This window comes from Anabrus simplex, chromosome 1 (assembly GCF_040414725.1).
Source record: "Anabrus simplex isolate iqAnaSimp1 chromosome 1, ASM4041472v1, whole genome shotgun sequence".
Classification (NCBI taxonomy): Eukaryota; Metazoa; Arthropoda; class Insecta; order Orthoptera; family Tettigoniidae; genus Anabrus; species Anabrus simplex.
The window spans coordinates 989,565,950-989,638,038 of record NC_090265.1 but is presented as its reverse complement, the minus strand read 5'-3'; positions in this window follow the sequence as shown (position 1 = coordinate 989,638,038).

Here is a 72,089-nt window from a genome sequence, read left to right as displayed (position 1 = left end):
CAGGAAAGTGACGATCGACTGCAAGACGCTGCAAGACCCATTGGCTGAACACGACTCGAGGTGCGAAGTCAGCAGGACTCAAAGCCTGCACTTTGTGTTGACGGGAGGGGTGTAGCTGCATTTCACGTAATACTCGTCACAAAGTCAAATGCGAAATATTAATTTCACGTGCAACTCCTCGAGTGCTCATTGCATGCGCCTCATCCACGCGAGCAAGCACTGCACCTTCTAAGTCGGAAGTCCGTATAATTCGTCGTCCTCCCTGGTCACTGTACTATGGTACCAATTGCCGTATTCACTTAATCGTTGGAGCAGTCGTGGAAACATGGTGTGAGCCGGATGTCTCCTACGTGGATATTTGGTCCTGTACAACCGTTCGGCTTCTCTGGTGGTTCCATTTGCTTGCCCAAACACGATCACCATATCTGTAAGTTCCGTAACCGGGTACAACTCCATTTGGATAGGGCTAATTAATGTACCACTTCAACCCGTAAACACAGACTGAAGCCTACGGTACAGACATCGTACACCGATCACGTCAGTCCACAGTATGCCATCTGCACTGGAGTCGTTGAGTTACTATCCTAGCCACTTCTGCTCGTTGGGATTGTCTCCCCTGTTCTACTCTTAGCATATGTAGTGTGCAGTACAGTCGGAGGTATCAGACGATTTTTGCTTTAACGTTTGACTGCCGGCCGCAGTGGAGTAACGAATACGGTGTTGGTCTACTAATCCCAAGTTAATGGGTTCAAACCTGACTGAGGTCGGTGGCTTTAAGTGTTTTAGAGCCGATATTATAATAGAGGTTTAACTGTTGGTTCAGTTGAAACTTCGGTTTATCTGTTAATCGTATATTATAAAACTTAATCTTAAGTTTTACTAGAGATTAATTTTACTGCCACTCATCTACCGTTTAAACTGAAGTTTAAGAATACATAACCTTACAACATGGCAGAACGAATGGGTCTCGAAGATATTTTTGAGGTGTTTGAAGAAATACTAAGCGGTGACGAAGAAGTAGTTCAAATTATTGAACGGCCACGGGCACCACGAGTTTTCCGAGCAAGGGGACGTCACTTTCATACATGGAATGAAAAATAGTTTTTAAATAGAATTACGCTTACAAAACAGACTAGCATAACCCTATTTCCGAAAATTGGTGCTATAATAAAACATACAACGGAAAGGTAAGAATGTAAAAATTACTTTTTGAACTGTTAGAATGTCAAAAGTGTAAATTTTAGAAAATAAAGTAACTACCTTATGTTTCACAAATCATGCTGTAGAACCCCTCAGTCAGGTACTAATAGCATTGCGGTTTCATGTCTCCCGTAGTGTGTTTATTAAAATGGGAGATTTCGGAGGAATTCATAAGGCCACTGTTTCACGTACTATATAAATATTTCTGTATAATTGAAAAAGCAATTCTATTTCCTTACAAGTAAAATTAGGACAACGTTTATTGCTTTTATCCGCCATTTTACCTACAAGAAGTAAACAAAACATTATCGACAGTCATCTTTTCTCGCAATTCATCGCAAGTCATTGCTACCAAGATAGTATATTTCCTTCTTCACCTCAGTTTAAGTTAGTCCGGCCATTGTAAGACTCAACATCGGCTTAAAGTCAAGTTACAGTTTAACTCAATCTTCAGTTTAAACCCTAATTATAATACCGGTCCTAAAGGTGACAACCCCATGCCCTTGGCCTCCGGCACGTTAGAACTACTGCGGGACGAAATTCCGACACCCTGGCGCCTATTAAGTACGGACTGATGTTAAACAACTTGGATTGTTGATAACTTTTGACTCGAACGTTTCCTGATCTCATTTTTTTTTTTTACAATTTGTTTTACGTCACACCGACACAGATAGGTCTTATGGTGACGATGGGATGGGAAAGGCCTAGGAGTCGGAAGAAAGCGGCGGTGACCTTGATTAAGGTACTGCCCCAGCATTTTCCTGGTGTTAAAATGGGAATCCACGGAAACCATCTTGAGGGCTGCCGACAATGGGGTTCGAACCCACTATCTCCCGGATGCAAGCTCACAGCTGTGCGCCCGATTCCTGATCTCAAAATGATCCATTTGCCGTCCTCCATCATTCCTGAAAGTTTGTAACATCGTCACGGATACACTCTGTATATTCACCACACCATGGTTGAGCACACAAATGCATCGCGTATATGATAAAAAGGCTAACCACTACTTAGAATCAAAATCAGATTCCCGGAGAATGTTTTACATGGTCGAATCAACAGAGAATCGCATTCAGTTCCTTCATGCTAAATCGAATGTCCTACGATGATGATGATGATGATGATGATGACGATGATGATGCTTGTTGTTTTAAGATGTCTAACATCGAAGGTCATCGGCCCCAGAATATCCTACGAAAGCGGGTGGATATTTTTACTGAGTGTAGGGGATCGGTTTATTTCTCAACGAAAGTCGTATTTTACTCCCTTTCTTATTACTGTATGTAACCTTCCTGATAAGCTGTAGGTACCCTCTGCTCTAAAGTCAAATGTAACCTTCAGAAATGTTTACGGAATGAAAAGTGATATATTTCTCGTCCGTTGTACGGAAAGCCTTGTCATGTGAGCTACTGCGACACTTGACCTACGGCCCCCACTTGCCAGCCTATACAGTACCCTGTTCCCGATCTGTGCGTCCACTTCCCGTTTAAAATTACGTGTTCTGCGTATCTGCACTCATTTTACGGGTTCATTCGAGGTTAATTAATAGGTGATGAATAAATAGTGGCGCTCACGATTCCTGCAGTCTTCTAGCCCGTAAACACACATCTCGTTATATTACCTTGGTTTAGGGAGAGGGACCGATGTCTTTCAGAATTGTACTAAATGTGAAGGGTTGCATAAAACTGGATCGCATGGGGCTGGTGGACCAGCCGGTATATTATATAAGTACGCAATGAGCAGCATGTTTGTGGAATTGTCCTTGGTGTGAGGATTATAATTCTTTTTCCTGTGCAAGTCTTACGCTTCTGACATACTCGTAGCTAGCACAGGAATATTGACCTTAAGGACTATAAGTGTCAGATGGGTTGCGTAATTTTATGAATTACAATGAGCGGGTGGACGTCCTAGTATGGTGGTGGTGGTGGTGGTGGTAATTGTTTTAAGAGGAAGTACAACTGGGCAAACATTCTCTATTAACACTTACCAGAGGGAAGAGATGGGAGAGGACCGGCACTTCAGAAAATGAAGTCATCGGCCAAAGAAGACGTGAACCATGAAGGACTTGAAAATGAGACTGCCTAGGCCTCGAATGATCGGGGTCGGAAAGAAACAAAAGTTGACCAAGGGAGGACGAATAGGATAGATACAAATGAGGAGCCTGACACAAGTAACTGGAAGCAATGCGAAGACTCATCCAAGGGGCCCGTGGTTGCCAAACCACGCTCTCATGTTTTTTTTATTTTATTTCTCTGCTAGTTGCTTTACGTCGCACCGACACAGATATGTCTTATGGCCACGATGGGATATGAAAGGGCAAGAGTGGTAAGGAAGCGGCCGTGGCCTTAATTAAGGTACAGCCCCAGCATTTGCCTGGTGTGAAAATGGGAAATCACGGAAAACTATTTTCAGGGCTGCCGACAGTGGGGTTCGAACCTACTATCTCCCGAATACTGGATACTGGCCGCACTTAAGCGACTGCAGCTATCGAGCTCGGTACGCTCTCACGTTAACAGACCCTCGGGACACCTTCAGTAACGTCTTAAGAAAGGCAGGGGTTACCGTGGATGTTATTCTACCATCCCCACCCACAGGGGGTGTATGTATACAATCTGAAGACTCTCAGGAAAGCTAGTTTCAATTGAACTGCTGATTTCATAAGTTTCTACTGGGAATTAACCTATGGTACTGAATTCACCTATGTTCGCATCTTTGTATAGCAGCATCTGTCTGGAATAGTTCAGTTTTTGCATACGCCCCACGTTTTAATAATAGTATTGTGATTTATTTGAATTTTGAACGAGTGACCGAAATTAGCTTCTGTCTGACGATAAAAAGGCCTGAGAAGGCCGTATCAACTTCCAATCACAATCGCGCGACTTCCTCATCTGGAGAATTACATAATTAAGGTATTGAAATGAAACTGCTCCTATTGTTATTATTGTTAGCCTATGTCATATTCGTATTATGACTCAAATATGGGGTCGATTCGTAGAATAGATAGACATGTCTGTTGTTTCAAGAAGCCAAATTTCATTCTCACTTAACCCCTTGAGCCTGTTAGATGTGACTCGTACTTCTTGTAGGGTGCGAATCTCTCAGATTGCAAAAAAACTCGAGTACCCTAATTTTCTTCAAATCTGATGCATCATATATAATACACTGGGTATTTCCACAAACGCCAGATGATAAATAACCAAAAATCAAGCTGTTATAAGGTTGGTCTTCTTAAAGGGACTACTACTACTAGTTACCATTACGCATTGCAATATTTCGGAATCTGCTTGCAAGGCGAAATGTATCCAAATATCCGTTAATTGTCGAGAAACTCTTTACGATTCGCAGAGAACTTTGCTCCTGGTTTTCTCCACACACTTGCTCTCCATTGTTAAGCTCTATTCAATTAGATCCTGAGTGTATGTCATTGCACTTTATTATTTTTTCTATTTATTTCTTCTACCACATTCGTTCTTGATTCATCTGATGTCCTCTTTGATACTTTTCACGCACACCTGGCAGGATAGAACGTCTTAATTGGAGCTTAATGTTGTCGTCAGCTCCCACTCGGAGCCAGCATACAGCATACAGCATACAGCCATCTGGTGATGAATGAGCGTACCTTGTTTTAATTTGTTTTGCGTCGCATCGACACAGATAGGTCTAATGGTGACGAGTAGAAGGACAAATTATGTTCTAAAACAATGGGTGCTGCGTCAGGGTTTTCCTACACTTTTGGCGGGAAAATTTGGATTTTTGTTGAGTCAGCATTTTTCTGGTACAGGCAAGGACATTGACCCCTAGTCAATGACGTCACCGTGACGTCAAACCTATGTGAAGTAGCCGTCCACCGCCAGCCAACGAGAAGCAGCCACCGCTGTTCCCTGCGCGGTCCGTCCTGTTAGATACACTCAAGCACGACTCTCCGCGAGTTCCAGCGGTCTTCGTCAGTCGCTCCAGCCCAGTCAACCAGACCACAACCAGAATCCAGCAAATTTGTCAGGCTCTTAGTGAAGTGACTTGTCACGGCGTGATCCGAAACTACACCTGGCCCGACGGTTGCCCACTAAGTAGCACCTACCAAGTTCGTCGGTCCTCTTAGTGAGTTTGACCGTTCCAGTGTTTTCTAACACCCGAGACTACCCCCTTCCCCTACCCACCCAGTCGGGACCACCCTGGTGGACTGAGTAGCCAAGACACCGACACCGAATCTATGAACATGTCCTCAGACTCTGAATTTTCTTTCTCCTCCCATTCTGAACTCCTCCTACCTATCTCCCCCCACCACCTTCCACTTCTATTCCGCACTAACTTACCAGACTCCAGGTACACCCCTTCATTCTACCTATGATATCCGACCCCCACCTTGACGCTCGTCAACAGCTACAAGCATTACACGAACACCGCAAGCTTATTTCTACTTCCACCGTCCAACATCATAAATATCCAACTCCTCCAAGAAATAGACAACGGTTACGTCATCTTTGCACATAACAAGAAAGGTTATGATGAGATCAGAGATCAGTTAGAACTCCACAAAGTGTTCTACAAAATATGTGCGGATGATGTCGTAACTGATGACACATGTACACAAACCTCACCCACCACCATGCACTCAGAAAATCAAATCATTCCTGCCATCAGCCACTCCGCTACCCAGACCACTCCTGCCATAAAGCAAAAATATACTCAAATGTCCCACCCTCCCCCTAAACTCTCTAAACACACTCAATCCCCAAAATGCAATAACCACGTAACTACTCAAGCTGACATCGCATTCCCACTCAATTCAGGTACCCCTCTCGCCTACCACCCCCTCAACTCCCCCTACACTCCAAAACACTCATCAGGAGGCTACATAAACTAACATAACACTACCATCAAAAACAGACTCTCCCCCACTCTCCGCCCAACCAGCTCCCGAGCCTGGGAGCTCATACTAGGAGCAGACGTGACAAACCTGCACCAACACGCACACGCCCACTTCAGAAACACGATCTTACCCACTTCCCCGTCCCTCACTCATTACACAGTGCTATAATTGTGTTAAATTAGTTCACTCTGCAGCCTCCTGCTCAGAGCCCACCCTCTGCAACAGATGTGGCGGTCCTCACCGTCACACTGATTGTACGGTTCCAAGGGACCAGGCGAGGTGTGCAAACTGCCAAGGCAATCATGCCGCCTCCTATCCTGGTTGCTCCTTCCTGAAAAAGGCAATTAGAACACATTACATACGAGCAAAACTCCTTAACACTCGCACTACACCTCCCCCCGTATTAAATCTTCAGGTCTCACCACCCCTGATCTCCGGCCCCTCTACATTTGGGCACACCGACCAGCCCAGCCAAGACACCTCCTCCCTCCTCACTATACTACTTCTCAAGCTACTGACCCAAAATCAGCTTTCCCCACCTCCTATGCCAAGCAGACAGCTATAATCTTTAGCTAAATCACCTCTCTCCCCCCACGACAAGCCCTGCCCTGAAGCAATACCCCACACTCACCCAGCAACATCAAGCTTATTTCCTAAAAAGTGCTCCGTAATTCTCGTCCGAAGCACTGGAACCAATGCGACAGCAATCTGGAAGTGAAGTAATATTGGGTGTGGCCACCGTTTGGATGGGTGACTATACGTCAGCAACTTGCCTTGCCAACATCACCGTAAGACATCCTTTGACCCGCCTCCAGGGTACCAAGGTCTTCTTCGAGAAGCCGCCCCCAAAGGCGCAGGTCACATTCTGACCAGTTATGAATCTTCAACAACACCGGCCACCAAACATCACCATCCAGCTGTGGAAAGAGGACACCATCCAGAAATAGCACTATAATAATTTCGTGTGGCTATTTCTAGCCGAGTGCAGCCCTTGCAAGGCAGACCCTCCGATGAGGGTGGGCGGCATCTGCCATTTGTAGGTAACTGCGTGTTATTGTGGTGGAGGATAGTGTTATGTGTGGTGTGTGAGTTGCAGGGATGTTGAGGACAGCACAAACATCCAGCCCCCGGGCCATTGGAATTAACCAATTAAGGTTAAAATCCCCGACCCGGCCGGGAATCGAACCCGGGACCCCCTGAACCGAAGGCCAGAACGCTGACCATTCAGCCAACGAGTCGGACAGAAATAGCACTCAAAGCCCAAAACGAGGCTGACGGGCCATAATTCTCTCGGTGCGAGCCTGCACCAATGAGACGGTCCTGCTGCTGCTTTGCCACTTTCCGCAAGGAAGGTGGTCTTCTCCCAAAGAAGTCGGCAATATTCTTTTCGAGGACCGGGAGGTTGTCCTCTGGGAGCTCCCTTCCCCTGTTTTGGTAGGGGGCTGGGAAGTAGCCTCCAAGAAGGGAGGAGAAGACCCTCTCCACCCACCCAAAAATCCTTTTACCCTAACCTAACCCAATGAGTTAAGGTTAGGGTCCGTGGCTGCATGTTAGGTTAAGAGGTCATCGAGACGTCATAACCTCACCTACGTGAGCAGTATTTGCAATTATAGCTGGATTTATTCAATGATACCCATTATTTACAGGACTAACCTTAAACCCTAAATGATTAAAGATTCAATTTACAACTATGTTTGTCGGAGTAAATCTAACATTCTTTCCTCGAGAAGACAAATTGCTATTATTGCATAAATTATTCCTAAAGTACCGAATGCTTCCTTTTTTCTTCTTTCTTGGCTAATAATGTGAGAGGAGGTTAGGCTTGCTCACGTAGGTAGGTTTTGATGTCATGTTGACGTCATTGACAGGGGTCAGTGATCTTGCCTGCAGCAGAAAGATGCTGAGTCAGCAAAAATTCAAATTTTCCCGCCAAAAGCGTAGGAAAATGCTGACGCAGTATCCATTGTTTTAGAACATACTTTGCCCTACTGCGATGATGGGATGGAAAAGGCCTAGGAAGGAAGCGACCGTGTCCTTGATTAAAGTACAGCCCCAGCATTCACCTGGTGTGAAGATGGGGAAACCATGGAAAACCATCCTTAGGGCTGCTGACAGTGGGGTTCGAACCCACTATCTTCCGGATGTAAGCTCACAGCTGCGCGCTCCTAACCGCGCAGCCAACTCGCCTGGTAATGAGCGTACCCCCACAGCTCCAAAGATAAAGCAAAGACTTTAAATATTACTCATCTAGACTCACAAAGCGTGCTGATGCTGTGGAGAATATTGAACACATTTGCACATCGCCATATTGTGGGCACTTCAGCTTTGAATGCATGGTTAGCACTTGGTAATGTTTAATGTTCCTTGCGTGCTTTCATACTGAATCGTGTCGGTAGTGGATATGTTGTAGTAGTATATGTGATGGAGTGAAAATATATAGCCAAATGTTTTCAGTGAATAAGTGAGAGCTTTTGTAGTAGTTAAATTGATGGGCAAAATTAAGGGAGAGTTAAGTTACGCCCTACGTGTGGAGTGGAAAATTATTCAAGAATGGTGAATCCTGTACAGCTTGTAATTGTACAGATCGCTATCAGGAGGGATCTGGTATGTCTTCTCACAAGTGAGTGTAAATTGAACTGTTATGAAATTATTTTCAATTACCATAATGGTAGATTAAGCAGGCTATAGGACGCTGGATTCAGAGAACGTGTGGGAATGGAATTTTGAATGTATAGGCTTCTTATTGTATGCCTTTTTCCAATTTATTGAGGGATACTTCTTGAGAAATAAACAGCTTTTCTGAAAGAAACGTGCATATTTTTCTTACAAACTGTGTACCGGTTCTAATAATTGGAAAAATATAAGCCTAAAATCCGAAAAATTAGATCGATAAAGCTTCATGAAACTTGTTTTGTTTTAGGGTAATGTATTGCTTCAAATTATTAAACATTATCTGAAATGTTTTCTGTAGGTACCATAACCCTCAATTTCTCCTTTTTCACGCCCGTCTTAGTAAAAGAATGGTTAAATATGCTATTCCCAATTTTTATTAGGCCCAAGTCTATGAAGTTCTTAATACAAGCCTGTAAGCTACGTTGTCTTTATTAAGGTTATCAACTTCATGTACCGGTATGTGATGGTATTTTTCTGTTTTCGGGGACTGTTTCCTTAATTTAATTGTTCAATAACAATGCAAAATGTGTTCAGTTTTTATGTGAGCACGGAAGTTGGTTTGGACTGTGTCTTTCATTATCAATTACTTGGGAATGGTGGGAATGGCTAAGTTTCCCTGAGGCCTTAAGAAGACATTGTCGGACGTTTATCGGACATTTACTGAGAATCAAAGACAGACTTTCACACTTCACGGTCCACTTTTACCACTTCAGACCTCAGATTACTTCCCTGTACACAACTTCTGCCTGGCATTTGATTAAAATTAGCAATGCAGTATTTTTGGTTTGCGAACTGACGAGAATATCCATATGGATCTTCCGTTTCCTATTGTGGTTCCTTTTCAAAATATTTTCGATGTACCTAATTAACAATCGTTCTTACCCTGTTATCTCGTGTCATAAAATAATAATATCATCGACAGGTGTTTTCATGCGTTTGTTAATGTAAGTTAATGCATGTACTCCGCACTACGATCTCCTGGGCGAGCTCAGGAGTGCCTTCAACATGGCTGTATGCGCACGGACCTCTTTTCCTTAGTCACACGCTACCGAGCAGGCGGCGGTTCGGAGCCTTGAGGTAAAGCATTCTTAAATTCAAACCCTCATTATTGTAGAATTCTTCCTCATGAACAGTTGATATTTTCTTCTGAAGACGCGGAGGAATGGTATGTACGAAACATAAAGAGTTTCACCTTGTTTTCATGACACGGCATAAGCCCAAAAGCCCATATCATGTCGACGAAATATATTGCTGATTTATGACCAAAATACACTTGTCGTCACTGTAAAGAGAGTGAATATAGTTACATGGTTTTTACGAGAATAGCATTCCGTGCCGAATAAAGTGGTTGGGAATAAGGACGGTTGGCTTAAAGGGGAAGGGGGAGGGGGCATCTAGTGAAGTTTCATTGTATTACTAGCAGTTTCCCGCTGGCTCCGCCCGCAATGTACAAAGTATGGTTATGTTCGTTACTATCCTCACGGATGTATTTGCAAAGTTTCGAGTTAATGAAATAAAGCACATGATCTGCTGTGGTAATAAAATGTAATATTATGTCAAAAAAACACTTGAAACTACATCACACAAAGAAATTGAATTAAACATTTCTTGGAACAACACTAGCGCCGAACTGTTAAAAAGTCCTTCAAAGATTTTCGTCATGGAGACAAATGTAGTCATAACGTTTCTCAGAATCTACCAATTTAAGCAGTTATTACATCATCAAAAGAAAGCGCTTGATCCACTGAGTGTTGATAGACCGAAACGAACTGCGTACCTCAATTAGAACGAAAGATATGATTGCTTCAACGAGAAAAAATGTTGAAGAAATGAGACGTCAAATTGAATGTGCATTCATCACTTTCCTCAGAATCAACCAATTTGAATAGTTAAGAAATGAAATGAAATCATGATCCACCGAGTGTTTTTGGGCCAAAACGAACTCCGTACCTCAGTTAGAACCAAGGATACGGTTGCTTCAAAGAGACAAAAAATTGAAAAATCAAATAATTTGAGGTAGGCGGAAGTAAAGTGATTTATAGTACCTGATGACAAATCTGTGCATGAATACCTTTCAGTTAAAAACTGAAGGAAATCGACCGGATAGAATGGCCGGGCTGACTGACTTTAGATTTTATATATTTTTTAATATATAGATAAACGTGCCCATTATCCGCCTCAGTTCCAAAGCTAACTTTCCCAACGATTAGACATGTAAGGAAGTACGGTAATTAACATTGCATAGACCCAAATTCACCAGGTAGGCCTATCTCCACAGGACGGACGATTTTATGACATTTACAAATTCATTCATGTAAATCATTCCCGATAAGTTCACGAAAGGAAGTCATTCCGATAACCTCTATATACCGAAATTAACAGCACAACAGTCTCTAGAATCTCCAAGTAAGGTTTTATGATCCCGTAGTGTTCGTCCTTCGCTTTGCTATGGAATGGATAAGAAAATATCAGATGTTAATCTCTCCCAAGAAGACACCTGTAGCAGGCTGAAGAATTCAGAGACAAGGGAAATCTCGTCGAACAATTGAGTGGATCAATCACGTTTTTACAAGAGTTGAAATTTTACAATATAAGGAGGCTGGAAGAGTGACCCCCATATTTTCAGGACGGTCATAAACTAGCAATTAACGAGTGACCTGGCGGAGCGGTTACGGTGTTGCCCTTCAGCTTTTATCTGTTTAATCAGATATATTCTATTAAATATTCTAATCACATCACAGTGACGCGTTAAAAACATTTTTGTACAAATTAAACTAATTACGCTCATTATTCTACTAAAAAAATTATGTGATTGTTGCTCGCTTGCATAAACGATAATTTATAATTTTCATATGAAGGAAAAAAGAATTTATCTGGCTCCTTGGCTGAGTGGTCAAGATAGAGACCTTTGGTTCATAGGATAGTGGGTTCGATTCTGGACCCCTTTGGGGATTTTAAACACATTTGCTTAAATCCGCTAAGTGGCTGGGTGCTCTGATCGCCTTGATTCACATCTTCATTTACACAGAACACATTGGGCTTTTATTTAAAAAAACAGATTCTTCCACTTGATATTAACATGGCACAGTTTTACGACCCGATGCGCTCTGTGGATATATTCAACTACATCCTGTTTCTGTAGTGGTTGCTAGTGTGGTGCGTTGTACGTAAATGAAGAGGTGTGAATTAAGATAAACTCCCAGTCCACAAGCCAGGGGAATTTAGCAGATGGGCCTAAAATCCTCAACCTGACCTGGAATCGAATCCGAGGCTTTCTAAGAGAAAGACCTCAATGCTGATCATTCAGTAAAAAGACTAATTTCGCAACTCGGTATTGAAAGTTACTTGACCTGCTAATTTTATTACGGTCAACATTGGGGCCTCCGATTCAAAGGGTCTCGAAATCGATTCCCGGTTGCTTCAGGGATTTTTGGCAATGTCTATTCAATTCCTCTGGCTTAGGAACGTGGGGTTTTTGTCTTCATACTGTTCTCTGTATTCACACACAACACAACACACCACATTACCAACCACCAAAGAAACATGCGGTGGTGAATACATCCCTCCACGTGGGTTTAACGTCAGGAAGGGCACTCAGCCGTAAATCTGTGAACGCTCCACAAGTTCAGCACATTGTGCATTCACGGTGCCATTAGGAAGAGGGAAAAGCGGCGGAAAGAGAACAAAAGATCTTGAAAGTTAATTAAAAAAATTACTGGACTAAACGTGAAACAAAAGTATCTGTCCTGGCATTCCGTGCTAATGAGACTTCGTGCGGGAGGTTTAAAGTATCTACCTCGATCTATACTCGAATGTGGGTTAAAGACATTTTCCAGAACTCCCTACCTATCGAAACATTCATTTAAAATATCTCAACCCAACCTGATGGTGATCGTCCAGTTTTATTCTGTGAACTGCACGCCGACGAAGCTGGGATTCTATTAGCTTACAAGGCGTGTATTTGCTCAGCAACCCTCTCCAGTGAGATATTGACTTTTCCTCGCACATGACTCGCTAACAGCTCACACTTCAAAGTGAAAAAGGGATAATCTCACAGTTCGTAATGTCAAAATCCCACTAGCCAATATGTACAGTTCTATTCTGAAGCCGGCTCAAAGATTTCCCGCTCACGAAGAGCTTCGTGATTGGGAAAGCAAAATGCTGTTGATATTGCTGAAAGCGTGATACAAATTCTGTTGTTACCGGGATGAGTAGCTCAGACTATAGAGGAGTACCTTTCTGTGCTCAAGTTGGTGGATTCGAACATGGCTCAGTCCGGTGGTAATTGAAGGTTCTAAAATTCCTAATCCCGTTTTGGCAGATTTATTACTGGTACATAAAGGATACAAGTCCTTAGGTTTCATAATAAGAAACTCTAGAGAGCTGAAAAACATTTGATTACCTATATAATACATTTGTTCAAAGCAATCTTGAATATGGATGCGTTGTGTTGAATCCGTGATACCAAACTCACAAAAATGATATTGAAAAAGACCAGAAGATTTTTCATAGAATTCTCTACTATAAAAGTCATTAAAGTTCGGCTCTAAAGGGACAGTCTCTTTAAAGATTTACTCCATAAATTTAAATTCTCCACTCTTATTAATCGAAGAGACGTTAGTCAGCAAATCTTTCTGTATAAAATAATACATGGTATTGTTACGAATAAAACTCCATCTGCTTCATTACTCTAATTTATTTCAGGATGACCTAATAAATGCACACACACATATACAAGGACACAAAATTCTAACCAGTTATAAATGGCCGCACTTAATAATTACTGTCTATTTACAAATCTCTCTTCTGTACACACACCACTAAAACATGTGCCTCATTAATTCATGCATATTTTCATTTGTATGTCTTAATACATAAAATACAGTATATATTGATCGCTCCAAACCGACTTCCATTCATGAACATAGATTATAATTCACCCCCTTCCCTAGGGGTTGTAAGGGCGTCTTCCCCCCATAGTATATTTTCCAGATAGTAGGTGATATTATTTGTACGAAACCCCACCCGAAAGGGCGCCGAACTTGTAGTTTTAAAATATCCGGAGTGTTACTATTCATCATATCATCGACCACGAAAACTATGGATTCGACATTATTTTCGATTATTTTTATGTTTCACTGCCCTCCCTCGCCCCCCCCCGCCCAAAAGGGGACTGAACTCGGACTTTTTAAAAATCCGGAGTGTTTCTATTCATCTCAGTGACCCGAGCTCGATAGCTGTAGTCCCATAATTGCTGCCAGTATCCAGTATTCGGGAAATAGTGGGTTCGAACCCTACTGTCGGCAGCCCTGAAGATGGTTTACCGTGGTTTCCCATTTTCACACCAGGCAAATGCTGGGGCTGTACCTTAATTAAGGCCATGGTCGCTTCCTTTCCACTCCTAGCCCTTTCCTGTCCCATCGTCGCCAAAGACCTATCTGTGTCGATGCGACGTAAAGCAACTAGCGAAAAAAAAACTTGGGATTCGACGCTATTTTTGATTATTTTTAGGTCTCACTCCCCCTCGCCCCCCGACCAAAAGGGGGCTGAACATAGACTTTAAGAAAGTCTGGAGTGTTACTGTTCATCTCAGCGACCCCGAATACTATGGATACGACACTATTTTGTGTTATATTTATAACTCACTCCCCCGTCGCCCCCTCCCCGCAAACATAGGGGCCTGAACTTGATCTTATAAAAAATTCGGGTTGTTACTATTCACCTCAGCGACCCTGAAAACTATGGATTCGACACTATTTTCGATTATTTTTATACCTAATCCCCCGAAATCCCCCCAACAGTGCTCGTCTCCAGATAGCGAGTATTATGTGTACAAAATCTAATTGAAATTACTCCAGTGGTTTAGGAGCAGATGTGTCATTTACACACATAGGGCCTACATCCATTTTTATAGATAGATATTGCTGTACACATTACATCACTCTTTTTTTTTTTTTTTTTGCTAGGGGCTTTACGTCGCACCGACACAGATAGGTCTTATGGCGACGATGGGAGAGGAAAGGCCTAGGAGTTGGAAGGAAGCGGCCGTGGCCTTAATTAAGGTACAGCCCCAGCATTTGCCTGGTGTGAAAATGGGAAACCACGGAAAACCATTTTCAGGGCTGCCGATAGTGGGATTCGAACCTACTATCTCCCGGATGCAAGCTCACAGCCGCGCGCCTCTACGCGCACGGCCAACTCGCCCGGTCACTCCATTTTAAATTATGTCTTATGAGTAGATTATTATCTATTAATGTAGTCCTTTTTCTCTGATAATATTCATTAATGCACTTTAAAAACAAATTATAGTTGTACACGAAGATACTTTATATGTCAGACAGGCTCATTTTGTTTATTTTGTTTTGTACTGTTCTCTTTTCTTTACTTTCTCCTTCAACTTTTTTATGTTTTTTAAAATGTTCTATGTACGTTCTATGTACTGCCTTTTGTAATTGGAGGCAACCTCTGTAAAAGGCGATTTTTAAATAAATAAATAAATAAATAAATAAATAAATAAATAAATAAATAAATAAATAAATAAATAGATAGATAAATAATGTAATTGATTTTACGGCCCACTAATTTCTATTACGATTTATGGAGACTCTGAGGTGCCGGATTTTTATCTCATGTGAGTTAATTTACGTGCGGTGTAAATCTGCCCACACGAGACTGGCGTATTCGAATACCTTCAAATAACACCGAACTGAGCCAAGATCGAACCCTCCAACTTCGAATCAGAAGCCCAGTGCACTATCGTCTCAGCCAATCAGTCCGAAGCACATTTACTTTAGCACACATATGCCGAAGAAATGTTAAATACAGAAGAAAAATGGCCTCGCATCCGATGATCACTTACTGAACCTATATCATTCTTATTCTGTTGTAAAGATCTGAACGACGGTGAATATTCGTATCTCTTATTTTAATATCAGTAATTACTGGAACAAAAAACTTTTTCATTAATATTAATATGTGTAGAAAAGTTAGAAATTAAATTAATATTACAGGCCTGCATTTGAAGCCAATTTTCAAATTATACTGAATTTAATTATTGTTCAAATTACTGTTCTAATTAGCTCAGATGTGAGCCCCAGTTGGCAGGCTCAATTTCGACTCACTCGGTGCTTTGAAGACAACCTAATACGGCTGCCTCTTGTCGTTAGTTTTACTGGCACGTAAAATAACTCCTGTGAGATAAAATGCTGGATCCTCTGCGACTTCAAAAGCTGTAAATGTAGTTAGTGAGTCCAGAAACCAATAATACTATTATTATTTATTTCAAATATTTACCCCCAGTCTTCGTGAAACATAGTATCCGCATGACTGTCTTTCTTACGCGACAAAAATTCAAAAGATATCGTATCCATTAATCTGGTCCGTGAAAACATCAATCGAAACATTTGAGTCATTTCGTGCCAGGATACTGACTATTAGGGCAGTATTTCCGTCGGCTGGCCCACATTTAGCCTTCAGCCCCTCGACACAGAATATCAGGTTTTAGAATACACATCAGTAACATGGAGTTCGTCTCTTCACTTCAATAACATGAATGAGTTTTCATAACTTACAGATGAGCTGCATTTCTGTCTGCGGTCAATATTCGGTTGTTGTTTTTTTTTTTGCTAGGGGCTTTACGTCGCACCGACACAGATAGGTCTTATGGCGACGATGGGATAGGAAAGGCCTAGGAGTTGGAAGGAAGCGACCGTGGCCTTAATTAAGGTACAGCCCCAGCATTTGCCTGGTGGGAAAATGGGAAACTACTGCAAACCATCTTCAGGTTTGCCGACAGTGGGGTTCGAACCCACTGTACTATTTTGAAGGAATTTTCAAGTTATGCTGTATTTCAAGAGACTGTCATTTCGTACCCGGACAATATCACCTCTAACAATGAGGGCAGTGCTCCATTCACATCTTCATAGCCTACTGGGAGATATCAAATATCTAACAAATTACTTTCTCCTTTCAATAAATGACTCTTTTTTTTAAATTCACGTGCCACATATTTTGCAAAATGGAATTATGGTCAGTAACCTACTTATTACGCGTAGAGCTGCCATTTTCAGGCGTAAGTACACATGTCAGTGTATTTCTATTAGGTCTGCGTATACCCGCTTGATGCGATTTGATCCCTTATAGATGATAGGTGGTATATACTTTCAAATTTGGAACCACAAATTGAAATATCGTAGGTCTTCCTGCACAGTTTGCATATCTAGAAGGACGAGTGCCGATTGACCAAAATAAATCGCAAGACATAATGGAGATAATGCAGAACATTGTGATTTTTACAGTGAGGTTCTCAATTGGCGTACAACTGCAGAATAGAAGAGAGAGAAGAGAAGAGACGTACTAATGGGGATTTTCTGATGCATAATGGCGTGTGTTCTGTGAGTTTGCATACCATGACAAGCTGAACCAGTCCTCCAATGGAAAAATTAAAATCTGAGGATCCAAAAGTCCTGACTCCACTTCACTCAGAAAACACCGCTAGAACTTAACACGCGAAGATTCGACGTACTCGTGGCAGAGCATGCAGGAAATTCCTACGCACAGACATGTCACTGCAACAGATTAGTGCAACGAAATCACATTTTCCAGCATTTCCTGTGATGGCAGTTCTCCTGGGTCAATTCCACACCAGTCTTATAAATATTTTCCGGGTCACTTTTATTTTTTCCACACCTTATATCTCCAAAAAGGCACACGGACGGTCTTTTTTCCTTCGACTTGCTTCCCCGACTTTCTTTGGTCATAGAATAATTTTTCTGTACATAAACCTTTTTCGAGAAATGCTTTATAGAAGAGTGAAAACCACATCAAAATCTAACAAGCAGTTCTCGAGATTACCTGTCACAAACAGATAGACAGAATATTAAAGATAAGGAAAGGCCCAAAACTAAAACAACGCCTGAATATCTGGACTCTCCAAACAGATATGAATCACATTAAACATTTTTAACCTCAATAACTCCTTCCAAACACCACAGGCTATTAAAAGTGATTTTATGTTTCATTGCCTTTTATGTAACTATTGTACAGTACACCAGCCCACACACAAGCTTGCTAATGTGTGATTCACTGAAATGTAGATTGAAATATTGTAATTGTGAATAATGTGAATAAAAATAAAGCTAAATTAAATTAAAATAAAATAATGTCAGCGAGTGAAGGTTCAACCTAACTATAAAATCCAATATAGTAATGTTTGGGTGGAATATATAAGAAGCATTCTCTGAGTTATGTGCTCCAGAAATGATTCGAAGATAAAAAGTAAAAGAGTACTGAAGTCTTCAGAACACATAAAGTTCGTTTTTGAAGACTTCAAAGTGTCGGAATTTTGTCGTACAGAAATTCTTTAACACGAAGGATGCCAAGGACAGGGAATTGTTATATTTAAACATCCCCAAACGCTCAACCAACCTCAGCTGGGATCGAACTCGCTATCTTGGAACAGCAACTAACTGACTGCGCTCCACGCAAGGAAACAGATGTTTACCTTACTTCTTATGATCAACCCGAGATACCGAATTATGATATCAATTTAAATCGACCACACACTAATGCAGTAAACGACATAAATTTCAGTATTCTGAAGTCCATAGACTACTCGTTGATGAATTTTAATAATACAGAGTCTGTCATACGTGACACCTGTGAGCCAATATTGTATTTTCTGGTTTGAACTGACATTTTTAACGCACTCTGGTCATACAATTCCTGTCACTCAAAGATCGCATGTGACAACGTTGAATTATACATTAATTTTGCTGCCTTCCTACGTTTCTCAACAAATCTCATACATACGAAATGTGGCCGACAGGAAGCTGTGAGGGTGTGGGGTCAAGGTTATGTATCCAAGTCATAGTTGGTTTGTGGTGTTTCGTTCCTATCACGGTAGCTCAGTCCATTCAGGCGTCCGAATTCCACTGTCGACCATGCTCAGAGGTTTTCCGCTAGATAACCATAAAGAAACTAGGTAGGTTTCTTCCGTTTAGGCTAAAGCATTTTTTCTCTGATCTTAGTGTCACTTACAGTATTATAAAACCACCTTTGCTTACAGACAATTGCCACTTGGATAACACACTGATTAAAGTATTTTATAGCGTTAAACTCTATCCCGCCTTCGCTTCAACCTCTCCATCCACGTCATCTCATTGATCCTTCTCGACGCACCGCCGTGTTCGTAGTAATGCATCAGTGTATCAGGTTTAATCCTTCACCAGCCTTGGCAGAAAAATAATGCGCATAATTTAGTGGGGAGGTTTATAATTGTTACCATACCCCAAATAACTTACTGATTTTGGGCTTAACATTCAATTTCATACCTGCAAAAGAATGTTTAAATTAATGGCACGTTTAAAATAGGAAATAGAGTAACTTTTATGTATATATCTGGGTAATAAATGAATGGATATACTACTGTAGGCTTATGCAGCCAGTAAGCAGAACTGAGCATAGTGGCTTCGGATGAACAGCTCTGCATTCGGAAGGCGGTGGGCTGCTTCCACCATCGGCTGCCCTGAGAATGATTTTCTGTAATTTTCTTTTTTGTCATATATTATAATATATGTTATATTTTGTATTTATGATTTACTTTACGTCGCACCGACACATATAGGTCTTTGGGATAGGAAAGGGCGAGGAGAGAGAAGGAAGCAACTTTGACTTTAATTAAGGTACAGCTCAAGCATTTGCGTGCTGTAAAAATTGATAACCATGGAAAACCATCTTCAGGGTGCCAACAGTGGGGTTCGAATCCACTATTTGCCGAATGCAAGCTGACAGCTACATGACCCAAGCCACATAGCCACGTGCTCGGTTTTCCCATATTCCTCATTAATGCAAATGCTGGGGGAGTTCCTATTATAGGTCACATCCGCTTCCCTCTCGTCTCAAATCACCGCTACACATCTCTGCTGGCCTGAGAGAGCGCGCCACCCTCTAAGGGGCACGTGCCACCCCTTCAGGGTACGGAACGAAAGCAAAAAAATGTAAGCAGAACATTTTTGTGAGCAAATAAAATGTCCTCTATTAATTCCTTTATATGAGTTTGCTACAGGGTGCTGCCTGGCCGAGTGTGCTCCGGTTTAACTCCTCGTTAGGAAGACGAAACATTTAGAAACGAGTTTCCCACGTCGGAACGGCCCTGGAGTTTACTCAACCTACACCAAAAATAAGAACCAAGTTAATTCCTCGAGGCAAGGTGGCTGGGCATAGAAGCAAGCGAGCGAGCAAGCTAGTAATTCTACATGAATGTAGATAGGCCAACCGAAATTCATTATCATCGCCACAGGATCCCCCGCTTTACGTGAAATCTGGAACACCGGTTCGTGAATTTTCGCTCAGGAAATCGTGCATGTACCTGAAGGTTTGTGAATGACAGTAACAAACCACGTCGGGGACAACTGGAGCACAATCCCGGACAAAGTTCGAATTCGTGGAGTGTTAAAAATTTGCGTCCATTGAGAACTCATTTAATTTCACTGAAATGTACTCCGACGAAGCCAAATCACGTAAATGAACTGAATACAGTAGAACATGCAGGTGTACTCACAAGTATTTCTTGACCTTCGCGCAAACTACAAGAGATGGCACTGCGGGAGTCAGTGATCATTCGTCCGTAACGTAAATCTGAAAACCAGTGAGTGGCGGGCAGCAGCACATTTCCTGTTGGGAATCCATCATGGCACATTCAAAGCCAATTAAATCCATACCTAAACGAAACAAATCACTATGGATGGGAAGTTACGGTTATTTACAGGTAAATCTTTGACTATGCTTCTAATTTATGTGAACAACTCTTTTCACACATAAACTATGCTAAGTCAAAATACAGATTCAGTTTGACTGATGAACATTTGTAGGTGCAGCTGAAAATAGCTTTAACTGAAATAAAGCCAGATTTTAGTTAAATAATTGCAAATGTAAGAAATTGAATTAAAAGTAATATCTTGCAATTTATTGTTTGATTACTAGGCTATAATCGAGTACATTAAGGAGTAATCAGTATTTGTCTAAGGTCCTACCAAAAGTTTAAGGACACCTGCATTTTTCAGGAACATGATTTCTGTCCTTAAACTTTTGGTCTCAAGCAGAAGATTTTTTTACAGGGAACTGGTTCGGGGTTTAACTATATATGCTACAGAAAGTGATGGTGGTGGCAGTGATTATTGTTTTAAGAGGAAGTACAACTGGGCAACCATCCTCTATTAATACTAATCAGAGAGAACAAGTTGAAAGGGTCCGACATTTCGACAAATAAAAGTATCGGCCAAAGGAAGACGACGGTCACAAAGAGCGTGAAAATGACAGACTCCCTATGCCTCGCAATCTAATACCGTCTGGGTCAGAAAAGAATAAGAGTTGACCAAGGCAGGTCGAATAGGACAGACGAAATTGAGGAGCCTGGCACAGGTAGGTGGAAGCAAGCAGCTAAGGGCCCCGTGGTCACCAACCCACGCTCCCAAGTTAAGAAACCCTGCCCCCCCCCCCCTTTAGTCACCTCTAACGACAGGCAGGGGATATTGTGGTTGTTATTCTACCGCCCCAACCCAAAGGAGGTTATAGAACAGTGAACCTCAGAAACAAGAAAGCAAGAAGTGCTCAACTGTGCGGCTTGCCATAGTCATTGAGCAACAGGACATACTATGTATATTTTCCTTTCGTATCATCTTTGTTGGAGACAAGAAAGTGGTACAGGTCTTCGCTATGAATGGTTTGCTTAACAGGAAGTCATTCTAAGTCCCTTGATACAAAGATTCTACAGCATTCAGTAGTTCCACCTGGTCTGGCTATTTGCCTTTTTCTTGCTTTCGAGATCAACAATTGCACTTCTTCTTCCCTTCTTGTACAACAACTACTACTACTATTTTTCCCACATCCTGGTTGCGTCTAAATGTGGATTTAAGCCTGTTTTACGGCCAGATGTCCTTCCCGATATTAACGCTGTGAAGAGGGATGTATTCACTCTTGCGTGCTTCTGTGTAAGTGCCGAACGACGTGTAGACTCTTCCAAAACTATTAAAGGAGATGGTTCTCGCTCAATATTTCGAAATCTAGACTCCTTCAAAGCTCGACCACTCTGGTCAGTGATCGCCTGAAAGAACGAAACTGGGAAAGACGGTTAACTTAACTGGACAAAACTATCCGTGCTGTCTGATCATAATGTGCAGGAGCGAATGAAGGGAGATCGAGCAGGTCGGAAAGCCGGGAGTTAAGTAACTCATTGGTACACTGTTGTTACACATATTGGTTCTCGACACATCTTTGTTGTACAGCACACCTCTTTGTGCCATTATTGCATATAACACATGTAACGTACACATGCGAATCAGAAATAAGGTAACAACTCGCAGTTTGATCACCTTCTGAATGACTGAAGAAGTGAGTGTACACCAAGCAAATGCCGGGCCTGTACCTTATTTAAGGCCACGTTCGCTTCTTTCCAACTTCTAGCCCATTCTTATGCCATCGTTGTCGCCATAAGACCTACCTGCGTCGGTGTGACATAAAGGAAACTGTTAAAAAGCTTAACGAAGTTCTCCGACCAAACTAGCAGAGTGGTAGAAGCGGAAAGGTACAATCTGACGGAATGAACTGAAATTCGCTCAATGCACGGCTTTAGTTGCTAGTATGGTATGTTGTCTGTATATGAAGAGGAGTGTACTTGAACAAACACCCTGACATCGAGTCAGAGGAATTAACCAGACACGTTTAAAAGCACTGACCCGGCCGAGAAACGAACATGAGGTCTCTAAACTGAAGATCTCAATGCTGATCATTCAGCCAAGGAGCCGAAAAAGTGTCGCATTTCTGATTGTACTAAATTAAGAACTATGGACTATTGTTATACCTATGAATGTCAAACGCCTTGCAAGTTATAGTTCACTACAAGTCTCGGCCTGCCAACACGACCTGCTGCACAGAGTGTCCCATGGTCAGTGTTGCAACTTCTTCGGTCTTATTACACCTTTACTGAAGCGGTCCACTGATTCTTAAATCAACAACTCTTCAGTCGGCCTAAGTAGGGAGAGTGAATCTCGTTCCAGCCCTCAGTTCAGAACTAACATATTTGAACTAGCCGGGAATTGAACCCGGAATTTCGGGGAAAGAGGTACGCAGGCTCCTTCTACACCACGGGGCTGCTATAACTTTTCTATTAGTCTCGTAAAATCATATTAAGTAGTTGATGTGGATTCAACTTCCTCCGCAGTCACAAATTTGACAGTTGTGAGGGACCAACTCGAGAATAGCTATTAACGAGAAAAATAATCTGAAAAATCCACCATCCTAGAGATCGTTTTGAGTAGTTTCACACATCAGCTTCATGCAAATGCCAGAATGACACCAAACATCTAGCTATGAACTCCGATTAACTACGAACATTCACACTCGTTCAAGTGTTTTCTGTCAGAAATAAACTGCGCAAAGTGGAGAGGCAAGCCCTTTCCTTGATGCAACTAAATGCCGTTAGCTCTAAGGAACACACTGCGTCTCCCGTCATAGATCGGGTTCCCTCCAGTTCTGAACACTCATTAGCCTCTACACACTAACGTATATCGATCTGCAGCAGCATAATTACAGAACAAACACGTCTGCGCTCACTGTGAAAGGATTTGTGCCGCTTGGTCTTCAGAATACTGTAGAAGGAAAAGTGACTGTCGACACTAGAGGGCTTCCGAACATGGAAAGTACTTCTTGAGGTAGGTAGAATGAATTGCGTTGCCAACAGGAAGGCCGGTGCAGTCAGAGTTGTGAAATTTTAGCCCAATTTGTTAACCCTTAAATGCGCAATGATCCGCCTCTGTGGTGTAGTGCTTAGTGTGATTAGCTGCCAGCCCCGAAGGCCCGGGTTCGATTCCCGGCTCTGCCACGAAATTTGAAAAGTGGTACGTGGGATGGAACGGGGTCCACTCAGCCTCGGGAGGTCAATTGAGTAGAGGTGGGTTCGATTCCCACCTCAGCCATCCTGGAAGTGGTTTTCCGTGGTTTCCCACGTCTCCTCCTGGCAAATGCCAGGATAGTACTTAAGGCCACGACCGCTTCCTTCCGTGTTCCTTGTCTATCCCTTCCAATCTTCCCATCCCCCCGCAAGGCCCCTGTACAGCATAGCAGGTGAGGCTGCCTGGGCGAGGTACTGGTCATCCTCCTCAGTTGTATCCCCCGACCCAGAATCTGAAGCTTCCATGAGGTGGTAGAGGTGGGATCTCTCGCTGTCTGAGGGAAAAACCGACCATGGAGGGTAAACAGATAAAGAAGAAGAAGAAATGCGGGGTATCTCTTTCAAATATTATGGTTATTAATTCCAAAAGTAATACATTAATATCAGAAAAATATTTAGAAGACATATTTATATCAAAATAAATATTATTTTATTAATGTTGAAAATATTTCTTAGCAAACAAAGTAGTGGTCTCCATAGTACCAAAAACGCAAAATCAACCTATTTCCGAAAGTTGAAGGGAAGGGCTAAAGGGCTAAAGGGCTAAAGGGCCCGGAAAGGTTTTAAATAAATTTGTGAGTTTCGGATAGCTCTATCAAAATATACAGCAAATTTCGAAAATGACTTTCGGCTTATAATCGCTTGTTTCTTTACTCTTTTTCTTGTTTTATTAAAATCCTAGCCAAATTAATTTATATACCCTGATTCTTTCTGTAATATGTCCCTTGGTTCAATACCCTCAGTCGTGTTTTGATTTTTTTGAAAAATGTCTACACCGAATGTAGTTATAAGGGCTTAAGTGAAACTCTGCATTGACTACATTAGCGCTCGTAGTGGTAGAAAACTGCTGATCAAATCTCCCGGGTAACGATGATTAAGAAAACGACTGTAATTTTTAGGAATAAATAAAGAATATATTCTCATATTTTATTATATTTTATTTACCTAAAATTCGTAGCTCAATATCCCTAGTATGTTTTCAACATTGACTTGCTTGCCTGAAGATCTACAACTGTGGATTTTTGTTTTGATCGGTCAAAATGTTAGGAGTTTTGAATGTTTTACATATCGGTATATTCTATGTAAATGTGTACGGTTACTGTAGCTACTGCCACATTTCTGTCTTACAGATGTCCTACCGGGCGAGTTGGCCATGCGGTTAGGAGCGTGCAGCTGTGAGCTCACATCTGGGAGATAGTGGGTTCGAACCCCACTGTCGGCAGCCCTGAAGATGGTTTCCCATGTTCACACCAGACAAATTCTGGGGCTGTACCTTAATTAAGGCCACGGCCGCTTCCTTCCCATTCCTAGGCCTTTCCTATCCCTTCGTCGCCATAAGACCTATCTGTGTCGGTGCGACGTAAAGCCCCTAGCAAAAAAAAGCAAAATAGCAACAAAATAGATGTCCTTGCTCACGAATTCTATTTATTTTCCTTAGCTTTTTAAAGTGTAGCCTATACCGCTCCAGCTGATTAGCAGAAGAATCATAAGATAATAGTTTGTTGATTTTTTGCTGCACTAGCGACATCTAACAAGTTCGTCGTTCTGTCGTTCAGGAACTGTCCAGTGGAATTCTTGTGGCCGATTTAACTTAATTTTGATTGGTGACACAGAGTGTACCGCCAGAGATCTTTAACATACCAACAGAAACGACGTGCAGTGACAATATTTTCGATCAGCCGTGTTCAAACTCGGCGGAGGTAGTCGGATTTTTGAAAGACAAAAGTAAGTCCATCCAGCAGTTCATGTGGTACGATGCCAGTTTGATGACACATTTGGTATTGTGACCATTCATCACTATGCCATAGGCATGTTAGGAGGTTTAGTCAATCATATATGCTGTTTCCCGCAACATTCCGCGACATACTATGTCGTAATTAGCAGTCTGCGTTTCGAACCGGGATGCGAGTTGCGATACGCAGGCCTGAAGGAAGCAGTATCGAGAAAAGGATAGCGTATTACCACGGAACCTTGAAATCACGCTCTCACTCTGTCCGAGAGAGGAGGAGAGATGACGCTACGCATGGAAATGTATGTTGTCAGAGAGTGGGCTGAATTAAGGTGTGTTAACTCCCAAGAAATAAAAATCCTTACTGATTCAACACCGCATTCATTGGTTCCAATTCACCATAATTAACTAAAAAGAAGGAGAAGAAGAACACCTTTGTCTGAGATAATCTATAGAAATTTATAAGTCGGGTCTCATCAAACCAACGTATTTAATACTAATTATTTATCCATACAAACGCAATACTTTAATAGTGGATCCGTAATAACGCATGTCATATAGTGGTACGCAGACTAAAAATGACTGCCGAGATCTGGCAACATGTGGAAAAAAGTGGGAGGTTTTGCGAGATGAACCATGACGCGTGAATTTATAAAAGAACGCTTGTGAGATTGTTGACCCGCTGATCGTATTAATTCAACACTAGATCAGTATAAAACAGGGGTCACGAGCTATAATTTAATTGCTTTCACGTCGCTGAAAGATTCCGTTCACCGGAGCTCCATTTCGATCAGGGGCGTGGTCTACATCCTCCCCAATCACTCAGCCCAGATACTATAAATAAGACCCGGACTTAGATGCAGTATCCCATTGTAATTTGTGTAGCCGCAGTACTCACGTGTTATTAGTGAACTATGGATATCAGTGTATGAAGAGCTGTGTCGAGGAAAAACATATCAGTGCGGTATAAATATCGCGAAATAAACCATGTGGTACGAGATAATGTACAGTGGTGATGAACAGAAGTCTTATTTCAACATTTAATCCTTTAAATATCGACGAAAGTCAGTGTCAGCTTATGGTGCAATCATCAGAGACAGGGCAAACGCATCAAGTTGTTTGGAAGTAGTGAGACATCCGATTACCTTCAGTAATTACTAGTGGCTGATTTAAAAGCACTTAAACCGTGAGTGACGTTCAGAAAAAGTAAAAGAACGGTATTCGTAACAGGGAGAACGTTTGCATACTCCATGGACACTTGCGGTAACAATTAGTCAGATTGTGTGATTAACGGGAAACGAATAGTGATTTATACAAACTTACCACTATTTGGGTTAGTCCATTTTTTGTTATTAATGGATCTAAACACCAGTAGTTTCTTTGAAAACACATAAACAGTGGTATTGACTAATTTTCCCATTTTTGCCTGTATGTTCGTGAGTGATCGTCGAACCCAAGAACTGGAATCAGCGAGAATTGCGTCTAAAGTGCTCTTCAGGGAACGTCTAGAGATTTCAACAACGGAAGACCACAATTCGGAACATGGATGTTGTGAGGAGAATGAAGAACCAAGGACCATTTAAGAGTGGAGCTGTCATCATGAACGTCTAAAATTCCAGAAGTACCTTCGAGATGGCAGCGAACCACAGGCATTATCTGATAAGTACATTTTTTATATTAAACCACGAGATTTGCATGCTAATATCAATTTTTTATTTGTAAATAAAAAATAAAAAATAAAAATATGTTGTAATTAATAATATTAAATGTAGGGAACACTATACGCGTGTGACTGGGAAAGATTATTTTATTAATTTAATTATGATTTCTTCTGTGATTTAAGTGTAATCACTAATATTTTAGTGGGCTTATTTGCATGAATTAGTACATAGATCCCATAAATTCTTAGTGCGTATGAAGCACATATTTTGAGCAGAACGGCACTTCAGTTAAATTTATAATTCTTCCTAATGTTACTAACTGGTAAGGATCTTCATAGTAATTTGAATATAGACTGTGCGTTCACTTCACAGGTTGATTAAGGTATTTTACAATTCCCATATAATAATAAATGAACATTGAAGATGTTCAAACCGAGGTATAATTTGACTTATATAGATACGCGAGTTAAATTGAATCAGTTAAAAACCTGTGAGAATAGAGTCTTCTCTATAAATGAATAAAATGGATTTGAGATGCACTGGTGTGATGTGGGAAAGATGAGGCTTGTGAAATATTTGATATGCTGGAATGACAAAGAATTATAATAATATCGGCTATCGTGATGCATTGAACTAGGCCGTATATGTAGCCGGGATAATAAGTAATAAGAATTGGTGGTCTTTAAATAAACGTGTGCTTGGGAACGAGCCAAGATGAAAAGAAAGAAAGAAGGAAAGAAAGAAAGAAAGAAAGAAAGAAAGAAAGAAAGAGTAGGAAGTGTCTTTGCTACCACGAGGCATGACAATGGCCCATTACTAGGGGAAGATGGATTTACGATGTAAGGGTTCGTACGGTCCGAGAGGGACTGTGTTGTCTCCAATAGTCTTAACATTCTCCTGTAGGCTTTCTTTCATTCACCAGTGCAATATCAATTCGATACTAATGAAACATTATGACTAGCGTTGATAATTTATGATTCTGCGAAGGACGTATTCCCCCCTATTTTATGTATCAAATTAGCTCGTGATAGGAGTTTCAGATTTTACCTCGGAAGCTGAAGAACGAGGGTTCGACCCTCGTTGGTACTATGGATTTAACCCGATACGTTATGGCTTGACTAGGCCATATCTTCAAGATGTATTGTTTGCTATATGTTTGATATTTTCCTATGTAATGTATTTATGTATTTCATTATTCCCAAGTGTTTAAGGTGATGGGTTCGATACCAGCGTTAGGTGATTTACTTTGTATATAACAGGATTAGGTGAACCCAGGATACGCGTTTGTGTTCAGTGTAATATATGATGGACGTGGTCAAAAAGACCATGTGTTTGATATGTGGCGATGCGATCTCGTGTGTTAAAAAGATGTACTAGCCAATATATATAAATTCCATAACCATGACAGTTAACTAATAATATGATTCATTGAGAAAATGCCACCATGACTTCTGGTCAGTCGATTCAGATAACAGGCACCATCGAGTATTATTGTTTAGAAATAAATAAATTTGCATACTGTACATAGTATCAGTGCGCGTTAATAAAGTGATTTAAAGTATGCCAAGCGACAACCACAACTGTGAATAAACTGAAAGGACGTTAAGGCATACTGTGTACAAAAGATTGCTTTTCAGATGATTATTTCTTTGTTTATATGTAATAATATGGCATTATCTCAAGTATTTATCGCGTGATTATATCAGTTTAATAAAATGTTTAGTAAATATTCTTAACAAAGATTCTTCTCATTTTATAATATTAATGTATTCCTGTTACATTATAGAGAGCCCTACTTTCATTATATTGTATGTAATGCTTATTTTTCTTTTACGAACACTCCATTACCCGTATGCTTTGAGCTTTAGCCGTTGACGCAATGAAAGTAGGGAGGATGAGACTTCGAGCCCCGGGAAGTGATTTCCGAAAGTTCTCATCCAGGAATTCCATTTATGTATTTGTTTGTGAAGCCGAATTATGTAATTGTTGCCCTGATATGCCCTGGATGGGTACAGTTTTTACCCGACAAAGTTAAATAAAACTCAGATACATATCGCCCAGAACAGATCCGTTCCTTCGCGATATTGTTGAGTAAAAAAAAAATAAAAGAAAAGGAATATCGAAACCGTTACACAGGCAGCCCAGATAGCGCCATATCAAAATTTCCTGGAAATGGTACCTCGTCCATATTATACATACAGTATATGCGGATAGGCCTATTAAGACTGCGAAGAATACTTAGAGGCATGCATTTGCCTTACTTTGTGCCCACATTTCTGTCATTCTTTAACTTGGGCTTCCTTTCTGTCTTCAGACCAGGTTGTTTCAGTCCTCTTCTTTGGTCTTTCCACTTGGTCAAGTTGCCAGTTGTGAAGTTTGGATCTGAAGAAGATACCCTGTTTTGGACATCTGCTGGTGTAATTCCTGCCTGTTTCAAAGCAGTTTTCATTTCGCCAATCCATTTCTTTGTGTCTGTTTTGCTTTACCCCTGTTTTCGTAGAATTCTGCTATTTCTTTGTTAAGTCTGTCTGGGTGCATTCTTTTAAGATGTCCGTAGAATCTTAACCTGCGTTTTCTAATATCATGGTGAACATTTGCGTATTATTTGATTTCCCGTCTGCCTCTGAGTCGGTATTGTCCGTTGGCGAGTTTTGGGCGCATAATTTTTCTTATGATTTTGCGTTCCCTTTTCTCATTTTTATTATTGTACCGGGAGGTAAACCTCTACGCCGCGCATTCAAAATTAGCGTCTAAAATAACTCCTATATTGGTGAAACAGTGAAACTGAAACTACACCAACTTAGAACTTTACTCTGAAGATGTCACCACTAAAATCTGATGTAATTTTGTTATTGTGAAGTTTCCTGAACTGTGTGAATTTCTACTTGTTTTGTTTTCCATTCATCAAGGAGTTTGGACATTCTCCCATAGATGACACTACCAAAAACTATGATAATGCACTCTGGTGGGAGGTATAAGAACTTATAATTCAAAGAAGTTTTGTATTCATAAGTTTTTTTAATGATTGATGTTCATTTCTTTTTGGGTTGGCAATACTTCATTTTTATTTCCACCAGATTTGAATCTAGCCAATCCCTAATTTCTGTAATTAATTTTCTACCAATCACAGTCTTCTTCTTTTTCTTCTTCTTCGATTGTGAGTGTAACTTTTAAACTGACATATAAACATGAGAGGGTGTGGTTAGTTTAATCTTGAATGGTCTCGAATTTTCCCTGAGGCTTTATAAACTGCGGCTTTGCACGTCTCTTGGCCAATTGGTCGTCATCTTACTGAGTGTGTTTGTCAAGCAGGAGGCGGGCGGCCTCTTCGTCAGCTGCTAGAACTTCTACAAGGTAATGGCCACATAACATCCTTATTTCTTGCTAGCTACGCAGTTTAACCCGAGGGAAAGGTCCGAATCATTAACTATGTAACCTACTTTTCTAAAAAATGTAACTCTCTGTAGGCTAATGTAAAAACTTCATAAAATCTTTAACTGTAAATCGGGGATAGAGAGTGAAGTACCCTCTCGATCTCCCCTTCATTTTGGTTTGAGGTGCCACGTTTTGCTAATCTTTCGTTTCTGCAATGTATTAAAGTTATTTCCATCCGAGCAACCTCAGTAGTTTGGGAATAGCCCCTGTTTCGTCGGCCAAGCGCCCTATAGGTTTTAAAGTTTTTTTGGAGCCCAGTCTTCGACTCCATTCAAATTGTACGCGGGCCGTTTATTTAACCTGTTCTTTTTCACTAAGGCCCTGTAGGTTGGGTACTAGATAACTCTGTGTAATGAGATTTCTATTTGTAAATAGCGCCTTGTAAGGCCAGAGATTATTAGATTTTCATGCAATGTTGCCTTGAGTAGGCTTGGAAAACTGAGAACCTGTTAGCTCTTTTTCAAAGTAAGATTACTGTATGCCTCTTGAAGGCTAGAAAGGAAGAGCAAGTGCTCTTTGAATTACGGGATTTCTGGCCTTGTATAAATTTGTGCTCCTTTGTAAATTTGAGCTAGGAGCTCAGGAAAAGCTTGAAGCCCACGATCTGTTAAAACCACTAATCTTGTCTTTCCTAGACTTCTTTAATGATTGCTACTTGTACCTGTAAACATTGTTAAGTTTGAAGTTTTAAAAAAATATAACCTTCAGTTTAAGTTTTAAATTCAATTCTTGACATTGTAGTTAGACCCATTCATCCCGGCACTTTCTTTCACCTCTGCGATCCACAATAACACGGAACAATTATTATTATTATTATTATTATTATTATTATTATTATTATTATTATTATTATTATTATTATTATTATTAATACATCCGTCCATTATCTAAGGCTAAACATTGTCGCTGCAGCCACATCCCATGGTCTTCAGCAGTCCTTTTCTTCGTGACACAGGAAGCAAAACCCAGCTGAGTGATTATGTTCCTAAGGTATGAGACACGCTGTCTTCCTCTCGACTTCTACCCTAGGACCTTGCCTTCGAAAACATTCTGGAGAAAGGTGCCATGTTGTAGGACATGTCCGAGAAATTTACCTATTCCTCTGCTCTATTGAATAAATTAAGGTCCGTTTCTCATTAACGTCATTCAAGATTTGGGTATTAGTCTTCTTTCTGCCCAACTCATCCCTGTCAGTCTTCTCCAGAACCACATTTCCGCAGCTTCTAGTCTTGATTGTGCTTGTTTTCCCAAAGTACAGGTCTCACAACTGTAAGTTAGCACACTCCAAAGAAACGTTTTAACAAATTTCTTCCTAGTTTCAATTCCTATGTGCTCATTTAACAATAGATTTGTCCTACTTGTTTTGTCATCGCAGTTCTTTTTTTGACTTCTGTCAGGTACTGATTATCATTGGTGATAACACTACCCAGATAACAACATTCTTTAACCTGATCTATTTTTGCACAGCCTAATTTAATGTTTGTTTTCAATTTAGTCTTCTTGTTTTGAACGACCATTGTTTTTGTTTTCTTTGTGTTTATTTTTAACCTGAACTTCTCTAACGTGTATTTAGTATACCTAGCTTCCTAGTCATGTTGTGCTCGGGATCAATTATCAATGCAATATCATCTGCAAAGCGAATACTATGAATTTGATTATTATTATTATTATTATTATTATTATTATTATTATTATTATTATTATTATTATTATTATTATTCCTTCCTCTATCGTTTCGGTCAGCTGATATTTCTACCGTTTTCTGTCTTGCACTTTAACACTCGCCCAGTACTCCCGCATCCACCTCCGATGAGCTTCCTTCCGTTTTTCGATCCTCCTCTTGCCTGTCTTCATTTTGGATTTTGTTGGAAAACCCTGTAGACCTTCAAGTTTCTTCTTTGAAGGGTCAGTCACGTTGTAAGATGCCATCACGGAAGATCCCCAATTCATGTAAATCCTTCTCCACCTCGGTGAACCAGACCCTTAGTTTTCTTATTCAGAAAGTAGACAAAGATTCGAGTGGACACTTGTGTTAAGTGACCATAGAAAGAAATCCTTGTTTTCCTAATAGTGTCTGTTATTTTCTCCATATACAGATATAGTTCATGATTGTGCCATCTCCTATATTCTCTATTTTCCTTTGCTGGGCCCAAGATCTTCCTCAGAATATTCCTTTCTTTGGCTTCTACTTGTTCTGCCAGACCTTTCTTATTCATTGAGAAGCATTCTGCTGCATATAGAGCTTCATGTCGAATTACAGTACAGTAATGTCTAAGCGTCACTGAAAGATATTGGCCGTTTGTTATAGATATCTTTGGTCAGGTGGTAGGCCATTTCCATCTTGGAGATTCTTGATCTGAATACCTCTTTCTCAGAAATATTAGGTTCTATCCACTCGCCTAGGTATTTGAATTTCTCCGCACATTTTATTTTGCCCTGGTTAACCTGCAAATTTCTGGGAGTTGTCTTGATGTTTCTTATGAACTGTGTTTTCTCAAATGAAATATGAAGGCCTGCCTTAGACATTATTATTATTATTATTATTATTATTATTATTATTATTATTATTATTATTATTATTATTATTATTTACTTTAATGCGCCCATGGAACTGCAGTTTCATGACATTACCATTGTGTAAAGGTGCTCGGTACTGTTCGAGCGTTTGTTTGGGTGAACATGGAATAAACCCCAGAATGTCAACATTCAGCATCAAAATAGCATTAAACTTTAGGTTCATTTTCCAAGTCCTGAGAGTTTACACACGCACATAAGGGGAAGGAAGTAATTCATGTCGTGTTATTGCGGAAGTGAAGCTCTAAAGCGACGCGCTGCTCGCCTATTGTGTGTTCTCTACGCTATTTCCTTATTCTCAGCCTCACCACATTAACGTACTCGAAGCGGAAACTAGCAGATAAGATTGCCTTCTCGTTAAATAATGTTATCACTGACAAACATAATGGGAGGGGCGAGGTCACTTTTTAAAACCAATTCTCGCTTTACAAACATATGTCTGTAATATTACCGGACTGTGGTCGGTGAGCCTTACAGAAACAATGGAAGTTTTATCATCAAAATAATTTCTAGATAACACGTGCGACGACAGTGTTCGATATCACATTTTAGGACGATGCATCAATATGATAATTACAACGAATGTTTCGAAATGTTAAAACTACGCATTATTTTGCAATGCCTATTACGTAGTTTTAATTCAACAACTTTTACCTCAATCTTCTGATACGCAAGTGCGACAATTACATATTTTTTCCTGCCGGGAATCTTGGTTCACCAATGAGCAAGCGATCTGGCGACATTGTGTCGTTTGTGTTCAGTTGTCTGCCGTCTGTCACTTGCTAGTTTTGTTTATGAAATCACATACAACACGTTAATTTCAGTAACCAGCCGTATGGCTCATCACAGGAATATTTTGTCCTTCTTTGGAAAAAGATGAAAGATTTCAGTTACATAAATCGAACAAGATCTACCCACACAAGCACGGTACTATTTGAAATAATAATTTAATGACTGTTGATATGAATGGACCATATGTCACTGCTTTTGACCCAGCAGAACCCATTCATAACTTTTCAAGGAAAGATGCTTTGCTATATGCAGTAAATCAGGTAAGAAAAAAAGTGAGCCTAACCCTCTAAATAGCCCATTATGTGCTTATTTGCTCCCGCTGAATCTAAGTTTCTTAGAAAAGTTAACTGAGTCATTATCATTATAAAGATTAAAAGCCATTGTAAACAGTGTTAATGGCTTGATACTTCTTCTTCTTCTTTTCTTTATCTGTTTACCCTCCTGAGTCGGTTTTATCCCTCGGACTCAGCGAGGGATCCCACCTCTACCGCCTCAAGGGCAGTATCCTGGAGCTTCAGACTCCGGGTCGGGGATACAACTAGGGAGGATGACCAGTACCTCGCCCAGGCGGCCTCACCTGCTATGCTGAACAGGGGCTTTGCGGGGGGATGGGGAGATTGGAAGGGACAGACAAGGAAGACAGAAGGAAGCTGACGTGGCCTTAAGTTAGGTACCATCCCGGCATTTGCCTGGAGGAGAAGTGGGAAACCACGGAAAACCACTTCCAGGATGGCTGAGGTGGGAATCGAACCCATCTCTACTCAGTTGACCTCCCGAGGCTGAGTGGAGCCCATTCCAGCCCTCGTACCACTTTTCAAATTTCGTGGCAGAGCCGGGAATCGAACCTGGGCCTCCGGAGATGGCAGCTAATCACACTAACCACTAAACCACAGAGACGGACAATTGCTTGATACACTTGTTAAAATTAAAAACAGTATAATTATTTCAATGTGTGCTGGTATAAACTGTTTTTAATTTTAACAAGTGTAGAAAAGTTAAATCTACTGAAGTTATATTCAATGTATTAGCTTATGTTAAAATGACATATTTTCTTCAAATGTATTCAGAGTCACTGCTAATCTGATCAAACATTCATTTCATCAGTCTTCATTGGCTCTACAGAAGTTGTTTTACAATAAATACCTGCCACCGCTCAGTCGTTTACAGTAATAATTCCGCGCACCGCAACCTCAGGTTGGCAACGCTCCAGTAACCGACTCATTAGTTCTGCAAATGTACGTTTGAGCTTATTCAATCCCTTATTGAGTGTATGTTCCTCATGAGGGCGTTTACTATAGGCTTTTAAACCATTCTTAGTCACACACTGGCTGAAAATGGAATACCAATACAAATAAGAAGTTTTGCTAGGTGAAAGAAATCAGGGAGGCGTTTTTACACATCTGAAGGATGAATCTATTCAAATTTCCACGCTAGTCGACGAAGAGTGGTACTGGTAGCGCCACTATGACTTTTCAAAGCAAGTTTCCTTTAAGTGAGCGTTAGTCATCGTCCGGCGTTGGCTTTGTGAGGTATGTGTAAATTCAAACATGTCTTTAAGGAGACGAAGAAGGCAGAAATACTTGTTGGGGGTGTATCGACAATGCATCGGTGGTGGTAACAATATTTACGGGAATATACTGTCTCAAGAGGACCAGGGTCCGGTTACACACAGGACACTACGGAGAGGGAAGACCGCCGTACTCGCTGCAGAGCTGTGGTGGTTCGCACTGCATCTGCAGTAGCCATTATAGCTTTAGTTGGCACCAGAGTGACACAGCGAACTGTAACAAATCGATTACTTAAGAAACAGCTCAGAGCCAGACACCCTGTAGTGTCCATGTCACTAACTCCGAATCACTGCCATCTGCGACTTCAGTGGTGTCAAGATAGAGCTCACTGGAGGGCGTAGTGGAGATCTGTTGTGTTCTCAGACGAGAGCCATTCCTGTGTTGATACTGGTGATGGCCGCAGGAGAAGGCCAGGTGAGCGCTTGTAACCAAGTTGTCTGCAGCGTCGACCGGTAATGGTATGAAATTAAAAGACCCTAATTCACTTCAAACCTAACAATTTGGATCGGAAAAGAGCTAGATTTTACAAATGGAGGCAACATACACAAAATGAAAGTGAGCTGCATTAGATAAGAAGAAGCAAAGCCAGATTCAGGTCATCCTACCCTGAGAGCTCCTGAGGTGACAGTACACACTGCAATCATTATTTTAAGGCTCCATGTCACTCCTCCATTACCGGCTCAATTTAAACGTGAAGAACTCTTCAAGGAAGGAAGTTTTCAAAATGAAAATAAGTAGAAATAGAAATTAAATGACATGGACTGTAATTGCCACTCGCCAGGCGTTCATTCACTAAACAAATATATTACACTTGTTACCACATTATTTATTGGTGATCGGGTATCAGTTACTATATTAAATTGCCACTAGTGATGATTAAACTACAGACTTGTGTTACATACTATCCAGGATTGATGAAATATTAAACACTTACTTATACATACACTCATGTTCATAAAAACCAGAACACCGTGAAAGACCAGAGAGAGGAAGTTCACATTCACATGACATGTGCATTAGTATAGGCCTATTTTGATTAGCATTTGAACCATGTCAGGTTCAAGGTCCACATCGATATCTCGACGCACCACCACCTACTAGTAAAATGTACCTGCGGCTCTCGTTGCCGTTATAAACCGAAGGTAATACATCAATGTGCCTTGAGCAGACGTCCAGGATGCCTTGCAGACGTATGCGGGAACCGTACCGTCAAATGAGTGAGTTTGTGGAGGGCGCATTATTAGCATGACAGAACAGGATTCATCCATCCGGGTAATTGCTGCTCGTGTAAAATGAAGTGTGTCTACAGTGCAACGGGTGTGTATACAAAGGTTCACAGAAGGCCGTACAACACGATGAGATGGGTCTGCTCGCGCCACTCAGACCACACCCCGAGAAGATCGAAACCTCATCCGAATGGTATTTCAAGACAGATCTGCGTCCTCCTCGGCTCCGTTGCAAGTGTGGAACAGTATAACACATCGTACACTATCAGAAGTGAGAGTCCGTCGCTGTTTATTACGGTCTGTGTTACCGGCACGTCGCCCGCTTCTCCGCCTGCCTCCGCTAGATTACAGTGATGTATGGAACGACGTCACTGGGGAAGGAATGGCAGCAGATAGTGTTTTTGAACGAATCCAGGTTCTGTTTGTTTGAAAATGATGGCCACATTTTGGTTCACTGCAGACAGGGGGAGAAGTATCACATTGACTGCATTCACACAAGACATACAGCACCAACTCAAGACTTTATGATGTGGGGTGCTGTTGGGTACAACCACAAATCACAGTTGGTGCGTGTCCAGGGCACTATGACCAGTTTGAACTACAAGAATGACATCCTGCGCCCCGTAGCCATACCCTTTCTGTACGAAACCCCAGACGCCATATTTCAGCAGGAAAATGCGCGACCACATGTTGCTGCATGAACACGTGCCTTCCTTTCGTCACAGGATGTCAGGCTGTTGCTCTGGCCCGCCCGATCACCGGATTTGTCTCCAATGGAAAATATGTAGGATATGGTGAAACGACGGGTGGGCCGCTGTGACTCAATGCCAACCACCAAAGATGAACTGTGGAACCAGGTGAATGCAAGATGGATGGCTATACCCCAGGACGCCATTTGCGCCGTATACACGTCGATAGCATCACGTACGGAACAAGTTATCAGTGCCCACGGAAGACGCAGTGCCTACTAGGCAACAGGACTTCTTATCTCTACTCTTGCAAGGTGTTCTGTTTTTTATAAAAATGATTGTATTATTAGAATTAATTCAAAAACTAATTTTTAGTAAAATGTTAATTGTATTTGAAAATGAAAATACCCTGATGGTGGTGGGGTTGGTTGTGAAGTGGCTGAAGATTGACTCAATCTTGCTCATGAATAATTGTGCAAGGGATCAAATTTTTGTACGATGAACGACAGGGAAGAGAGTGATGTCGATAGAGATTTTGAAACCCTCTGAACTGGTAGTGACCCTGCTACCGAGAATGTATGAACATACTATATACCATGACGTCGGCAGCGGCTTACAAGTCAGCAATTACATCAGCTTATGGCTCTCTACAAGGTGGTTTTTCAGCTGTGTGTGTATAGCTATTCATATTGGATATGAGTAAAAAAATATGATGTATTGAAAAATGGCTACACAGAGGTTGTGCTTCACGCTATTGATCATCAGACACATAACCAATAGAAAACTTATGAGACTATTTAGCTGGAACCTTAACTGTTCCAACACTGGTGTCCTCCCTAAAGCCGTAACTGCTAGTCTTGTGGAGATATCGCCTCTAGAGGATGGCAGAGCACATACTGGACCTTGTACAGATAGAAGTCTACTTCATTATGTTACTAAGTTCAGTGTTGCAATCTTCATATTGTGCCATTTCACTGTTATAAGAAGTTCCGTCCGTAAGAAGGGCAAAGATGGAGTACAGGTCTCCGAGAATAATTAACGTCAAAATGTCTGACGATACCGCGAGTGAAAGCAACAGTATTCACCTTAGGCGCTAGAGAAAAGAATTTAGATCCAGAAGGCAGTGAAAAAGAACGAATGTGAAGATTGTTACTAACAATTATTGAAAAAAAATAAGAAAACGAGATTGAATTGCTACTTCTAAATCAGAGTCGAAGACGGAAAGCAATTACGTCAGAATTAAAGAAGGTATCGACAAGAGATCATTTCAGCAGAAACAAGGAGCAGATTTATTGGAAGCTGCGTCGCAGATCAAGCAGAAGATTATTAATTTCGTTCCGCGAACTTTAAAATACGTGGAAACTCAAGCATAAACTACGACAAGCTTACGTCACGGCAGTCTCTGCTGACGTATTACTCGATATCACCCAAGTTAAAGAACTACAGACGTGGGATTCCTATAATAACTCCTGGAAAGATAAAGGAGAAAAATCTGTTCATTTCAAGTCAGAATTATACTACCCCAAGATTATTATTTGTCAAGTAGATCAACTCTTTCAAAGAGAGCAATCTTTCGCGTTAAGCAGATTATCACAGCTATTCATGATGGCAATGCTAATTAATCCTGTTTGTTATTCTATTCCAACCCGTCCAGAAATGAGCAAGATGTTCTAAGAAGATGATAGGCCAGACTGCCCAAATGGGTGCCGTCGGATGACGTTGCCTGCCGAGAGATGACTAAGCCCAGAGGAGAATTATGCCAGTATTTCCCATTCACCTAGGGAAGTAAAATGAGGCGTGTCCCTATGTCCTGTCAGCTGGACATATGCCGACGACTGGAGCTGCTGAATTCAGATAAGTCTTGTTTTTGAATTAATGTAGTGATGTTTTATATTCATATGTGAGTATAATACAATTTGTTAAGTTATTCCGTGCGAAATAATGAAGCGACGAAAGTGGTATATTGAATTAGAGCAAAGGTGGTTAGGTAATCTTCGTATATGAATGACAAATCCATAGATAGATAGTCAATCAGTGATGAAAGCCTACGTTCGAGATGTGATCCATGTAGTGTGAAATACTGAGTTCGTTAAGGTGACAGTGAATTCTATACTATGTCAAAGAGAGATTTAGGTACGCGTGTACGTTGGTTATGACCAAAGAATGTCAAGTTAGGAACCAACAGTAGGATATGCTTGCCAAATAGATAGATGTGTTTACAATAATTTAAGGTTATGACGGAATTAAGGTCATAATGTCGTGAAATATGTCCATGAACCGTGATTGAAATACTAAATGCCACGATTTAAATGGAGTGGATACGTATTTAGTAAAGGAGACGGGAGTAGACCACGCGTCTCAACGGATATGTGGGCGGAGCCCAGATCCATTTGAGCAATATAGCCCTTCGGCCTTGTCGGCCTTGAGTGCTGCTTTCGACAAATTTGGTGATAGGAACAGAATTGTAGTGTGGAAGGTGGTGGCCTGAAAAAAGTGAGATCAGAACTGGTCAGGATATGACCTGCACCCGTATGGGTGAGAAGAAAGGAGTCCTGGACCACTATGTGGTGTCCAGGGGATTCATAATTTCCCGTAAAAGGGGAGTGAATAGTTATTCATAGTGGCACAGGGCCGGTAGAAGTGGAGAGGGGATGATGGTCACCCATCCAGTGGGTGACCACTCCCAATGTTGCTTAACTGTCAGAATAATATGGAGAATAGATCTAGCGGAAAGGGGGTGTGAGTGAAGGATTAAGTCGGCAAGGTGGTTCGTGGCAGGTTAAATTACTTGATTTAGGCGTTGGCAGGGAGATATCTTGGCATGGAAACATGGCGGGATTAGTTTGATATATGTTTGGAAGTATAATAATGATTATTTTAAGAGAAGTTGATATGAGATTGATAATTTAGAATGGTGGTAGTTATTGATTCTTCGCGAATATGAACACGGTGATGTAGTAGTGGACTTAATGGTTTTAAGTTGAGTTTTTACCGAGTGGTAATGAATGTGTAGTATTTATATGTACTATTTCTATTACGAGCAAGCACGAGAAAGTTCACAGATGATTGAAGTGACACCTGTTGGTTAGCGTGCATACTTGGTAGTACCAATGAAGTCTCAGTTAGGAGGATGAGCCAAACACATGCACTATGTCACAGATATTTTCTAATTATAATCTATTCTCAAGCGAAAGGACGTGTAGTAACTTCTTAGGCAACATCCTATCACTGATGACTGACTGTAGGTGTATAAATTGTACCTTATGGTCGAGTCTTCGCACAATGCAGACCACATTAGCTAGTATACTTCAGAAGAAACTAGTAGAGTAGTCGTTAGAAAATATAAAGTCGCACGTATGTTCAATTAAGATGATGAGAAGATTCAGATTTTAGAATAGTATATGGAACTTAATGGTACTTGTTGAACCATTTATTAAAATTACATTAATTTAGAAGAAGACTTATCAATATTCACGCAGTAAAGGAAGAAGCATGAATATTCAGAATTGTAAATCAGTTGTTTGTAAAAATTAGGGAACTATCCTCCCAAGTTGATATGTATGGATATCTATTGATATGCTGTGTGAAAGATAAGAATAATTATATGTCAGCAGGTTAATATGAGCTCCGAGTGAGAGCCAGTAATTAACTCAAAGACTTCATAGGCAACAGAGGAGAATTCCAATTCATGAGATATAGTTTTAGACCTAAGATGCGTCCTGAATATCTTGAAACCGCCCTCAGTCTACACTTTAGCTTGTAAGGTATCATATTGTAAATATTTTCTTTGCTAGGGTGCACCCACACAAGTTTTAATTATCCAATCATGTTTTAATTACCCAAACATATTTTAATTTAGTTGTTTCAGTTTATTAATTTTTAACTTCATTTCGATTTAATCATTTCTTTACAAACCTAAGATGGTGAGTTCGACATCTTTGGACTTATAATTTTTAATTTGTTAATTACGAGCTGAATTATAGTAATGTTCAGTTAAATAATTCGTTATACGGAGTTCAATAATTTGCCGTATATTCCATTCTGTCCTTGATTTTGGGGTCAGTCAAGATTTAAGCACCTAGTACAATAGATTTCAACAGATTCATTTTAAAAAAATGACTAACTCAAATAGCATTTCTTATATAATGCATAGTGGATGCCGGGCGTGTCAATTACCGGCAGATTCAAGGTGAACGTCGCTTGCATGTATTTTTACCCGATACTGACATTTCTTCGATTTCTCCTTACGCCCGAAATGTGGATGCGTTAACTGAAATATTGGTATGGAGAAAGGCTAAGAGAGGAAGTAAAATGATTGATTATGCATTCGGGTAGAAGAAGTAGACAGATTTAGCAAGTTAAGGCCATGCTCGCCAGAGATGGATGGGATAGTCAGATGATCATGCAGTTCCTCTATTAGAAATTCTTTAGGGAGGATAGCATAATGTTCAACCTTCGGATTGAAACAAGTATGTAATAAATAAGATATGTAAAACCTAAATCATTCTTTCAATGTGTATCGTAGCGTAGAGACTTAGATTTAAGTGGATGAATGCTGCAACATCTTGGCAGCGTAAGAAATTCAATAAGTAACGTATGAGAGTTGTATCTATGTGTAATTTAAGATTTCTTTGGCTCCGTATGGTATGTCTTTCTCATATTCGGAACTCATAGCCCAAATGATGAATTATGTTAGTCAGAAGGATTGTAATTAAGCTAGCCTGGATCTTATGCGTCCTCTCAAGGAGCGGGGACGGCGCAATATATTTAACAACGCATAGCCTTCGTCTGGGTGTTTAACTATTTGTGGACAGTAGTTTATTTGTATTTGTTCTAAAAAGTAAAGCAGGAAAACTCATGCAACTACTTTAAATTTGAAAGTTATTATTTTAAGCACAGACAGTTAAGGCTAAATTAGTTTATAAACAGTAACAAGATATTTACCGATAATCGACAAACGTCCATGAATGCAATATAGAGGCCATGAATTACAACCCATAACACTGCAGTTGATAAAGTCCAGTCACGTCAATATTAAAACTTGACAATACTATAAAGCGATAACGTGAATATTAATGTTTCGACTGCAAGGCAGAGTATCACTTTAAACATCAAATCGAAGTATCATCAGCATTATGAATCTGTGTATATTCTGCGAACGCTCATCGTACATATTACACGGAGCGTCTAACCGGTGGAATCTAGAGCTTTGTTTCATATAATATAACGTAGCCAGAGGAAGCAAACGATTTATTTTAAGTATGTGACCAATGAATTCCTTTGAGGACGCCTTAGGTTTTCTATGTGACTAGATATATATTGCAAGTTTTGACATTCTTGAGGAAGAAAATACTTCCTGTTCGTGACATACTCGACTAACAGAGGATCATATTGAACCCTTGAACTTACCATTCCATCGTTGGTCGGCCACGGCTGCTATAGTAGAACAATTTAGAACTCTTAAATCTTGGGTCGTTGCGGGAATAAATTCGGTCACGATCTTAACCAAACGATGGGGTTCAGAAGAGAGCCTAACTACTTGAAATGAGGAGCAAAATGTGCTTACTAACTTTTATTTAAACTGAAAGAGCACGATAACATCGTTAATTTAATATGCATTCTTGCCACAAAAATATAAAAAGATTTAATTATTGATTTTTGAAAAGTTCCAAACACAGTCACATTACATAACGTCACTTCGTTTCTTCCAATGTCGAAGAGTTGCTTCAGAGAAGCTAATATGTTAGTGGACAGCGAAACTGAAAAACTGAAAAAGGGAAGACCTGAAAACCGGGCACCTATCATTCCAAACGAGAACTGAGAGTTAATCCACACGATCCGTGGAAAATCTGACTTTCAACAAGTAGAACGCCTGATTTTCTCTTAATTAAGGTTATCCACCAGTCAAATACCCTTCACGGATACGGAACATCCGCCGAATGGACCCTTAATCGAACCAAACTGACTATCAGTTGCTTTGGATAGGTTGCGAAATATTATAGGAAAGCATGGTGTTCACCACAAGTTAATGGCATCATTCACAATTGAAATAAAATTCCACCATGTATTTGTCATTCATGACACCCTTAAGTGATAAGGTAGTCCCGATGCTAAACGTGCATCACCCCAAACGGCTGTTCGGAAGGAACCAACAACAACATGATCCGGGAGGATCTTACGTTAAGTCGTTCTAAAGGAACAAAACTGCGAAATGCAGGAAACACTTACTAATCATGCATTTAGAAGAAATGCCAAACACTGAAGTTAATCAAAAAGTGAAAAGTCACTTGAAAATATTATTATTGAACCGATTTTCAGGTTAGAAATGGGTTTATTATGCTTAATAAATTTACCAGTCCACGCTAAAATTTACTACAATTTTAAGGAATTCTTTCCCTTGACAACAATGCTACCAGTACAGATCTCTCTATTTACTGTCTGTCCCAACACACTACTGGTAAAGTGATTACTTACTTATTCTAACTATGAATACGAATGAAAATACGACAAGATTAAAATATAAAATAAAATTACTGGCTGACGAATCGAAACCGCATTCGCAACTCAAGTCTCATTCTACAACACTAAGTGTCAATATGCACACTATCAATGAAAAACGGACGTCAAGACAAGGAAACAATAAAGTCCGTAAAAAAAATAAATTAACATCTCGAAGTCATACAGCTTAACACGCACGAAGAAACACAGTAAAAATATAATCTAGATCGGGTCGATGTCCCACACTTGGACAGCCCTCGTTTGTCAACAGCAGTCCCGTTATCTCAATGAGAGCTTCGCATAGACCCTCTACAATAAATCATATCGCACTGTAATGGCTACCTTCAACCAGGCCACTTCACAAAAGAAACAAAAGAAGAAAAAAAAATCTAAACTGAGACTTGAGTGTGTACAGCTACCATCCCAGACCTATCGTCGGGCTCACTTGAAATCTGTACACCCTAAACCTAATCAGTATATACATGATGCCTTCCAAGTCCTATCGTCGGGCGTGACCTAGGACGTCTCATCATCAATGACTCCAAGAATAAACACGTGACGTCCTAAATCTATCGTCGGGCGTCAAAGTGGGTCGTACTACGTCTCCCTTAACATATCAGGCGAAATGCAATTCTCAAACAACTCTGATATTTAACACTAGATTTCGTCAAACAAATACGCACGACGGAACCCACGTCTCTATTATCAAATGAATGCAAGTCGAAATACAGCAAGTGTCTACCTCTCGAAAAATACAGTAAGTGTCTACCTCATTATAATATGTGAACTCAGAAATAAATAGACGTGACGATCGGTTCTCCACCTCGAACGCAATCTCAGCCTATGCACTGACGTGTTAGGGAAGCAAATGAAAATTCCCAACACACGGGTACCCTTTTAGTGGACGCCTTCAAAATAATAATCATCACCATCGCATTCGAAATTCTCAGATCGCCTATCATCAACTCCAACCATCTTATCCATGACCTCTCCAATGAACAAATTAAATATAACCCAACCGTGTGTCCAGAGTGCTCTCTGATCCTGAAGATCGTCCATTATCTTAACAAAAATCACTGGATGTTTACTACCCAGACCTTTACATTTTACTAGAGTCGTTTTCACTTGGAATCGTTCTATAAATTTCACAATGCTTCACATCATAGTCATCTCAAATTCGGATTGATTGCGGAAAACAATACAGCCTGCCTCACACAGCCTGTTTCTAAATACTTCCTCTACAAAAATACAACTTGTCTCAACACACTTTCTCCTCGCTTTATCCCAGCGGCATTACTTCCATCTCATCTCCACGTACGTATAAATCCATCGCTTTCAATCCCTTTTCCTTCACGACCCCTTTTCATACTTCGATCCCCTGGTGAAAACGATAACCATCATTAAACACATCTCTTACCTTACTATTATTAAGACTTTCAGACCTCAAGAATCCAAGAGCACACATCGACCTTTCGCAATTCAAGTATACACGATGTCTCACAATTTCCTTCCCATTAGCGACTGTGACTCTAATAAATTTTATTGACATTATCTAAATATGCTTACGATCCTTGTCGAAATAACTGGTTAAATGTAATTTAACGGAGAGGAATTTCCTTATCCCGTGGTAAACATTATTATTATTATTATTATTATTATTATTATTATTATTATTATTATTATTATTGACCAACATTTCTGAATGCAACTGACACCTGAAATTACAATATTCGCCACGACAAATTTACACTTATACCGTTCACCAATCCGCACTTGAATGATATCTCATCTCAACACAAAATTTTAAGCGTCGCATTTTACCGTTCTTGACATGAACTTTACACACTGAAATTTTCACACGCTGACCAAAATTTACAACGCCTTTCGCCTGATAATCACGCATATCACCCGACAATCATCTGGAAAATTTGGTTAGGACAGACAGTGACTAACTAACTAACTACATAATATAAAATAGACAGACCTGCACATTGGTGACATTCTCAGCATTCTGATTACATCATCTCCAGCAACCTCGTACTTAACCACTCATTTTCACAGACAACATTTTCATTTTCAACATTTCACTCATCCAAACACTACCCTTCACACACACACGAGATTAAAATTACCATAAATAATGCACTTTCTTTGTAACTTGCACCACGAACTTCCCTCGTTCTGCAGTCGACTCTAACTGTCTGATGCGCCTCCCAGAGTGGTTTCTCTCCCCGTTGTTTCAACAAGAACAGGTGTTCGGCCGATAAGGGAGTAGAACTATTTTGAATCGCTTCCCCCAGACCTTCTTCACTTACAAGAGTACAGGAAATGATAAAAATAAATTCTGCTGTGTATTTTTCAACCAGCCTACACCTTCCCAGTTCGTCTGCAAACGTTCACAGCTTCTCCAATCACCTTTCTTCTTAACTAAATATATGGACTTTAGCCACGAACATGTATTGAATTATTGTCGGTCAATCTGGCGCGAATTTCTAATGACGACGGGCACGAGCTCCCGCGGCTTCAAGTTCCAGATCGACACTGAAAAATCTACGGTGGGGGGGTTTCTTTTATAATTTCCAGAAGGACGCTATCCCCTCTATGAGGCTTGGTTGTGAAATCTGCCAAATTTGCTTCTAATAGACCAATTTTGATAAGATTTGTCCCAGAACTCCGGACAGACTTGCACTTATGTTCGATGTTAATTTTATAATTTTCCTACACCCACAACAGGAGAAATAAATTGTTTCTGCCCGTGCGTTTCGCGCGTTTTCTTCTGCCCACGACCTTGGCACGTGTAACTAGCTCGCTGTTCTCACGCTAACACACACTTAGGCTTAACTGCATCTAAAATTGTCCCTGGTGTCACTACCTTCACAGAGGGTGTATGAATAATTTTGCTTATTTATTTCTTCCTTTACTATCTTGTCAAAATCCCTCGTTGTGCAGAATTCATTAATTTAGAAAATTGTCGGGCACTCGAGTTCCACCGAGGTGTCCCGGCAATCCACGAGCTCGCCTTGCGGGAACCTTCCCACGCAACATCGGGCTCTTGGGAGCGCAAAATGGCTGCCCTCAAACATACAGTAGTTTCTGAATACCAAATAAATATTTGGGAAAAATAAAAATTTTTCTCACCGTAGAATTATGGGTTCAATATCTTCAGTGTAATCGTGTCCATTCACTCAATTTGTTCCAGGAACTAAGTGCTTTCTGTCTTGCTGAGCGTACTTCGTGTTCTCAGCGGGTCGAGATTTATAAATAAGTGTTCTAGTTTTCGTGAAGTCAATGGAATATAATCCCTCGACATTTCTCTCGCCTCTCTGTCAGTATAACCTGCTTCTTCGGCCGTAGCTTCGTGATCAAATTTGTGTAATGTTATGGAAGCAGGTTTTGAGAATCATAGGTTCAAATAATTTAAAATATTGAAGATTATTCGCAATGGGCTAAAAAACCGAGCGGACTGGCCACGCGTGTTAAAGCGCTACAGCTATGGAGACAAGCTCTGAATTCGGGAGGCAAAAGGGTTCGAATCTCACCATCGGCTGTCCTGAGAATGATTTTCTGCGGTTTCCAATTTTCACTTCCGAGACAGTTCCTATCCATAGGCCACAGCCAATTCGTTCCACCTCCTTACTCAGTTTCATCTACATTTCATTACAAATGGCTTTACGTCGTACCGGCACAGATAAGTCTTATGGCGACGATGGGATAGGAAAGGGCTAGGAGCGGGAAGGAAGTGGTCGTGTTCGTAATTAAGGTACAGATTCGTACTAGACTAAAAATTGATTAGCTTTATTACAAAACATCTATTTGTGTAAATAGATCCCTCCTTGCATCACTGATAGGGAACGGATTAGCAATTTAAGAGAACAACTTATTGAAGTTTATGTTAGCATATGATGCTACAGTTGACAATCGACTCTATGTACACGTTCTTGGCACACACAAAAAATGCAATCGACTCTCTATTCTAACCGTCCGTGGGTCGATTCAGTTAGGGGTTCGAAGATAATGTGAGTACGCTTCGGCTGGAGTCAGCGGTGATACAGGAGTCTCCACTCATGGCATGGACATTCGACGAGCACCGGTTATAACTCATTTTCTACTTAATGTTAGGCCCTTATTGTCATAGCAAGGAGTTGTTCAATCAATTATGTAAGGCTAAGATAATTCCTAATTTAATAAATGAAAATATCGAGAATGTTAGTTTCTTGGAAGGATTTTTGCAATTTAATTAATCAAAGTAAGTAGAATTAAATAACAATAATCTTACATCACAACATGACTGGAAAATATGAAAATAAAATCGATATTGAATGCTTTGTTGGTTGATATTTTCACATACTCAATCACACGTTGGTAACAATTAATTTAAATTCAAAACTGACTTGTAATAAAACCAAACATGAACTTGCTGAAGGCTTAGTAGCACAATCCATAAAATTATTCTTTCATCATTAATTATCCGCCAATCATAGAATTAAAACGAGAAAAGGTTCATTCATTTCACTCGTCTTTACCACTCACTGATCTAAGATCTCATCTTTCTATATTCCATCATTATCATCGTTTCTCGCATAAATTAACTATATACCTATCATCTTGAGTTTCCCAATAACCTATGTCCAACGCTGCCGTTTCTTACACAAGTGGTCGTATATCATTCAAAGGCATTGCAACTAGATTTAATAAATTCAGAACAGGAACAACACCTCCTGAAAACTCATATCCGCCACACCTAAAATGTACAATATCTAGCATATGCCATCATAAATAAATAAATAAATAAATAAGGAGATCTGGAAATGATTCAACAGCATCTGGCCTCGCCGGAATTATTCTCCTGAAAATTGTGAAGACCTACTATTACTTACGAAAAAACATAGTATAAAACCAAAAAAAAAAACCACGGCCCTTAACGCCCTTGAAAGGGCTCTGGTCTGCCCAGCGACCGCTGCTCAGCCCGAAAGCCTGCAGATTACGAGGGGCCGTGTGATCAGCACGACGCATCCTCTCGCCCGTTATTCTGGGCTTTGGAGACCGCGGCCGCCATCTCACCGTCAGATAGGTCCTCAATTCTAATCACGTAGGCTGAGTGGACCTCGAACCAGCCCTCAGGTCGGGAGAAAAATCCCTGACCTGACCGGGAATCGAACCCGGGGTCTCTGGGCGAGGGGCAGGCACGCTACCCCTCCACCACGGGGCCGGCCTATACTATAAAGCAACTACACAAATGAATACAAGTCATGCACTGCTTCAGGTGACAACTTTGCTAAAGTGTGATATGCCTCATATCAACGTTATTTATTGTCGAAGATCTTCTATCAGTGATTATCCGTTCAAATGTTTAATATTCGCATCTGGTCGTGCCATAAATTAATATTTTGATGACCGTATACTGTACATGTCTCAATACTTATCATCTTCGGGAACATTACGTGAAAACATTAACATCAAACATTATCACTTGCCTATCTCTGGGTTCACTTAGCTTTGCATGATGAACTCTTTAATCAATCATTCTAAAACTCAAATTCATTGAAAATCTCGAAGACTATATTACACTCCCGTAATACCTATTTTGAACAAATCATATATCATAGCAACCTAATTTTGCCATATAAACACTTTATCGACGATCATATAATTTATAATTCACAATACCTTCATGCGCATCATGCTTATTCATAATTATCCATCCCAAAGAAATACACAGGCATCTTTATCCGAAGAACCATTTCATCATCCAAAAACATGTCATAATCATCATGGTATTAATCTGACGAAACACTCGCATCTGCACAACGCACGCGTACACGAAACGTTATCATATAAGAAGACCTTAAATTCGACATTAAAATCACATCACCTCGCAAGAACATCTACGCAGTACTAGTCTACCATTTTAATTATGAAGAAAACATTTCCTATATTCACGAAAAGTTACAAAGAAATCCCGGGATCATTTACGACGAAATGCGTTGTTTTACAAGTTTAACACAGCGCGGGACAAATATCTCCTTATTAAAACTTAACCGCAATTTCTGATATCACTGAATGTTTGCGACGATCACATTAGGTTACTCAAGTTGTCCTAATTATGCCACCTCATGACAAATAAAAGAGAAATCTACTGCTCTGCGTTCTACATGATAGAACAGTATCTTGGTCACTTATCGTTGATGTTTCATGAAGTTGTTCTCCGTCCTTCCATTTCGTTGGTCTTAAATTTGGTGGTCATTTTACCATTGATCCGGGCCTGTCAGGACACTAATCCCGTTCAAGCCGTCATAGTGGACCTGCTCATGACATTACAGAGACAATCTTCAACCATGGTGAGCATTTGGACCTGAAACTTGTATAGGCGGAATTAGTACAATGATACATGTGTCATACAATATCTCAATATTAACCTAAAACACTCGCCTTGTTTCTGATAATAAATATTGGATCTTATTATTCTTATTGCTATTATATCCTCCCAATATTTCTCCTGAATATGACTTCAAAATCCACACTTCCAACTAGCTCTTTCTTAATACGTGTTAATCAGTTCTTTTTCCACTTTCAATCTCAATTTTTACAATACAATGTTCACGAAACAAAATCCTTAAAACTATTAGATTAACAATATTGGTTCGCATTTCATAATTTCTGACAAGATAGTTAGTTTATAATTTCCTTTCCATATGTTTCTGACATCTGAAGAATGTTTTCTATGATAATGTCACTCTCTTAATTAGTAAGTTATTAAGTGATTATCTCATCAGTGCCTTCCTGATCACTGAACTTGCATCGTTCAAAACATGGCCTCCGCCGCATATGTCATTGCTGGACCTGAATGTCACATATCAGACTTGCTTTATCCTGCCGCTGGAATTCATTTTCTGCTTTTCGCCTATACATTAAATGATATTTTCTTAATGTAAGTATCCGATGACCACGGGGTTCTGAGCTTACGTATTTACGTCATTATTCTATTTCCATCCAATTTCTTATCCAAATGAGCGAGTTATTTCGGCTGACAGATACAGTTAGACGTATAACAACTGGACGTATAACGGCTGGACGTACAGTTCCTGTAACTTTCGTTGATCTCTTCTTTAACATAACCTTCAGTGGCTCTATAACTGATCTGGATGCCATTGGAAGGTGTTAATATACACCTTAAATTTATATGTACAAATCCCACATTAAAAAGGTTAATGTGGAGGGCTTTCAGTCTCTTATACAGGAATGTCCAGCTCTTCCAACCAAGAGAGTGCCTCAGGGGTCACTCGATGTATGCCCTCGATGGAACCAGCAAAAGTTCACAGAGGGCAGTCCTTCAGAATGTGCATGATGGTTTGCACTTCAGCACCACAGTGTCAACCTGGAGAGTCTTTCCAGCCTCACTGATGCAGAGCAGAAATACTTCGTCCGACTCCGCAACGTATCCTGTTAAGTGTGGTCCAGGTGGGGCGAGGATGGTTGAACCCAGGCAACTTTGTAGTTGGATCCCTGATGTTGACAATGCCGATAGGGTGTGATTGAGACCATTCATGTTTCCATGTTTCATCAGATTTAAGATGTGAATTAACTACTGTAATTCCTTTGCCGTCTTCCAGTCAGGTTTCCGTGGTGTCATTCTCATTACGGCAATTTCATCTGCATCTTATTGTATTGGGAGGTAACGGTAACTTTTCTTCACTATCCTGGTCCACAGTCAGATAAGGGCACTTTGCCGTCTGATGTGAGAAGGTTGAATGTTGCTTAGTAACGGTAACCATTGAATAGGAGTGGAAACTTTTTGGAGTGAAAGTAAGCGATAGAATTCTAGCCATAAAGCTCATGTTCTATGGTAAAGCTCTGAACATCATTACTGCCTATGCTCCACATGCTGGTTGTTATCCGGGGACGAGAGAGGAAATCTGGAGAATGTACGGTGGCGTTCTCCAAAATATTACAATAAATGAAGATTTATTTGTAGCCGGTGATCTGAATGGACATTTAGATCGAGAAATATTTGGTTTCAAAAGAATACATGTAGCGTTTGGTTATTCATCAAGGAATGAAGATGGCGAAAACGTTCTTCAGACAGCCCATGTACAAGACCTTACGTTGCTGAATGCTCTTCTAAGACCTGATATCTTAAAAAATGGATAAGTGCCATCCCAAATTGACAACATATGCTCACCGGAAAAAAAAATTGATAGATTAAAATGGAACGTTGAAACTGACACACAGGCGGCCTAAACTGCGTCAAATTGAAATATATTCACGCGATAGCTGAGGACATACGATTACGATCATTATTATTAGACTATTATTATTATTATTATTATTATTATTATTATTATTATTATTATTATATTATTATTATTATTATTTCCTAATCCGTTTACCAGCCAGGGTTGGTTTTTCCTTGGAACTCAGCGAAGAATCCCACCTCTACCGCCTCAAGGGCAGTGTCCTGGAGCGTGAGACTTTGGGTCGAAGAGATACAACTGGGAAGAAGGACCACTACCTCGCCCACGTGGCCTCACTGCTATGCTGAACAGGGGTCTTATTGGGGGGGGGGGTGGTATTGGTAGATCGGAAGGGATAGACAAGGAAGAGGGAAGGAAGCGGCCGTTTAATTGATTCAGAGCGGGTGTCCATCATACTTTCTCAATGAAAAACGTATAAATGTATTGTACATACGCACGGCCTTCTCTGCGGCAGAATGCCATCTATCAGGACTTAATGAATGAAGAGTAACAAATCAATTAATTAATTAAATGCTTAAGTACATAATTAAATAAGGCCCGGATGAGAAAGGAGGAGGTTTGGAGTCAGGCAGGCAGCCGGCCATTAAAGTCTAAACCACATTAGAAATATGGATAGCTCTCGGAAATTATTAGTGGAAAAGGCTACGGCTTACCCTGGAAGCTACGCGTGGTGTTGTCGCGTAAGTAGTAGCATGAGAAAAGGGCAAGGCCGTAAATTTAAAATATCCTAATTTCCACATATAGTATTGGAACACTAACCGACATAAACTACGAGTTCTCTGACTGAAATGGAAAATCAAAATTGCATGCTCCCAGGAGTTCAAATAGGTAGGACTGAGATATAAGGACATAGGAAATGGATTGAAGCTCATATATGTGGGAATAATAACAGTAGAAATTGCATTGGTACCGCGTTGGGTCAAAATGTTGGTATAGAATTAGAATACAATACTTCCCTATCCCAGTTTCGGATCGTCAGATCGTCATAATACGGAAAGTGCCACGAATGAAAAGCCAAAAGCCACCTATGAGAACCAGATTGTGGAGATTCCGTGGACAGGAAGTAGCTAGCCTTGAGAAGACATTCTTATTGCAGGCGTCTTAGAGATGTATCAAAACGAAGCTGAAGGCACTGAGGAACATTGGCGCTCTATGTCCAATATGGTAATCTGACAGAAGAACCCTTACTCAAATAAAATGGAAAAGCATCATAGGAATTAAACCTTGTGGTGGTGTAGGGAAGTGCAGCTGTCTATAAAGAGAAAGACAGTTTGTTCCAAGAACTGGCACCTGTCACTAGACCCCCCCCCCCCAGGACCTTGTCAAGTAATAGGCATCCGAGAAGGTACGAAAGCTGTAAGTGTGGCAAGCAATATATTCCCTGTTATATGAATAACTAGAAATAAAACAGGGAGAAGAGAAGATCCTTAGGCTTGTACTGCATGGGAGAAAGCCAAAATATTTACTATGCACTTTACGTGCATTATATATCAAAAGAAAGTTAATCGTTGGTTGCTATTTGCTTTACGTCGCGCCGACACAGATAGGTCTTATGGCGACGATGGGATAGGAAAGGCCTAGGAGTGGGAAGGAAGACTTGCCTGGTGTGAAAATGGGAAACCACGGAAAACCATCTTCACGGCTGCCGACAGTGGAGTTCGAACCCACTATCTCCCGGATGCAAGCTCACAGCCGCGCGCCCATAACCGCACGGCCAACTCGCCCGGCAAAGAAAGTTATTTTGACCAAGGAAGATGACATAAAGAGCCGCTGCTAAATAGTATTTTCAGTAACTACTGAATGAAGAAAACTGTGAAGAATCCTGCGAGAAACTTCTAGAAAATTATGGCCTTGTTCGTCCTGTGACCTATGAAGAAGAAGTAGAGAGGGCCATGAAGAGAATGGAGAACTTTAGAGCTCTAGGACGTGACGATCGAAGCGTTGAATAGTTATAGGCGGAGGGAATTCAGTGATTCACTATTTTTTTCAATGAGCCCGTGGAACACTCCCTGCATGGACACGGGATCGTGCAGGCAAATGATTAACGATTATGTATTGCGTAACGTGTGGTGCCACAGTAAATTCAATTTCCGCTATTGTTGCTTGGACCTCCCATACTCTTGTTCGTCGGGTTGATCCTGTCCCAGGTCTTCGAGCATGTGTTCTTTCACTTGACCACTGCTACCATACGCGTTGCCATGAATTTCGACCAACACGTGACGTTATAGCTCCCGCAGATAACCCACGCTCACGCAGACCAATTATGCGGGCCTTCTCAACCGGTGACAGTTGTTGAAATCTTGTTCGCACCCGTCGGCGAGGCAAGCTTCACAAGTGAACACTTCACGTCAGCTAAACTCGACTGAGCTTCGCATACGGGAGGTGGTTCGTACGTGACCGATTAGTTGGGGAGGCCCGTATTAAGAATACGACTGGTCTGAAACCGATATTTTTTTTTGCTAGTTGTTTTACGTTGCACCGACACAGATAGGTCTTACGGCGACGATGGGACAGGAAAGGGCTAGGAGTAGGAAGGAACCGGCCGTGGCCTTAATTAAGGTACAGCCCCAGCATTTTCCTGGTGTGAAAATGGGAAACCACGGAAAACCATTTTCAGGGCTGCCGACAGTGGGGTTCGAACCTACTATCTCCCGAATACTGGATACTGGCCGCACTTAAGCGACTGCAGCTAGAAACCGATATTATTTAAGTACCTAGTATTATTACTTTTCCCCAACATCAACAGCAATGATCCATTCCTTCGTGGCATTGCTAATTTCATATTCTCAAGTGTATATACACGTATAAATTCAGGCAACAACCTTCATAGTAGACATATAAATAACTGAGTTTTATCGCTTGGTAGTTATTTCTATTTGTTGCTTTACTTATAGCCAATTTCTATGACACGATTGATTAGTCGTTGTTCCCTGCGTAGCAGGTTGAGTGCCAGCCGAGATTGGTGGCATTTGAGAGAGTTCAAATGTTCCAGCTCCTTGATGTTGACTTCCTGAATTAAAGAATAACTGCGGTAAAATATTCCATCGCCTTGCGTCTCTTAAATGTTATAGCAACTGTTGGGATGTTAAATTACTATTGTCATCATGATCATCACCGTATTCTTACATAACTAAGAACCGGGCGAGTTGGCCGTGCGGTTAGAGGTGCGCGGCTGTGAGCTTGCATCCGGGAGATAGTGGGTTCGAACCCCACTGTCGGCAGCCCTGAAGATGGTTTACCGTGGTTTCCCATTTTCACCAGGGCTGTACCTTAATTAAGGCCACGGCCGCTTCCTTCGAACTCCTAGGCCTTCCCTATCCCATCGTCGCCATAAGACATATCTGTGTCGGTGCGACGTAAAGCCACTAGAAAGAAAAGAAACATAACTAAGATATCTAAATAGTTCCTTTTAAATCTACTTCATATAAATTTCATTTGGTCGTAAGAAAGAGCTTTCCTCTCAGGACACATGTATATTGTCTGATCTTTACACTACATGTTTAGTATTCCGTCTACACATATGGCGTCTCTGAATGTGCAATTTGGAAACATTGATGTCATAGCAATTTGTTCGTAGTACAAAAATCTTCACTAGTAATTAAATCAAACGTATTTTACTGGATATTCTGATTTTCAATCCAGGGTTAATCTCCGATGTGAATATGCTTATTATAGTCACCTTGATGCATTTGAACGTCTTCAAATAAACAAGATAATTTTCGATAGTGTCATTAACGATCAAATGGTTATATGGAACATAGAACTTCAAATACATCTTCTAACTTGGGAAATATTGGCATGTGTACTTTTGACATCTAAGTTCAGATAGGAGTATTACAAGCGTTTCCGGAAAGTGATCCCAAAACCAGTTTATCCATTATTCCCAAAGACAAATTATCCTACAGTTAATAAAAATAGTGGGAATGATTGCTGGCAGGAGGGTACTCTGAAAACGGAGATAATGACTAAGTTAGCAATAATAATGGCGTATGGACTCCGGCGAGGCCTGGTGCAGATTTTTTCCTATCAGATGACTTATAGGCGACCTGCATGTCTGTGAGGATGGAGCCCTACATAAAATGATTTCTAATGATGAAGACGGCACACACACCCAGCCCCCGAGGCAGAAGGATTCACCAATGAATGTTAAAATCCCCAACCCGGCCGGGAATAGATCCCTGGACCCTCTGGACCACAGGTCATAACGCTAACAATTAAGCCACACAGCCCGACTAAGTTAGGAATGAACTCGATGGATGAAGCTGTACTCACAAACCGGCTTCGGTGGTGGGGTCAGTTGAGACGAATATTGACTCGGTCATGGATGGTAAGAGAAGTAGAGGGAGACCAAGACGACGATATATCGATTTAAAGAGATATGGAAATAAATTAGGCCCCAGAACTGGTTACAAATAGAGGATTGTTGAAGTGTTTCGTTAATTCACACAGGCCTGCAGACTGACCACTGAAACGCATAATGGTCAATAATGAAGATGTACGCATATTAAATTTCCCGAGAACACATTTTTCTTATACCAATTAATCCCGCAGTATGTCTCTCTTTTTTTACAGTTGGCTTTACGTCGCTACGACACAGATAGGTATTATGGCAACGATGGGATAGGAAAGCGATAGGAGTGGGAAGGAAGTGGTTATGGTCTTAATTAAGTCACAACCCCAGGATTTAGCTTGTGTGAAAATAGGGCTGCCGACAGTGGGGTTCGAACCCACTATCTCTCGAATGCAAGCTCACAGTTACGCGCCCCTAGCAGCACGGCCAACTCCCTGAGTCCACAGTCTTTCTGATCTAACATACCATTTTCCCTACAAGTCAATAACATTGAAATCATGACTATAGAAAATATTATGAATTAAAATGTAAATAATTTGTTTTTTGCTAGTGGTTTTACGTTGCACCGACACAGGTAGGTCCACTAACGACGATGGGATAGGAAAGGCCTTGGAGTTGGAAGGAAGTGGCCGTGGCCTTAATTAAGGTACAGCCTCAGCATTTGCCCGGTGTGAAAATGGGAAACCACGTAAAACCATCTTCAGGGCTGCCGACAGTGGGATTCGAACCCACTATCTCCCTTATGCAAGCTCACAGCCGCATGCCTCTAACCCCACGGCAAACTCGCCCGGTAAATAACTTGTTAACAAAGAAGCCACACTTTCCAGTGTCATCTTAGTTAAATATAGGCGCCTCCCGAAGAAAATATTGTACTCCCAACTAAAGAATGGCCAGCGTAACCATGGAGGGCAGCTTAAACGATATAAGGATGTTCTAAAGTATAATCTTAAAAGATGTCATATAGATACGATCAACTGGAAACTACAGGCGAGGATAGGTCCAAATGGCGTAGCATTGTATACAATGGAGTTGGACATCTAGAAAAAGATAGGAGAAGATTAGAAGCTGAGAGGAGGAACCGCAGGAAAGAACGAGCGAATGCGAGGGATGGCATTCTTGCACAACCATCTGCTGCAATTACTAGTGTGTGCTCTCACTGCAATAAAATCTGTGCATCCATAATCGGACTGTTCAGCCATCTGAGACGACACAAATAATATGCCCAAATTACATTGTATTTATATACTACACTAGCAAGATACCCGTGCTTCGCTACGGTAATATACTGAAATTTATAATTGAATGCTTATCGTTTTATATACAACCCGCCGATATTCGTGATCTGACTCGTTTACTGAGAGATTACGGCAATGTTCCTCCCATTTTTCAATCTTTCTTTCCAGCAATCGATTTCGTATTTCCCGGGCTAGGTCCAGGTATTCCACCCGGTCAGTTGGGTTCCTAAATCTTAGCCATGCTTTCCTATAAGCATTTTTAATGTGGATCAAATCCTTGAGGAGATCCGGCGTGGTGTCCTCTTAGGTGCCTTGGCGGTACTAAACCGGCGGCCGGACTGCAATCGTAGTCATTACCCGTCCAGCACGGTCCGCACATGTTGACGACGGTCCAAGATATTATTATTGTTATTATTATTATTATTGTTATTATTATTAGGGTGGTTGAAATTAATTGAATTCAGGTATTATTATTATTATTATTATTATTATTATTATTATTATTATTATTATTATTATTATTATTATTATTATTATTATTATTATTATTATTATTATTATTATTGATGTTCTGGACCCCACAGCAATATGCAAGACCGCTACTTGGCGGTAAAATACATCTGCTGCCATTGTCATTGCTAACAATGTGACCAGCACCATTGTTGCGCGTAGGCAAGTGTGCGGAATTTCTGGCGATACGAATGACATACCTCCGTGTATTATTGACCTTATTATAGAGGTGAACAATTTGACGGCCAATCTCATTCCTATCGTTTATTTCAAATGTGTTTACATTTTTATTTATGTGCCAGGAGAATCTACTCTAATCTAAGAACGTTCTCCGAAGGAAAATATGGCTGTTGAAAAAGAACCCAGGAAAGATTAAAAATGATCGGTTTATGATCAGAATAAGTACATCGCAAGTCTACAGCCTGTTTCCTATCATTCGACAGGATCAGTGATGGAATGAATAAAGCCCCATCTAGCGGCGACAATAGGAATTGTGCCGGCTGCCGAAGCTCCCCTCTGGGGCAATGATCGATGAGTGACAAATGAAATGAAATATTGGACAGTGTTGCTGGAATGAATGATGACAGGGAAAGCCGGAGTATCCGGAGAGAAACCTGTCCCGCCTCCATTTTGTCCAGCACGAATGTCACATGGAGTGACCAGGATTTGAAACACGGAACCCAGCTGTGAGAGGCCGGCGCGCTGCCGCCTGAGCAACGGAGGCTCCTTATAAGTACATTACGAACAGTAAAATCAATTGGTCTCACCTCCTTTTACACCCCACCGCCGTTAAGTTTATTTACCCCCACCCTCCAAAAAATAAAAAGAAGGCGTGTTTCTTTATGTTTAAAGGAGATTCCAAATACCAATATTCACGTTTATTACCTTCAGTTTTGAGATATAAGTATACCCTTAAAAATAATTCACCTTTTTAACTTCCTTCCACACTCCCCCCCCCCCCTCCCTCACAAAGTGATATTAAAGCAAAAAATACTTGTTCCTTTAATAGTAAAGGATCTTCTAAATACCAATTATCACCACTCTAATCTTCAGTTTTTGATTTATGTGTCCTCATGAAAGGAATTCAACTCCTTTTCACTCCCGCCCCCCCCCCAAGATTGTTTCCCCCCAAAACGCGCTTTTCTTTGTTTTTAAAGGAGATCAAAATACCATTTTTCACGTCTGTAACAACTTTAGTTTTTATTAGATGTATGTATTCTCATACAATTAATTTTCTCTATCCTTTAACACTCCAAATCCCCTTCATTGGATTTTCCGAGAATACGTGTTTGTCTACTTTTAAAGCAGATTCCAGAAATATAATTTCACGTGTGTAACATCTTCATTTTTGAGATACCAGTAGGCTAATTAAAAGAATTCATCACCATTTTCAGTCACTTTTACCCCCCCACCCCCCACTACCCAAGTTGTATTTCCGAAAACTAAAAATACACTTTTCTTTATTTTTAATAGGATAAAAAAATGACCATTTTTCACTTCTGTACATGTTAAGTTTTTTGAGATATACTGTAGAAATTCTCATTTTAAAATTTCACCCCATTTTAGTTCCCCTTAAGTGGAGTTTCCAAAGACAAATCACCTATGTTTCTTTACACTTACAGGAGATTCCAAATACCCACTATTTACGTCTGTAACATTTTACGCTTCTCAGATATTCGCTCACGAATAAATGCCTGTGATGATGATGAGTTAAAAGCTTTTCAATTTGTCGAACACACAGTTTAAATATAATATTACACCATAACATAGGCTACCTGCAGTAAAAGACACACACTATCGAACAAGGAATAAAAGTACACACTATTAAACTATTTTTATTCCTTGTTCAATAGAGCTTTTTGCAGGCATGTTTTAGTGTAATATTTATATTGAACTTTCGTGTTCAACAGACTGGAAAAATTTAAGTTACATTTTTAACTTAAATAATCATGGAATCATTACTTATAAATCAGTGTATATATTTTTAAGAAGGCTACATTACTTCGGCTATTGTGCAAGGAAAATTTAAAATTTTATCTTGCTAAGATAAAGGCGTCTTTTCAGAATGTGTGTTTATATTTAACAATTATATTACGGTACTTCATCCTTTATGCTAAAAAGTGTAAAGGTTTGTATGATCATGTGATAACATTACACTGTAAATTACCGGTACTAATGAAATTAATTTTACACATACAAATTGTATATGATAAAAACGTGTAATGATTTCAAATTAAATTATTTATGTTCAGATCGGTGGGAAATACATGCACATTGCAAGGAAAGAAATCAGGAACAATTAATTAGGGAAAATTTTGATTGAGAATATTGTCGATGGGCAAACGTTATTATGAGTAAAAACGGGATTTTTTGGGGAGAAAGATTGCGAGAAGTTTCAATAAAAAATTTCCATGTCTCAGCTATGAACTCTTTTCCTTTTTCCATAGTTACTTATTGAGTCCGAGAACTATAGATTTTTTAAATGCGTTACATGGAGCAATTTTACTGCTTTCCATAGAGCTAATTTTCTATGCCTACTAAGTTCCCTTGCAGGCTGTATCTTTTACATCTGAAGTTCTATATTAACAGACGTGTAGAAAATAATGCAGGTATTTGGATGCTTTGTACCACTCTCGTTGGATTTGTACAGAGTTGCATTCCTTCACAATGCACAATGTGTATTTTTACCGTATGTTAGATTGTTTATGACAGTTTTAATTCCATTAAATTAAACTCGAAACTAAAAAGAAAATAGCTTTAAATATCACAAGAAAGATGTTTCCATTCCGTTCTGGCGACCAATCTGGCTGACGTCCTTTCAGTAAATTTCCAACATACGGTGTTTTATTTAGTTTTCTCAACAAAAATGCAACAAAGATTAACCGCGTAATTTAATTCTTGGTTTTTTTTTTTGATGTAGTCTTCAGTAGCAGACCGTGCGAAAATTGAACTATGTGCTACAAGTCTGCTAGTCTGGCAGCGCAGCGTGTGATTTATCGCGACACATGTACACATACAATAATATGTTTGTACGCATTGCAGGACTTCTGCGTGACGTCATATCTTATTTCCAGAATTTCAGGATGCGGTGACGTGGCTACTCCATTCTGATCCGAAGCTAAGCCAGGATTCTGAGATTTCCACCATTTCCTTGTATAAAACGGCGCGTAGAACTGAGAGAATAATATTTTGCTCTCTACGATAGAATTTCCCAGCCCCAAGGTCTATGGATTGTGAGCCTGCCTATTAGTGGGAGGCCCTGGGTTCAATTTCCGACCACGTCAGTTATTTTTTTCCTAAATCTGAGGAATGATCGTATGTCCACTCAGCCTTCGTGAGAACAATTGAACTACTGCCGAGAGGATTTGTCTCGCTGACCACGCATCACCTCATAATCTGCAGGTCTCGGGCTTAGCAGTGGCCGCTTGACAGCCCAAGGACCGTCAGGAATGTAGTGCAAAGGGTTTTAGCTTTTAAGATAGAATGAGCAGTGTTCACATTAGCACATAACAAGTGGCACTAATGGTAGTTTTGTAATAGTTTATCCTTTTTAAATACATTCGCTTATTTTCCAAAAAGGAAGGAATATATTATCCACTGAATCCTTAAAAGCACTTATGTTATTTGAAGTAACAAAGAAATAGGTATTACCGAGCTCGATAGCTGCAGTCGCTTAAGTGCGGCCAGTATCCAGTATTCGGGAGATAGTAGGTTCTTCGAACCCCACTGTCGGCAGCCCTGAAAATGGTTTTCCGTGGTTTCCCATTTTCACACCAGGCAAATGCTGGGGCTGTACCTTAATTAAGGCCACGGCCGCTTCCTTCTCACTCCTAGACCTTCCCTGTCCCATCGTCGCCATAAGACCTATCTGTGTCGGTGCGACGTAAAGCAACTAGCAAAAAAAAAAAAAAAAAAAAAAGAAATTGGTATCAACGAGTATTAGACATTATAATTTATTATACTGGAAGTAATGTGTTAATTTAATTAGATGTACCCTATGTAAGGGCGGTGGGTAGTACTGTTGCAGTGTTTCACAACTCACAATAATGTTACAATTCATTTGTCGTCTTTTCTTCTTTTTTAGTTTTATAAACCTAAAAATAATCTAAAATATGTTAAAATCAACCATCTTTGGTCATTGTAGTTATGCTTCGTAATGGACCAATAAACGCTGCCGGCTTCGAATCAAACTCGGAGGGTTTGCTTTCCTACGGCAACTGCCAAGCACACAGCGCGGTACAATGTAGCTTCAGCAGGGACGAACGTAAGCTTGTACGTAGCATCAGGTAGCACGCTCACCAGTATAGCTCCTTGGGTGTTTCACGAGACCAGCAAGCCTCCTGTCGAGAAAAAATATCAAAAGTTCCCTTTAGATTGCTTCACTCTGCGGAGATGACTTCATTCCTGCTTTCTATTCTCCACCCCACTAGGGTATGCTATACCGGACCACCCACAATATTACCAACATTTTGCATCAATGAAAAATAGGAGGGCATATTTTCAATCCAAGTGAGATAAAAAATAAGTAGTTATACTGTATAATTAGCCTCTTATTTCCTGTGTTTTAATTGCAGCATATATTTCAGTTTTAATAGGGATGTATTTCATTAATTAAAGCTAACATAGTCTCTTCTTATCCTTGTAAGCTTCTCATATAAAAATGTGACCCCTGAAAATTGTGGTGTAACACCCAGCTTCAGATACCACCAGCCACCACTGACTCTGAGCGACTATTGTTGGAGAGAATTATTATATATAGTAGAATAAGAATTCACGATTCATTGAATTTAAGTGCATCAAATATGGATTGTTCGTCCTGAACTGAAATTTAAATGAGGAGGGTATTGCAGGGCAATTGTTCAAAATGTTCAGAGCTATCTGAATATAACCAGAAGCAAACCCATTTTCTTATAGCCGATATACGAACCTGAAGGAGTGAAAGGTGAAGATTTCTAATATCCCTAACCTTGAAACTACTGCTCGTAATCAAATACATTACTACGCGGTAAGTCTGTACTGAGGAGACATGAGTTCTAATCCCACTGTTAGAAGCCCTAAAGGGTTCAAACCCCACTGTTGGCAGCCCTGAAAATGGTTTTCCGTGGTTTCCAATTTTTATACCAGGCTGTACCTTAATTAAGGCCACGGCCGCTTCCTTCCCACTTCTGGGCCTTTCATATCCCTTCGTCGCCATAAGACCTATCTGTGTCGGTGCAACGTAAAATAAATAGCAAAAAAGAAAAGAAAGAAAAAGCTAATGGGTCTGACTAACATTACCCCTAATTCAAGGAACTTCTCCCTGGTACGAAGGTTATTTTTTTTTTATTTTTTTTTAATTTTTTTTTTTCTTAACGTCGCACTAACACATCGAAGGTTTACGGCAACGGAAGGATGGGAGATTGGGAAGGTACCAGCCGTGGCCTTCATTAAGGTACAGCCCCAGCATTTACCTGGTGTGAAAATACGAAACCACGGAAAACCATCTTCAGGGCTGCGGACAGTGGGATTCTAACCCACTATCTCCCGAATGCAAGCTCACAGCTGTGCGACCCTAACCGCACCGGCACTTGCTCGGTACGAAGGTTATCGCTTACTAGAATATAGTCTTATATAAATCGAATGATCATGCGACAGCTTGTTTCTTCCTTATATACAGGGTTAAAGTCATTACTGAAAACTAAAAGAGTGGCATATCTCTGTGCTAATTTAATTTAAAGGCAAGTACATCTTGAATATATAGCGCATTTGGTGTATTATTTCAATTATTTACAAATCTGGTCCGAGTGCCCGGCTCGGGATGTTTCTCATTCTCTGTGTTCGAGTTCGGAGGTGCCGCTAAATCTCACCACCCGGGGAAAGGAGCTCCCGGCCGCAGCATCCACCAATCAATAGGCACAGCACACAGGGTCGCGGACTATTTTCAAATCAGCATCAGCCAACCACCAATTATCTTTGATCAACCAACGAGAAGTATACGTGGCTTTCCTCTCTATTCTCGTGCATCGTGTAGCCTTCTGCATCGTTACAGCCTACAAGAGTGCAGTAACACGGTGTTATAGAAGCTGGGGTAGTTCATTTCTGAATGGAAAAACTTCCAACCAGGCTTTGGAGAGGTCGACCTCACGTTTGACGTAGAATAGGGTATTTAGTCATTTATTCGAAATATTGATGGTGACTTCGAAAATCTACAGCCTGTTTACAGTCATTCGACCGGGCCAGGAATGGAATGAATGAAGCCCCATCTAGCGGCGAAAATAGGAACTGTGCCAGCTGCCGAAGCCAGCCGCACTCCTCTGGGGCAATGATTAATGACTAACAGATGGAATTAAATTATATTGGAGAGTGTTGCTGGAATGAAAGATGAAAGGGAAAACCGGAGAACCCGGAGGGAAACCTGTCCCGCCTCCGCTTTGTCCAGCACAAATCTCATATGTAGTTGAACCACAGGACCCAGCGGTGAGAGGCCAGCGCGGCACCGCCTGAGCTAAGGAGGCAGTATGGTGACATTGTATTTGGTAATTCTAAACAAATGTCCATATCTTCAAGACAAAGTTTACGTAGAGTGAGTCTGAGATATGAGAGAGGACAGACATATGGGGCACAAGTAGCGCGAAACTCACCTCGCCATCGAGCAAGTGGTCACGTAGTTTGGGTCACGTAGCCATCAGCTTGCATTCGGCAGGTAGTGGGTTCGAACCCCACTGTCAACAGCCTTGAAGATGGTTTTCCGTGCGTTTTCCATTTTCACACCAGAAAAATGCTGAGGCTGTACCATAATTAAGACCACGGGCGTTTTCTTCTCACTCCCAGCCCTTTATTATCCCATTGTCTTCTTAAGAACTAACTGTGTTGCTGCGACGTAAAGCAAAATTGATCTCTCCTCGCAACGTTTGGCCGCTTTAAATTTAAGACGCTCCTGATTAGCATTTTGATGCTCGTCGTCGGTGAGTTTGGACTTTTTAAGTTAATCTATCCTCTATTTCTAAGCCATTTAATGCCATATGTTGCGTTATTTTACGGAAGAGAAATCTTTCGCTTTTTTAAGCCAGAATTTTCTGTAAGTTCACTATTTCATGTTTTTCCGCGATATACAGTACTTGTAGAACTCACTGAGACCTCACAGGCTGGGGTCTAGAATTACCCCGGTACATTAATTGTTACCCGCGTGCCATGGCGGTACTGCGGTAGTTCTGATTACGTCATACCGAAACCAGACTTTCGTCGCTAGTTATTCTTTACAATGAGACACTGAACACTGTCGTCACACATGTTGTCTACAAACCATTTAGATTTTAAACCTTGCATGTGTTTGTAACGCTCCCTGTTCCGAAACTAGAGACGTGCGAACCGACTACAGTACAAGAGATGTTCTGAAACCCTATATCTGCCTGAAGTAGGATGCCAGTGTCTACTTTACGGCACGATTTCCTCCGGGAATCACTGATAACACCCGCGCTTTTTCTCTTATCTTCATCAGTCCTTGTGGTCTTCTCCATAGCAGGATCATCTGAATGAATCACTAGACCTCCTATAGAAATCACTGAAAACAGAAAGGATTCTTCCATATCATCATTATTCTATCGCCATCACCAGTACATTCAGTAGCGGCGAATGGGAATTAAAAGTGCGGGGGCAAATGGGTATACAGACAACGAACAGTACTCGGGTTTCTGGGATATAACGGCCGGTGGGTGTTGGGGAGTTGGTAGGGTTTATACTTCAAAACTTTTAAAAAGTGCTACAAAATGGTAAGCTTTTTGATGCTCTCTGACCGAATTTCCACAGAGAGGTAAAGGTTAAAGTTTACCAAATTAAGAGCCGAAATAATAATAATAATAAGTTAATAATAATAATGATAAATTTCTTGTGGCTATTTCTAGCCGAGTGTAGTCCTTATAAGGCAGACCCTCCGATGAGCGTGGGCTGCATCTGCCATGTGTAGGTAGCTGCCTGTTATTGTGCTGGAGGATAGTGTTATGTGTGATGTGTGAGTTGCAGTGATGTTGGGGACAGCAAAAAACACTCAGCCCCCAAACCATTGGAATTAACCAATGAAGGTTAAAATCCCCGACCAGGCCTGGAATAGAACCCGGGACCCTCTGAACCGAAGGCCAGTACGCTGACCATTCAGCCAACGAATCGGACATAGTACGATAATAATAGTTTTTTGAGATTTTCAATCAACAATATACAATATCACTTTCACCAAATATACCACTGCTACCCTTTCACACAGCACATGCAAAGTTTCTACTGCTTTCTGTGGCGCTATACAAATTCGTTAGCAACGACGAACGACATTTTGTGCGTATTTCCGCTAATAGTTTTGTTAATAATTAAAGAAAATAAAGAAAAGAATTAGCTGATAAGACAAGAGGGCTTGTACATTTTTTTTTCTAAATAATTCATATAATTCCCAGTTTCTGCCGGCTGAAATGGAATAAAAATGTAATGTTTTCTCCACAAAATGGGGAGGGGGCGACTGTCCTCGCCCCCCACCCCCCACCCCTACTCATCGCCGCTACTGAGTACATTAATTGTTACCCTCGCAGCATGGCGGTACTACGGTAATACTGATGATGTCATATCGTCTCAGTTCAGTTATAACTGGCACTTCGAATTACGTAGGTACAAATAGTAGGTGGTGTAGGTAGAGATGCGTGCTTCGCGAAATGACTTAGCTGCTGGGTTTCTGCACAGAAGGCTGAGGTTCGAATTCCGGTCGGTGCCAGGTAAAATTTTCACCTGAATGATTACATGGCATTAGGAAAGACATCCTGGCTTAAAGTCCCGGGTAAAATGAACGTGGGTGGCTACAGAGCCCCCGGAAACAACTGGGATAAGCTGAAGAAAGTGCGACTCCTTAGCTGAATGGTAAGCGTTCTGGTCTTCGGTTCAGAGGGCCCCGGGTTTGATTCCCGGCCGGCCCTTGGGTCTTAAGAGCGTCGGATTAATTCCTCTTGTTCTTGGACTGAGAGCTTGCGTTCGTCTCAGTTCACTTCTCTTCGCACATACACAACACACTTCACTTTTAAGCTCACTGAAACACGCAGTCGCGAATATATTGTCGTCAGGAAGGGCATCCACATACGGCATCCGGCATTAAATCTGGGCCAAATCAATATTACATGCTGAACCTAATACGTTGGGATTGAGGAAAGGAAGCACAGGGGTGTACTTTCCAATGCGCCTTTTATACTGAAGAATCTGTCTCCGAAAACCGGGAGAGTACTCAGTGAGACGCAAAACCAATAACATTGTCATTACACATTCATCACTCAATAAAAATGACCGTACACTGACCAATAAAAGCAGTAGATAATTATATATTCTCACAAACAGCATGAATAGATGAAATGGTGGGAATACAGGGATGAAATGGCTTAATAGAGTAATAAGATTAGCACGGAATGTTAATAGTGTACCTTCTCATTGGACGAAATAACTAATTGAAGCGATATATATAAGCAGGGGAAAAGGAAGGTTTGCAATAACTATCGAAGAATTACACTGATCAGTATACCAGGTAAGGTGTTCACTGGCATCTTGGAAGGTAGAGTGCGATCAGTCGTTGAGAGTAACTTGGATGAAAACCAGTTTGGTTTCACACCACCGAGGGGCTGTCTGTATCAGCAGTATGCGCCAGGTAAATGAAAACTGTTACGGCGGGAATAGACAGTTATGTTTATGTGTCGTAGATCTAGAGAAGGCGTATGACAGAGTACCGAGGGAAATGTTATTCGCCGCACTGGGGGTCTATGGGATTAAGGGTAGACTATTAAAACAAATCGAAGTAATTTATGTAGACAATTGAACTGCAGTGAGAATTGATGATAGAATGAGTTCCTGGCTCACGATTCTTATACGTGTTAGATAAGGCTGTAATCTTTCACCTTTGTTGTCCATAGTTTACATTGATCATGTACTGAAAGGTATTGGAGGGATTCAGTTAGGGGCTCATGCCGACGACTTGGCCCTAATGGCCGAAAGCCTACAGTCTAATATCCTGAAAGTAAAAAATATGTACGATGAGCATGATATAAAAATTAGCCTTTCCAAGACCAAAGTGATGTCAGTAGGTAAGAAACCTAACGGAATCAAATGCCAGTTTGGGTTTACAAAGCTGGAACAGGTAGATAATTGCAATTTTAGGCCAATGGTTCATATACGACCCATAGTGCTTGGATTTTATTTTACTCGATAATACAATTTTTTCCACATTAATGATCGCTCAGTAAAACAAACGGGACGTCCCGGAATGGATACAATTATTTTCAAGAAACGGACCCTAACATGTAGGCTTAGGGTAGTACTGTTTAAAACCTATTTTGAGGTTACTGGACGACAGAGTTTTGAAATTAATTCCTGTTAAGATAAAATGCTAACATATCACTTTTTTATTATTTCTTTTAAGTAGAGACGAATTATCGAAGAAATTAGTCTCAGTACTTTGGAGGTTTTATTTAACGCGTAGTTATGTCGGTAAACGTCAAACGGAATGCTGGGGTCGAAAACGACCCATGCTGTAAACACTAAACTCTCTCAATTATTTTTGAAATGACCGAGCTCGATAGCTGCAGTCGCTTAATTGCGGCCAGTATCCCGTAATCGGGAGATAGTGGGTTCGAGCCCCACTGTCGGCAGCCTTGAAGATGGTTTTCCGTGGTTTCCCATTTTCAGACCAGGCAAATGCCGGGGCTGTACCTTAATTGAGGCCACGGCCGCTTCCTTCCAATTCCTAAGCCTTTCCTATCCCATCGTCGCCATAAGACATATCTGTGTCGGTGCGACGTAAAGCAAATAGCAATTTTTGAAATGCCTTTATATCTGCATTAAATTGCCATTAAATGAATGGATAGTAACAAAAAACATTTATTTTGTAATTATATCTATCTTTGGCCTAAAATGGGACTGACCGAGCGAGTTGGCCGTGCTGTTAGGGCCGCGCAATTGTGAGCTTGCATTCGTGAGATAGTGGGGTTCGAACCGCACTGTCGGCCGGCCTGAAGTTAGTTTTCCGTGGTTTTCCATTTTCAAACTAGGTACTTCAATAAAGGCCACGGGTGCTTCCTTCCCACTCCTAGCCCTTCTCTACCCCATCGTCATCATAAAACCTATCGGTGTCGGTGCGACGTAAAGCGACTCGTAAAAAAGTGGGAGGCTATAAATAAAGTAGTAGCAATATTGATAGAACGCAATATTTAAAGAACTAACAAGTAAAATTGCGTTACATTCCTTCAATGTGGTCAACCGCAAAGTGTATTACCTTTTGCTAAAAGTCAGGGCGTAAGGGGGTAAGAGAAGCATATGGAGATCAAGACGACGTTGATTAGACTCAGTTTCTAACGATTTAAAGATAAGAGGTATAGAACCAAACGAGGCCACATAACTAGTTACAAATAGAGGATTGTGGCGGCGGTTAGTAAATACACAGTGGCTTGCAGACTGAATGTTCAAAGGCATAACCGTCTATAATGAATATGTATGTATTGCACCCATAATGCAAGGGCACAGTATGTATGTATGTATGTACGTATATTTAATTTAATGTTTAAAATATTTAATCAAAATGGTTCCAAGCTACCTAGGCTAATATTTTAATCATGTAAGTTTTGAAAGAAAATAGTTGATCGGCAACTAAGTTATATTACTCTATCTGTAGATATGATACGGTATAGGCTTTTGGGCTTATGCCGTGTCAAGAAAATAAGGTGAAATTCTTTACGTTTCGCAGAGAACTGTGCCCTGAGTCCTCAGAAGAAAATCTCGACTGTCTACGAGAAAGGTTTCTTAAACAATGACATTTTGAAATTTAGACGTTATAATAGAAGTGGAAATGGTACGTTCATTCGTCACCAGATGGCTCCCCGGACGTGGCACAGCGCTAGCGTTCGAAGCTGGTTGCCAGCCATTAAGGATTTACGTAGGTAGTTCCCTTCCCTGTCTCTTCACTATTGTTATTTCGTCTCGGTGTTTTCCAAATTCGTACGTTCCTCATCGCCAGATGTTTCAAAACCAGGCTTGTGTCTATGTTATACAGCTGTCAATGTCATATGTTACGTACACACGTTATGTGACCCTCTTAGACTGATTGTGATGGTTCGGCCAGGTTCCGCTTCGAACGCTAGCGCTGTGCCACGTCCGGGGAGCCATCTGGTGACGAATGAACGTATCATTTTCACTTCTATTATAACGTCTAAATTTCAAAATGTCATTGTTTAAGAAACCTTTCTCGTAGACAGTCGAGATTTTCTTCTGAGGACTCAGGGCACAGTTCTCTGCGAAACGTAAAGAATTTCACCTTATTTTCTTGACACGGCATAAGCCCAAAAGCGTATACAGTATCATGGCTATAAGTACGGGCCGTGAAAGCATCAATGGCAACATACTCTATCTGTGTTACAGTTTTCATGCAACGACCTCCTTAGTTATAAGTATGAACTGTGAAATTGCGTCTTTCTTCAATGTGAACAAATCTCTTTACTAGTCCGTGTAATTAGCGACTGTTTCTCATTAATATATGAATCTGAAATGTATACAGCACAATCTGTTACAATTTGGCGAAATAAAACAATTTATCTTTTCAGTATGTAGAATGTTCTCTTACAAGGCGCTTATGACGAGAGCGCCTTCTGTTTCGCTGTCTATACGGACGTGTACTGCAGGTTGCTTCCACATTACATGCAGGAGCTAGCTCGTTAGGGACGATCAAGCGTACATCAAACATTAATTCGCTTAATGGCCAGGCTTGCTCCGAGTACCGTGAAACTACAGACTCCACAAAATGAAATGTTCCCAAACGAAATGGAGTACATTACTGTTCCGAGTATACTCATGATGATTCTTTTCCTACTTTCCTACTAAATGTTATATAAACAGGAACTTATTGTAGATGTATCCAAGAGAATCGCACAATGGTCTGTATTTGTGAACTACATTTCTCTCTCTCTCTCTCTCTCTCCCTCTCTCTCTCTCTCTCTCTCTCTCTCTCTCTCTCTCACACACACACACACACAAAAACACAAATTTTTGACATCACATGTCATCATAACAAAATCAACAACATTTCCTCTCGCGTTTTCTGATACAGTTTTCAACATCCTTCGTTATAGGTTACATCTTTATGATTATTTGGAACTTGGCAATAGATGCAATATCAGGGAACATCCCTTAGAGTCACCAAGCCTATAAATATCGAAATACATTCAGAAATCTTAGGTTTGTTTCAGTAGGTTCCCATTTGCAGAGCTTGTTTATTGGAAAGAAGCGTTTATCAGTAATAAGTTGACGAAGTTCTCTAAAACTCAATGAAGAAGCACCTAAAATATGATAAATTCAAAGATGTAAGCATAACAGAAAGTTGTTTCCATACCGTGTATTTATTGACTTCTCTTGCCAATATGCGATGGCGCCTAAAAATACTTTGCCGTTTATGTTCTTGATTATTATTGTCTTCTTCCTATTTCAAGATGGCAAGTTTGTCAAGGGTATACAATCTCTAGCAGAAACTATGAAGCTTCGAGAGTTTTCACTTTGAATACATACGCAATTTCAAGCGAAACGCTTATATTTCAGACCAGCAAATGCACCCGTGAATCGCTACAGTATTACAGCTTGTATGCAGAGTTCTCCGTAAGTTACTGCACACGCAGTGAATAAGATTATATTAAACTGCACGTCTCTTAGCGCTATCCGAGAAACACAACAGGGAGGACCCCATACATTGTTTCCGGTGTAAGATGCACGTGGGGGAAATTTAGATGATAATGGCAGGCCACATTTCCTACTGCTATTTACAATAGAGATGGATAGTTTTCATTATAATGACAGCCGCCATTTTCCTAACGTCAGTCGCAATCGAATTGGAGAGATTTTATTTTAA